The 61,112-nt window shown below is 34.2% G+C and overlaps 3 protein-coding genes and 1 pseudogene across 3 annotated transcripts; all 4 read right to left on the bottom strand.

Annotated features, from left to right (window-relative positions):
• Window positions 1-8,105: 8,105 nt before the first annotated feature.
• On the bottom strand, window positions 8,106-16,116 carry LOC115968680 (TMV resistance protein N-like). The gene is made up of 5 exons (XM_031088155.1): window positions 15,531-16,116; window positions 13,761-14,862; window positions 13,328-13,600; window positions 12,488-13,252; window positions 8,106-12,386 (listed from the first exon to the last, which is right to left on the bottom strand). The coding sequence occupies exons 1-5, from the start codon at window positions 16,028-16,030 to the stop codon at window positions 11,877-11,879; spliced, it is 3,150 nt and encodes a 1,049-aa protein (XP_030944015.1). The 5' UTR covers window positions 16,031-16,116; the 3' UTR covers window positions 8,106-11,876.
• A 2,644-nt stretch (window positions 16,117-18,760) lies between these two features.
• LOC115968449 lies at window positions 18,761-26,956 on the bottom strand (annotated as a pseudogene).
• Window positions 26,957-29,816: 2,860 nt separating this feature from the next.
• On the bottom strand, window positions 29,817-31,152 carry LOC115968447. The gene is made up of 3 exons (XM_031087846.1): window positions 30,247-31,152; window positions 30,055-30,174; window positions 29,817-29,894 (listed from the first exon to the last, which is right to left on the bottom strand). Exons 1-3 carry the CDS (start codon window positions 31,150-31,152, stop codon window positions 29,817-29,819), a joined length of 1,104 nt encoding a protein of 367 aa, XP_030943706.1.
• Window positions 31,153-36,493: 5,341 nt separating this feature from the next.
• On the bottom strand, window positions 36,494-60,614 carry LOC115968679 (DNA damage-binding protein 1a). Its single transcript, XM_031088154.1, has 19 exons — window positions 60,361-60,614; window positions 59,718-59,766; window positions 57,768-57,827; window positions 57,582-57,673; window positions 57,312-57,363; window positions 55,485-55,547; window positions 55,295-55,344; window positions 54,238-54,313; window positions 52,835-53,044; window positions 52,597-52,703; window positions 52,339-52,447; window positions 48,396-48,596; window positions 48,084-48,299; window positions 47,658-47,768; window positions 46,976-47,251; window positions 44,637-44,911; window positions 40,687-41,038; window positions 40,287-40,571; window positions 36,494-37,229 (listed from the first exon to the last, which is right to left on the bottom strand). Exons 1-19 carry the CDS (start codon window positions 60,462-60,464, stop codon window positions 36,648-36,650), a joined length of 3,270 nt encoding a protein of 1,089 aa, XP_030944014.1. The 5' UTR covers window positions 60,465-60,614; the 3' UTR covers window positions 36,494-36,647.
• Between the last annotated feature and the right edge of the window lie 498 nt (window positions 60,615-61,112).

Raw genomic sequence — 61,112 nt, 5'->3', positions numbered from 1 at the left:
TTGGTTCTGTCCAAAACTTACGAGATTTATTTTTTTGTGTTTGGTTTCCCCATAGGCTTGAGTCCGTGGACCATGCAAGGCCTTGGTTCTGTCCAAAACTTTTGATCTTCATCTCTTGTACTTGGTTTCCCCATAGGTTTGAGTCCGAGGACCATGCAAGACCTTGGTTCTGTCCAAAACTTACGAGATTTATTTTTTTGTGTTTGGTTTCCCCACAGGCTTGAGTCCGTGGACCATGCAAGGCCTTGGTTCTGTCCAAAACTTTTGATATTGATCTCTTGTACTTGGTTTCCCCATAGGTTTGAGTCCGAGGACCATGCAAGACCTTGGTTCTGTCCAAAGTTTATGAGATTTGTTTTTCGTGTTTGGTTTCCCCACAGGCTTGAGTCCGTGGACCATGCAAGGCCTTGGTTCTGTCCAAAACTTTTGATATTGATCTCTTGTACTTGGTTTCCCCATAGGTTTGAGTCCGAGGACCATGCAAGACCTTGGTTCTGTCCAAAGTTATGAGATTTGTTTTTTGTATTTGTTTGTTTTTCGGATGTAAGCCCCTAGATCAGGGCGGGGAGAGCCGGCTTGAGGCCAAGAGCCCCTAGGGCGGCCTACGCCATGGGCGCTGCAAGGAGTAGCCCCTAGCAGAAGTTTATGTCGGAACAACAGCTGCACGTCAAAAGAGACGGCGGAAGCTCCGTGAATTTTTGCTTAGTAGAGAGTTGACTCCACCGCCACCTGCGCCAAGCGCGCATGCTTTCCCACAGACGGCGCCAATTGTAAGGACACGATTCCTGCGCGGCCCAGTGACATTTTTGGGTTCACGCGGGAGAGATCCCTCACAATACAATTTGTAGAGAGTGGGCTTGAAAAGCTTGGGCTTGGTCACGGGACGATGGTCCGGTCTGGATTTCAGAGAGGTCCCTGTGGAAAGTGGACTGGGCCTAAACGTTTAAAGCCCCGCCGTGCTGCCACTTCTGAGAATGGGCTCCTCGGACTTGATCCGAGGACCCTTGTGGTCCTTTCCGGCTGTCCAACGGAGGACCTTCTCTATTCTCTGCATGGATCGTTCCGGCGATCTTATTCATGAAGTCTTTCTCTTTTCCTCCTCTCCCTACTAGATTCACTTACTTCTCCTTTTATACTAGCGTGCGTTCGATGTCCTTCGTCCACGTGTAGGGTCAGTCTTTACAAATACTGACATTGGTCCCATCAGTCTAATCCCGGAATTGTTGGGGATGACTTGATAAAGCTGCAGAGTACGGTTCTGTCAGGCATTGGGCCTTATCCAGAAGGGTATTTAGGGTAATCGCCCCAAGGTATTTTGGATTTCCTCCCGAATTTGTCCCTTTATTCTGGGGGGATTATGGGCCTGCCGAGGACTAGACTGTCCTCGGCTGCCTCCCAAAATTGGTCTGTGCTCTGCGTCATGGAGCTTGGGCTACAATTCTCCTCGGATTGGGCCCTCGGACTCTCTAAGGGTGAATGGGCCTGGTCCACGAATTGTTGGGCCCCACATTATTAATAGCTTTTATATTTATCAGGAAAATGATGTCAAAATTTTCCTATTATGGTTTATAAACAACCTTAAGGATATCCGTTAACATGACGCAATAATAAAAAGCTAAGTGATGGGAACAAGGGAAAAAGGAATAGAATCTTGAACTTGCTAGCAGTTTAGGTGAACTTGAATTTACCTTTAAATTTATAGGTATTAACTATTAAGGTGGATAGTCTTGTCCTCCACGTCAAAGTTCCCAAAATAAACAATCATTTCATTGTGTTTGACAAATCATTGAACTGATCATATCCAATATTTTCTTTTTACCTAGATTAAAATCAAGTATGGTTGGGAATGACTCATTTTTATGGAAATATATCAGGTCCAATTTTGAACAACTTTCCTCTGACAAATTTTTTTACCTAACTGGCTATAATCAAGAGGTAGAGTAGCGTTGTCGCTCTCTGTGGTCCTAGGATTTTCTCTCTAGTCCTACAACCCAGTGGAGCTTTTCTGTCCCTGTCACAGTACAGGTTTCCTAGTCTCCCTCTAGTTTCCAGCAACTGGTAGGGTCTCCAAGACAGTTTTTTTCTTTAGAACACAACCTGCCTTTCTCTCACACACTATACAACACACCCACAATGGAATCCCTTAAGGGATTATGGGAAAAATTCTCCCTCCTCGACGATGAAGAAAATGGAATTGAATGCATAGAAAAGGCTGTAGCTGCGAACTTCATCCTTGCAGCAAAGTTCTTGACGAAGCGAATTGTGAATGTGGAATCAGTCGCGCGCACTTTTCGACCACTGTGGAGATCGGAAAAGGACTTCCAGATCAAGGACCTGGGCGAAAACATTTTGTTCTTCCATTTTGAAGATGAGTGTGACTTAGACAGGGTAATCGAGCATGAGCCGTGGACATATGACAAGCACTTGGTTATTTTTGAGAAAGGTGGTGGCCAATGTCCCCATATCAGCATTAGCCTTTCAATACACTTCCTTTTGGATCCAAATTCATAACCTTCCAATACACTGCCTCAATCCAGAAACCCGAGATGAAATAGGAAGCTCGTTGGGTACCACTCTCCTCAAGTTTCCGTGGTGCAATCTTCCCAAGCAACAGTCCCACGCAGTTTCAGCTTTCCTTCCAACAAGTTAAAGTTGATTTGCTCCTTCACATTTCACTCTCACGTGTACTAAGATTCTAATTGGAAACTTGGAAGGCGAGATAAATTAGTTGGGTGTAAGATTGAAAAGTTTGGACATAATTATTAATTAATTTTTTATTTTCAATAATATTAATAAGAGTAATGTTACCGTCACAAATTATTTTATAATATTTTTATAAAATGTTGATGTGACCAACCTCTTATTAGTTTTTATTTAGACCCATCATTAATATCATTTTTTTCATTTACTAATAATCAATTACCACATAAACAGTTTGTAATTTTTTTTTTTGTAAAATAGTTTGTATCTCTAATATTATTCATATTAACAAATATATAGAAGATAGAGTATCAATTATCAATGATTCTAGTCTTTTTTTTTATATAGAGTATCAATTATTTTTTAACAAAGTTTATTTCAAAACTAGTTTGAAAATAAACTCTTCAAATTTTTTATATGTCTTTATATTAAGTGTGAATTTTAAAATTCTAGCACCTGGATTACATGTGCTTATTATATACTCCGTACTTGCAAAATTTTAATAAAATAAAAAATTAATTGTTATGTCATTAAAAAAAGTTATAATTTCAAGTTTTTGTGATCTAAAATTGTGTATAAAAAAATAAGTTTATTAATCGAATAATAAATAATATCTTATTTAAATAAAATTTAATATACATATTAAAAACATGAAATTCAACCATTAAATTTTCAAAATCCACAAAATATATATATATATATATATATATATCTGAAAGTAAAATAACATAAATCCCTAAAAAGTAAGAAATCCCTCTTCCTTGAAGTTCCTTGGTGCAATCTTTCCAACCAACAGTCCCACACGGTTTCAGCTTTCCTTCCAACAAGTTAAAGTTGATTTTTCCATCACATTTCACTTTCACGTGTAGGAAGATTCTTAGAAGAAACTTGAAAGGTGAGATTTTTTTTTTTTTGGAGAAAAGAAAGGTGAGATAAATTAGTTGTGTTAAGATCGAATAGTTTTGACATAATTATTAATTGATTTTAAATTTCTAATAACATTAATAAGAGTAATGCTATAGTTACAAATTATTTTACAATATTTTTATAAAATGTTGATGTGACCAATCTCTTATTGGTTTTGTCTAAGCTTATTATTACTGTTACTTTTTATTTACCAATAATCAATCACCACATTAGTAATTTGTAAATTTTTTTGTAAAAGAGTTTGTATCTCTAGTATTATTCATGTTAACAAATATATAGAAGATAGAGTATCAATTGTCAATGATTCTAGTATTTTTTTTTATAGAGTATCCGTTATTTTTTGACAAAGTTTATTTCAAAACTAGTTTGGAAAGAAACCCTTCAAATTTTTTATATGTCTTTATATTAAGTGTGAATTTTAAAATTCTAGCATCTAGATTACATGTGCTTATTATATCTTCCATGCTTACAAAATTTTAATAAAATAAAAAAATTAATTGTTATGTCATTAAAAAAATTTAAAATTTCAAGTTTTTGTGATTTAAAATTGTGTATAAAAAAAAAAAGTTTATAGATCGAATAATAAATAATATCTGATTTGAATGAAATTTAATATACATGTTAAAAATATAAAGAACATGAAATTTAATAATTAATTTTTTAAAATTCACAAAAAATATATATATATATATATGTATATCTAAAAGTGAAATAACATAAATTCCTAGAAAGTAAGAAATCCCTCTTCCTCAAAGTCTCCGCTATGCAATCTCTCTAACCAACGGTCCTACACAGTTTCAGCTTTCCTTCCAACAATTTAAAGTTGATTTGTTTCGTCACATTTCACTTTCACGCATGGTTATTAAATTCATACCAGACGTTGACTTGATTTATGAGCTGGGTCACTAGTTCAACCAGTGAGTCATCAGTCAAATTGCAGGGTCAAATAAAAAAAATTTAAAAATTAAGTTTATGAAAGCATAACCTGAATATGTAATTTTCTTTTTAAAGGCATATGCCTAAATTAAACTCCCCATTATAATTCAAAATCAATATTTCATAGCCAATAGCATTGGAAGAAACAAACAAATTAATTTATAATTGTCAGTAAAGTTAAGGCCAGCTAAAACCTAAGGCAACAGACAAATTCAAAGCAACAAAATGGTTAAAACCCAAAGAAAAAACAATGCCACACACTCACACTGTACACAACAACAACAAAATTATCAAAAGTTGCTTTAAACTAAAAAGCAAACAAGATATAAAGTATAAAAAAAAAACACCTAAACAAAAGAAGATAGTTGGTGGCATAGAGTTATATGGTCATACTTACATGCTAATTGTTGGCCAAGTACATCTATTTAGACTTCAAAGCATAAAAAAATTTATGCACAATAGCAACCCGTAGCAGTAAGTTTTGAGAATTGTGAAAACTGAAAAGTGACGGTACACATACAAACAACAAAGTACAAAGTGTGAATTTGCCTCTAATCAGGTATTGTTTGCTTTGGGATGGGAAAGGATCGACCTACGTCCAACCCGCACGAATTTGCTCAATCCCTCACTGGGGAGAGACGCCTCTCACCTTTGCCTTATAAGCCTTCGGCCTAAGGAAGGGCGTACCGTAGGCCCTTCCTTAGGCCAAAGGCTTATAAGACAAGGGTGGGAGGCGTCTCTCCTCGATGTGGGATTGAGCAAATTCATACGAGTGGGACGTAGGTCGATCCTTGCCCATCCCAAAGCGAACAATACCTAATTGGGAGCCGAGACGAGATCACACACTATGTTACACCCTTCTTTAGGCCAAAGGCTTATAAGGTAAGGGTGAGAGGCGTCTCTCCCCAGTGTGGGATTGAGCAAATTCTTGCGGGTGAGACGTAGGTCAATCCTTGCCCATCCTAAAGCGAACAATATCTGATTGGGAGCTGAGACGAAAGTCCTCCCACAGTGGATCTATTAATGTAATTTTACACAATTCACAAACTTAACCAGGTTAATAAAACCCAACCGGGTCACATGGATTGTTTAAAACCCACCAGGTTGCACCAATTTTAACCGGGTCACATACTTTTCCGATCAAATTGATCACCCGGCCCGGTCAATGCATTGGGTCACCGGTTTGATCGGCTAGACTAGGTTTAATAACACTGCTTTCACATGTATGAAGATTCTTATTGGAAACTTGAAAGGTGAGATAAATTAGTTGCGTTAAGATAGATTTTTTTTTTTACATAATTATTAATTTATTTTTTATTTCCAATAAAGCCACAAACTATTTTACAATATTTTACAAAATGTTGATGTGGTCAATTTTTTATTAGTTTTCATCTAGGCCCACCATTAATATCATTTTTTCATTAACCAATATTCAATCACTAACATCAGTAGTTTATAATTTTTTTTTGTAAAATAATTTATATCCCTAGTATTATTAATATTAACAAATATATAGAATATAGAGTATCGATTGTCAATGATTCTAGTCTTTATTTTTTTTTTATAAATCTTTTTAGAGTATCAATTGTTTTTTAACAAAGATTTTCTCAAAACTAGTTTGAAAAAAAAAACTTTTCAAATTTTTTATATGTCTTTATATTAAGTGTGAATTTTAAAAATCTAGCATCTGGATTACATGTGTTTATTATATCCTTGCGCTTGCAAAATTTTAATAAAATAAAAAATTAATTGTTATGTCTAAAAAAAAGTTAAAATTTCAAGTTTTTGTGATCTAAAATTGTGTATAAAAAAATAAGTTTATTGATCGAATAATAAATAACATTTGATTTGAATGAAATTTAATATGCATATTGAAAACATAAAGAACATGAAATTCAACAATTAAATTTTGAAAATTCACAATATATATACATATATATATATGAGAAATTTGAAGAATTTTTCTCCAAACTAGTTTACGGAGAAACTTTGTTCATTCTTATTATTATACTAAAATTTAACCAAACAAAAAGTACCCAAAAAATGATGCTAGGTAATTGGTGAATTTCTTATTTTTTTTAATCAATTCAAATTAATTCATGGGTTCTAATTTACTTAAACAATAAAATTTTTTTTCCTCAAATAAAGGATTTATGTTCAAATTCTGCCTAAAATCATTGATCTAAAATCAAATTTTAAATTTCTAATGGGAACCTTTTAACCACAATTGTCGATCCAAAATCAAATTTTAAATTTTTTACAGAAACCATTTAACCACACTATGACATCCTTACTAAGGACCAATTGACACTCCAAATTGAGCTTTTTCCTGAAACCTGAAATAACTAATTTAAAAATTATTTCTCTAGTTTATACTATTGTTTTGGCAATAATTAAAATGAAAAATAGAACAAGGACCAAAGCATAAGTTTAATAATTGCTCTCTTCTCCTTTCATTCGATTAGTCTATTCTATTATGTTCAAGTTAAAATCATTTTTTTACTTTATCAAAAACTAAAAAATTAAAAGCATTTTTAATTTATGTTATTTTATTTTCAGATATATATATATATATATATATAGGTGTGCAAGCTTTGGGCCACAGTACTACTTGTTGGGTCATTCCAAGTTTCAACATCATTCTTAGGCTTTATGGACTTTGACTGTCAATACCTTCTAAATTTCCCGAATAGAGGAGAGAGATCAAAAGGTAATCTAAAACAATAAAACACAGAAAACACGTATTCAACAAATTTCAAAATAGCAATCAAGAAAAACAATGAGACCAGATTCTCTCGTGTGTACAACAGAGCAGGAGATACAATAATTACATATGCACACAACTACAAATTTAAAAAAAATAATTTGGTCAGTGCCAAAACTTTCACACGTGTAGGAAAACCCAGATTACAAAAACATTTCTAGTAAAAAAAAAAAAAAATCTAACTCTTTGATGCTTTGTTGTGACTTGTTACTATAGTTATAGTTCTGCAACAATATGGGCAGTCACCACAAGTTCGAAGCCAGGGATCCAAGCAGGCAGAGTGGAAGCTGTGGGAACATGGCAAGCGTATAAGTTCGTCACCCTCCACGAATGTATGAATGTATCAAACAGCAATTAAACAAGTCCCTTTTTTCCCAGAACAGTAACCTATAGTAAAGCTGATAATGTCTTCAATTTAAATGTCCAAATACTAAGCAAGATACAACAAAGTAGTTCAGGTTATATGGGATACCCAAAATCATTTTTTAAATCCCAACTAAAGAAAAATCATTTCCACTTTCTTTGACTTCCCATAGTTTCCTGAAGCTTATTTGCTAAATTTGAGGCAAAAAGATAAAAGTCAACTTATTTTTAAAAAACCTTTTTTTTTTTTTTTTTTTTTTTGGAACGAGAGTTTTTTTGCTTTTTTTAGAAAAAACCTAAGACAAAATCCTAACATACACCCAGTGCTATCTAGCAAAAAATTATTTAAAAAAGAAAAAGAAAAAGAAAAAGAAAATATGGTTGATTTCCCCTGTAAGAAAATATAGCCTTTTTTCCTGATGATAAGTAAAATGATAACACAGCTTATTTCGATTTCCTTTTTATTAATAAAAACATTTTTTACCCTCCTCTTAAAAAGGTGCAGCACTGCAGCTATACTAACACAGATCATATAGGATTCAGATATGAACCAAAAAGGCAAGCCATGACTGGTGCGTGCATCTTGTCCCTTTAAAGATAGTTACATGTACTAAGGACAGCTCTACCACTAATCTACAATAACTAGGCAAGCATATTGGAATTCAAACTTACAGGACAAAGGGAAGAAAAGTAGAATGAAACAAAAGGAAACATAGGAAGCTAACCTACTTCTCACTTTGTTTGTATGACTTGAAAATTCACTGAAGACGAGCTTCAGAAACTCTAAATTGGGCTATTACAAGCTTTAGTCCAAATACATCTAAATAATAAATCAAATTTAAAAAGGCTATAATCACCAGAAATAGGCCTCCTAATATGGTGATGGAACCATCACAGACAAACTATCCACTGTAAGCACGCTCATATATAAATAAAAGAAAGTTCTTCTAAAGAGACTAAAATTTTAAAAGCATCAAAGTGAAGGTTCATCAGTTCAGTTAAACTTCAAAGTAGGAAAGATTACAAATATATATACTGAGTAAACAACCACCTTGCCAGTTTTGTAATGTGACATGTCTGCAATGCAATATCTTCAATGAGTTAAAGGTAGTGAATGAACAAAAAACAGTTTCTACGTATAATATGGTAGTAGCAACCAAACACTTAGAGAACAGGCTCTCAAATTTAAAAAATCAAAACAAGTAGAAGAAATATCCCAGCAGGCAAGCAAAAAGGATACTAAAAGCATGTCCATTTAATTTGTTCTTTCCATTGCAGAATATTAGACCTTAACCAATATACCTCATGGTCAAAGTACGTTCACCTAAAGTTATCAAAGGTATGCTCATGAATTGCAGTTACCATATAATTGTTACCTCACATGCTACTCAGTTGTTTTATGGATCAATGGAGTGAAATGACAGAAAACGGAGGATAGAGGAAAGTAAGGAGTAGCTAATATGAAGTGAGCAAGTATGCATTTGCATGAGGACAGGTATGTGAATCCACTGGCAATGAGTCAGGCTCACTTGTGGCAGTGATGAGTGATGTTCTCTAGGCAGGTTTTTCTTGCCATTCCATAAGAATTAAATGGGTCACTATAACCCAGTTTTTACACATAGAGGTCCATCTAAAAGTGGAGTCAGAGAAGAAAAATGGATCCATCATCAGACCTGAAAATATGGTATCAGATTGATCAATTCAATACTTTCATAACTTCACCATCAAAAGCATTGGTGGCAGTCAATCTTGGTATTGCGCAGATGTATCATGACAATTTTGGCATAAACATATTATTGATGACAAAAAATAGATAATAATTTTCATGTAATGTCCAGACTCACCCTTGCAAGCAGCACAGCTCCAGGAAGCCATCCTCATTTTCAATCAACCTTGGCCTACTTGTGCTGCTTAAATTTTCTGTGTTGGTAATGTTGCTTGAAACAAATTGACTTGTACTTTGCTCAGGTCGAACTGCCACACACTCCTTATCAAGCCAACACAATATAGAAAATGAGGGGAAAAAAAGTAAGAAACTCTAGGCACTGAGCCACTGTAAAGATTGATTTTGAATCTCATGCTTTAACCACACTGAAACATAAAAAAAAACACCATTATGACTTAGTATCCCAGGTTCATTTTTTAAGGAAAGTATTTTCTCCCCTGAAATTCACCCCAATAATATAGATACCAATTAAACATTGGGTTAAAGAAAAAACTTATATAAACACTCAAATGATGAATATGTCACAAACGAATCTCACATAACCAGTTGCTATTCCTCGTACTTTTCACTCAAAATATGTACTATGCAGAGATGGGAAAATAGAAAACTACAAAGAGAAGCAGCTCATGCCACCTATCTAATTATATGCCCTTCTCCCCTAAAATTCAAAAAGTCCGTAGCTTACAAACAAAGTAACAAAACCAAAGTACTTTGTAGTATTATTTCTAGAAGAAATAGATAATGGCTCCTAACTAGATGTTCAGTGCATTGTGGCACATACTCTTCTCCAGGGTGCTTAATGGCTCTTGACTTGGGCTTTTATCTTTTGTAGTTGGGTCTTTACCCCTCAAATCAGGTTCAAGAATTTCCTTTGACACAAAATCAAAAGCATATTTGGTTAATTTACATGGAATAGAAATAGATATCTTGCTTTTGGATGAAACTTTGCTATTTACATGGAAATTAACAAATGAAGGAATTTAAACTCCCATGATTTAAAATCCTATTTATCACAAATTTCATTTTTTGGTTAATTCACACTTGATTCCAAAGAACCAAACCAAAAGTAGTGAATTATTGCTAAAATTGAGATCAAATTTCAATAAATTATCCGACACCAACCCAAAGAACCCTACCAATCCCCCAAAAATTATGTTGTTTCATCCTCGGAAGCAAAAAAATATTCCACTATTACATAGGTTGAAGAACAATTTGATGTGAAAGAACAAAACCTTGTTAGTAGGATTTCACACAGCAACTTAGCTCGGTTCTACACATTCAGTTTTTCAATCATCACTTCAGAGTCCAACAATCAATAACAAAGACACATTTCACTCATAGTTAAAGCTATAAAATAGCATGCCCAAGTGAGGAGAAAAAACCAAAAAGCGTCACCCAAAACGTTATAACGAAAAAGTCTTAACAATATAAATTTTTATTACCACCAGATTAAAGACCTCCCTAATTCATTCCAGAAGTGCTAAATCCACTAATGGATCAACCTAGAAGGTAACATCAATACCAACCATAGTGGAGGAGGAAATCATCAATAACAAACAAGCTAATATCAGAAATCCACATATAATTCCCAACATTTTGACAAGATTATGAAATTTGAGACAATATATACTATCAGCAACAATTTTAAAAAGAAAGCATTTAAAATGTAATGGCGTGTTCTAAGGACCTTGAAACTACGACTATTGGCAAATTCAAATCCATTTCAAAACCATCTGCTCTATGAAATTAAGGATGGCATAAGCATATAAGGTCATGCCTATTGAAGTTTGAATTTTCAGAATTGGTGCTGGCTAGTAACAGACTAATAGACAAAAATCCTAATACTCGCATATTATGCTAACAATGGAGAAATGGAATAAAACTCAAAATTTTAATAAATCAAGAAGTATGAGTAGCTTCATTATCAGAGAGAGAGATTATGCGATGAACACGTAACTGCTTGTTTTCATAATTTGTCTAAAAATTGAAATAGGTTCTTCATAATTTCTTCCATCTATTCAGCATTTTCTTTGGGTTAGTTTCTATTCAAATTATGTTGGTACCCAATCCAATGAATGAGCATCCAAAGATGCAAATGAAACAATCCAACTAATAAAAAAGAGACGTACCTCAGCATCAAATGCTAAAGAAATGGAATGGAAACCATGAAGAAGAAAATTGTTTCAAGGTTCTTTTTCAGATTTTCTCATTTTCTTCGATGGAGAATACAAATTGAAGTCAGAATCATCATCACTGACATGGTAATGGGCCATTAAAGAAGAACCCAAATGAAACCCCTCACTAACAGTTGAGCCAATTCCCAAACTTGGCAGACCCAAGCGTAATTTTGGCAAAGAGATGTGGCTAGTGTCATCAGGGACAGTGACCTGAGGCTGAGGAGGCGGATAATTTGTTCCCATGGGAGAAGTGCACAGTGACAAACTCGAATCACATTCATCATCATGAGAGGGGGGAAGGCGTGACAGTGTTTGAAATAGAACAAATGGGAAAGGCAGGTATTGGAATAGGTGGGAGAGTGTCGGTGGAGAGATCTTGAACAAGTGGACAGATGCATTCAGCATGGACCCCACACCTTAGGATATGAGATACAGCAGCTCCAAATTCAACCTCCACACGATTCCACTCAAATTGATCTAAGTCCTTTGAATCGATGGGACTTTCATATAGCTTTAAAAACCATACATGATTACACGTCATATTCGTAATCCGTTTGAATCTGTAAGGGATCAAATTAATGAACTTTATCCCATTAAATTTCAAGGAGACGTGAACAGTATCATGCCATTTCGGTTCTAAAACATCACAGTAATAAAATTTTAGATAATCATAATCACGACTGACCCAAATTGAAATGGAATTTCCAACACTTTGATGATTGAACCACTTTGGAATCTCTGATCCCGGTAGTATAAGTTCATATTCATATCGTGATTGCCAAAATTCTCCAAACTGTTTGCAATAATCAAATTCAAACAAATTTAATAATGTATTTTCGAGAAGGTAAAAAAAGTGTTTCTATATAACATTGAATGAAGGAGAGAGAGAAACACCTGACTGAACAATCTGTTTGATGATTGTGGATGTAGTGAATGGGAGTTTAGTATATACACTCTTCTTATACATCGTGGAAGCCTTGGAATTTCCAGAAGATACTTACAACATCTTATTCCAAGTGTCTCTAACCTAGTGAACTTAGTGATGCTTTCCGGGATGGTAATAATATTGATTTCATTTAAATATAGACATTCCAATACAGGAAAGTAATCAGACTTCATCAAAAAATCTAATTCAATTAGATTTCCAACATTACTCAAATCTAGATTTTGAACATTGCTTAGATCTAGAAAAGCATATGACTTTGGAAAAGTATTATATTCACACCAGGGTCTCGATTTGCTAGTATATATAAATAGTATCTCAGCCGATGGTAATTTATAGATGATATCTTCAAGATCCACAACATTTTTACAGCAATAGCTATATAAACCATGAACCCTAATGATGTCCATAGGCCAAGTGAGACACCATTCGGCGAATAAGAAAGAAAAAAAATCAAGCCTTAAGCAGGATGAAATATCCAAAGTGTCGAGAGATTTCCACGTGAGATGGCTTGGAAAATTTTGAAGTTTTTCACAACTAGAAAGACGCAATTCTTGAAGCTTATCAAGAAATCTAATGGACTCATGACACTCAACTAAATTTTTGCAAAATGAAAGATCCAAGTTCTCTAAGTTTGGGGCGCATAAATTAGGTAATTTTGTAATAGACTCACATCTACGGAGGTTGATACTTTTCAAATTCTGGAATTGAAACTCCTGTAGAAAAAAAAATTATGTTCAACAAACTTTAAATTAAAAAATTTTGAACATAATTTTTAAAGAAAACCATACCTGCTTAAATAACTTCTCTAACTGAATGCGACTATGTGGCATCTCGAGTGTAACAAGTTTTTGAGGACAAAAATTGGATGGTAAGGGAAAAGGATAATTAGGCAATTGAAGGAACCTTAATCCGTTGGGGAGATATTTAAGTTCTTCACAAATGTGCACATTATCAACTATAAGAAATTTGAGATTTCTCATCCTTTTGAAAGCTTTAGGTGCCAATGTCACTGTTATTGGTTTATGGAAGGACAACATTATGCCTCGAATTTTATCTGAACCCTGTTTAGATAGAGCATTGGGTGGAACACATTGCACAATAGAATTTGTCAACATCATAACAATTTGAAATTTTAAACAAAATAGGTTAATGATAAACTTATATTTTTCTGAACATTAAAAAAAAAAAAATTTGATTTTAGAGAAGAAAAAGAAGTTATACCGTATTTTCTGTAAGAACTTCTAAAGCATCATCATAACACCATAGCCTTGTACGATTTCCAGGTACATTTGATTCTTGTTGAACAATATCTTTACCCATTTGTTGTAGCAAGTCATGCATCCATAAATTGTCAAATCCAGCACTTATGAGACACTTATCAATAAGTTTTGAAATACCAGAATTCGGATATAAATTGCAAGCAGCTAAGATATCCACAACGTAATTTTTGGACATTCCTTGGAAGAAACATGCAATATCGAGGAAAATATCTTGTTCATTTTTGTCCAATCCTTCAAAACTTACTTTTAGTATATTTTGAATTTCATTGTTTGGAATATTCTTATACTTTTCTAATTCACTTTCCCATTCACAAATGCTTCTTCCACACAAATCGGAGCCTATGATTTGTAGAGCTAATGGAAGGCCACTGGCATAACATATGAATTGATTTGTAAGCTGTAAATAATTTGCTTCAGGTTCGTTTTTATTGAAGGCATGCATACTAAAGAGTTGAAGAGCTTCATGTCGATCCAATTGCACAACCTTGTAGATTAAAGGATCATTTCCAAAAGTGGTTAGCACATGTTTGTCTCTTGTGGTTATAATAACTCTACTTCCATTAGCAAGCCAATCGCATTTTCCAAGAAAATTTTCTATTTGGCCCAATTTATCCACATCATCAAGAATCAAAAAAATCTTTTTGCATGAAAGTCTTTCCTTGATCACATTGATTCCTCTGGATGTACTGTGCACCTTAAATTCTTTGCTCCCTAAGATCTTAGAAAGAAGTTGCTCTTGCAGTTTGATTATGCTACAATTTGTTCTTGAATTTTCTCTGACATTCATTAGGAAGCTACTTCCTTCAAATTGATCAGCAACTCTATTATACACAGCTTTTGCAATTGTAGTCTTTCCTATTCCCCCAAGGCCATGAATTCCAACCACACGAACCTCATTTGACTTAATATCTAAAAGATTTTCTATGAATTCTGCACGAGAATCTACTCCAATTGGGTATTTAGCAACAAATAACTTTGTGCGATTTAATTTGGTACTTGATACCACTCTAATAATTCCTTGGATAAACTGATATTCAGGAAAACTGCCAATTCTAGAGTACGGTAAACATAGTTAGACTAGCTACAAAAATGAACTAAATTCAAGATGATTAGATGTGTGACTTACAAGTGACACATTTTTTAAATTAAGTAAATGTGCATGTAACTCATAGTCATAGATTGAAGACGGTAATTAATTTGAGACTTAAATGTGCATTTTTTCTTCTTTTGACTCTCTCTCTCTCTCTCTCTCTCTCTCTCTCCTCCTAACACTCTGTCACTACCCCTTCTTCTTGTTCTTCGTCTCATGCCACTTACCGCCCCTTCATCCTACATGCTAACCCATTTATAATACTCTAAAAATGAAATGATTAAGAAAATTTGCAAATTATTAAGTTGATGAGCCTTGATTTAAATCACACTTCCTTCTCTCACAAGTAGGGGTGAAAGGTAATATCATCGGATGAAAGCACATTAGATGTGTTTGTAACTTACCAATCAAGTAAAAATATAAAAATAAACCTTCTATTTGTGCTGGCCTTAATGCCTTAGTAGTAGCAGTGCTCTTAGTGCCTTAGTAGATAGTAGTAGCAAATATTATCATGATAAAATATTTTTGTAATTTGGTATTTAGTAGTCATAACAAAACCATAAGAGGTTTGAAAGCTATAAAAAAAAAAAAAAAAAAAAAGGATTAGTGTTAGATACATACCCATCCTCATAATGCCATCCAGACAAACTAGCTGCTTCATATAAAGCTACCCTCCACCTCAACACTTTCTCTATGTTATTCTCGAATTTTTTTTCATGTGTAGTTAGTGCTAATCCAAAACTACCTTCCTGCTTGCGTACTTCAGATGGATCCACTTTGTAATAAACTGGTAAAACTTTTTGTCCATTTTTCTTACACTCAACAATTTTGGTAAGTTCTTCAAGGCACCAAGTGGAAAATGCATAGTTTTGAGAGAATATGATAATTGAAATCATTGATGATTTAATGGCTTTGATAAGTTCCGCTGAAATTTCTTCACCTTTTTGGAGATCTTTATTATCAATGAAGGTCTTGAAACCTTCATCACACAAAGCCTGATATAAATAGCTAGTAAAACCATGACGAGTATCTTCACCCCTAAAACTCAAGAAGACATCATAGTCCCCCCTGTGAGTGGAAGAAGAAAAGGAGTCTCCCTCATCGGTTGGGAAAGCCGCCATCAAGATCTATGAGGAGAAGATTGGAAAGATCAGAGATGTGATGAAATGTGAAGTACAAGAGATGAGTAAACCACACCAAAAAAAAAAAAAAAAAGTGTCTTTTGACAAAGAGCAATTTGAATGGAACACTCAGGTTGAATGAACAGTTAGGAAGGGGAATGGGGATGAAGGCCCTGGAAAAGAGCCTTTAAAGTAGAGAAATTCCTACGCGTCTTCAGTTTTCCTAAGAAGTTAAAAAGATGTTTTAACATCATGAAAAGGACTCATCAGCTCACTTTACATCTGTATAACAATTTTGAGCCATATCCCATTCTCCCCTATTTACATCCTCATTAACTGTAAAACAATAATAACTCTTTGGCTCTCTTTTACTTTTTCTCTAAAGAAAGGTCACTGAGCATTCACCTTATGTTAGGCTATGTAAAAAATAAATAAATAAAGTGATTCAAGTGTAGTGGTCATAAGAAGAGTCGGCTTCAAGATTTTTTTTTAGTGGTCATTAATGAACTTTATTATAAAAAAAAAAAAAAATCTAATAAAAGGATAATTTCATGTATATATTGAAAGGGAAAAAAAAACGCAAATACATAAAATTTTACAATTTCTTTTTATTAATTTTCATATTTTGAAATTATTGCATTAGTTTTATTATCAATGCTACAAATTACATCTCCTAAATTTTAGCTTTTTTTTTTTTTTTAAAGGTTTTTATTTCTATTTGAAAGGACCTAATATATTATTAAGATGACCAAAGTTTAATTTTGTTGGACCTAAAAAAATTTAGGGTGATCACAACTTTTTTTTAAGGATAGACAACTCATAGATTTTTTTAAATTTATATATATAATTATTATTACTTTTCCTAGTCAGGGTGGTCTTGTGACCACGCTACCTCCAACGTGGAGCCATCCTTGGTCTTTAGGAAACCTTCACAACTGATTCACGGTTGTGTTTGGTTTTGAATATTAAAAATCAATAAATTTGAAGAACAATTGTTAATATAAATTATTTGATATAAATTTAATCACACATTATGATAAGAGTTTGGAGATTTTGTTATTTTTTAATACAAAAAAAAAAAAAAAATCATTTGAGATATTATTAATTCGAAATGACATCCAACACATGGTCATTTTTGTTGGGTGCATCATAGCACCGTAGGTCCAGCCCACACTCGATAAAACATTTCATTAAAGAGGTGATTGGACAAGCCACAAAAGTCAGCCTATTTTCTTCTTGGGCGTGTTGGACATGCTGAGGAGAAAAAGAAGAAAAGAAATGGATTGATGCATTAAGGCTATTCGGCATTGGTTAAAGCAGAGTCAAGGTAAGTGAGTTGCATTTACTGTGATTTGATTTCAAGAGTGTGAAAGGAAGAAAAGAAGGAAAAGATGAAGAAATATAAAGCAAGGCCATTCGGCCATTTGAAGAAGGGTGAAGAGGAGAAATCCTAGGAGAAATTACAATAAGGTCATCAAAGGTGGATAAGTGATGTGGTTTATCATTCTACTAAAAGACTTTTACTTATTTAAAATTGTTGAATTAGAAATTTTTTTAAAAACAGAAACTTATTACTAACTCAGCAATTTTAAACAAGTGAGAGTCTTTTAGTGGAATGGTGGACAAATGACGTGATCCATCAAAGGGCTTAATAATTTCTCCAGTGAGTGAGACTGAGGACGGTGCAGTCTTGAAGAATGGCATGACTGAGAGCAAGCAAAAGAGAATAGAAAAATAGATAGAGTAAGAGAAAATTGTGAGAGATACACAGTGAGAAAGAGAGCAACGAGTGAAAAGAAAAGGAAAGTTTTTTCTTTGCTCAAGTTGTATCTCTAAGTAGAGTCCAAATCTTCTATTCCATTTTTCCGGTACCACTTTATGTTCCACAAATAAAAGAGATGGAAATAAAATCATGCGCTTAGGAATTACAAAAATAACGAAGGAAAAAAAAAAAAAAAACCTTCAATTATTGAAAAGAGCCACATCCCTAATCACAGTATGACCATTTGATTAATTATTTCTTTCTTAGTCATGTTTTCAACACATGAAAGTATATACGGAGGCTGTGCACCAGTCCACTACAATAATATTGACTATCTACAAAAAAATTTTACCAAACTAAAAATAAATAAAACTGGTTATGAGTTATGAACATGCCAAAGGCAAGCACCCACTTATAGTTTTTAATTTTATTACAAGAAAAATTATTGTTGCAATTGGGCTGAAAGCCTTTAACTCTCTAAACAGAAGTTACTTTGAAAACTTTTTTTTTTTGGGGGAACAAATATGGATATGCATAGAAACTATAAATAGTTAAAAGTCTATTACAAGATTTGTAGTCTTAATCGATGGCTATAAAATCCTCCACCACAAGCTGTGGGTTATGAAAAAAAAAAAAAAATAGTTACTAATACTGAAAGAACTAAGCCTTGCAAAGGCATTTGCAGTGATTGGCTTCACCAAATCTGACAACGTTAGAAGAATTTTTTTTTTTTTTCTCTAAATCTCCATTTAGTTGGATTGGTAAAATTTAATCTAAACAACGAAATGGATCCATTTAAAATGAAGATTTTAATACAATACAGAATACACCCATTCATTATCAAATGAACTTGGGATGTTTCAATGAACTAGTATTAATTGTTAACTATGCAAAGAACTGAAAATACTAGAATCTGACACACAGTTGCAATCAGCATACTCTAAAGACTAAAGTGCACCTATATTCAAAATCCATGTCTTGAGGCACTTTTGCATAAAATTTTGGAGGTACATACTAAGAGCATTTAATTGACAACTAAGAAAGAACAGCCATAACATCTGAAACCCCTAAAGCAATGTAATTGTAACCGTCTTTGCCCTTAAAGTCAATCCCAGCATAATTGGAGTACATGACCATGCTCCCTGGGGCGAGGAATAATGGTTTCCTGTTGCCTTCTTCATCTAGAGGACCAGGCCCAACTACAATCACCTGTCACATTCCATCTATATATATTTAAAAGCTGAAGCGTAGTATTTATTATTACTATGCTCCAGTTGAGTCACATTATCGTCCACCTCATTATCATTTTCTTTCTAATTTTTCTATAATTGTTTTTAACATTTACTTTTTATTTTATTTTAATATTTACACTTTTTCCACACTTACCTTTTCATCTCCCCACTACCTTCTATATAAATATTATTATTTTCCTTTTCATCTCCTCCCTATCTTCTACATAAATATTATTCTCCTTATTTTCATCTCCCCACTACCCTCTACATAAATATTTTCTTCTTCTTTCTCTTTATCTTCCTTTATTTTGTCTCTTCTTATTCATATTCTCTTACTATAAATTTGTAACTATCTATTTCATTTTATGCATGGTTTTCTCTCACAAAAAAGAAGTTCTCTCTCTCTCTCTCTCTCAATTTTTCGATGAATTTTTTTTATATATTCTTCTATTTATGCCAAATTACTAATCTTTGGGAATCCTTTCTTTTCTTTTTTTTTCTTTTTTTTCTACACTAGAATCATTATGCTCATTTTCTCACTTAATTTAATAGGGTCATTTGCCAGAATTCAAAAAAAGGTTCTCTCTCTTTTTCTCTCAATTTTTCGATGAATTTTTTATACATTCTTCTATTTATGCCAAATTACTAATTTTTGGGATTTTTTTTCCTACACTAGAATCACTATTCTTATTTTCTCCTTAATTTGATTGGGTAGTTTGCCGAAATTCAAGTAAAACCAGACAATAAGGATTTTTATGGCATTGGAGAACACTTGAATATATACTAGCCAAAAGTCAAAAGTCAGCAAATTAGTGGAGCTATGATTAAGCTTTAAACGGGATTGATGGTATTGCCAATGTTCTTTAATTAGCATCCTTATTTTTGTTTCTCTATATATGTTTCCTAGAATTAGTATTAGTCTCATTTTTATTTTCTCTATTATATTCTAGGTAGACCAAGAGTTCATTAAAACTCCACATTGGTTAATGCCATTTAGATTTGTTTTTTGAATTGTTTTTTTCTCTTTAATTGTTAAATGTTATCCTATTTTTGTTCTTTCTTATAACTCTGATTAATGTTGATGGTTTTTTTTTTGGTTAGTTAAGGTTGATGGTTCTTTCTTACAAAGGAAAGAAGAAATTGAAAACAATTGAATTCCATATAAACCTGTACCTAAAGGGGACAAGAGCCTTTGTTTATTTGATTAGAGACAATATATTAAAGGGGCATATCCTTTGGTCATTGCATTGCATTTCTTAGAGGTTAAAAGATAAAGCTTGTCATTATAGGAAAACATTTGGGGTGGATATCATTTTAATATTTTTTTTTTGTGTATTTCATTAATATTTTTTAAGGTGAACCATATTCTTCTAACTTTGTTGTAGTGTGTTACATTTGCTTAATATACAACTCATCTCTTATGGAATAAGGAAATTACCATAATAATAAAAAATCATCACAAAATTACAAGGTTAACTTAACCAAAATTAAAATAAAACTAAAGAAATAAAAAATAGATTTTATAATAATTTATTAGTAAAAAAATTGGTAGGCATATTCAAATTCCTATTTCCAAAAACAACTAAGTATTAATCCAAACCAAAATTCAATGAAAATTATAAAAGGGAAAGAAAAGACTTTCTAATGGGAAATTAAAAAAACACAATACTAAAACACATATTAAAAAAAAAAACCATCAATCTTAATTAGAGTTATAAGAAAGAATAAAAATCTTTTATGTGCAATTGTTCTCTTTATTGGTATTTATTGTTATATATTTTATTTTTACTTTTTTTTCTTCTCATCTTATGTTATTCAACAATTAAATTCAGTCACATCTATATATATATATATATATATATATAATAATTAAACATGAAATATTTTATTTAAATTTAAATCAATAAAATTATCCTTAAAAAATTGTACTTTTTTTTTTTCATCTACACTTTGTCCAAGCTTTTTCCTTACCTTTATCTTTTCATCTCCCCACTACCTTCTATTTTAATATCACTATTCATCTCCTCACATCTTCCATATCATTAAATTATTTATATTTTAATTTCTCTCCTTTTTTATTTAAAAAATTAAAATTTTAAAATTTTACTTAAATTCAATAAATAAAAGTGTCCTCATAAAGTGGAGTAATACTAGGGACACACTCATTCTCAAACCCAATACATCAAAGAAAAAATATAATACAAAAGAATTGCCAATTGGGAAACACTAAATTAATAATAATAATAATAATAATGAGGATATCAAACCAAATATAATATAAAGAAACTAATAGTTATGGATATACTAACTTAAGGGTAGCAAAATTAAATGGAAAAAAAAAATACAATGCATATTTAATGCAATAAAATAATCATCAAGTTTTGGAAAACAATAGGTTGACTATGGAGAGAGAGAGAGAGAGATGGTAAAGAAAAAAAAAATCAAATGTCAATTAGTAACTATTAATTGGAAAACAAAGAGGTTGTAAGGAGAAGTAAAAATACAAAATAAATATGATCAATATGAAGAACATTAAAAACATTATAGTGCAATAAAATCAACTGTTACATTCACTTAAAAAATTGAATCAATAATCAATAATTAAACACAATCATAGCAATATATTTAAAATTAAAACTAATCAAACTCTAATTCATAACTAAAAGGAGATGTTATCATGTAATAATAGAAATTACATAAGAAATGAAATTATGATAATAGTAAAAAATGATATAAATGAAATTATGAAAAAAAGTGATAAAACTAATTAGCTACTATTATTATGAAATAGTAATCTATGATTTTGCACATCTAAAGAAGTAGAATATATAGAGTTTACTTAAGGTATATGTAAAGATTGACATTAAAAAAAAGATACGTAAAGGTTAAAAAAATGTATATTCTATAAATAAATAAAAAGGTATATGTAAGGTTTTTATTAACTTAGAAGAAAATGAAAAATCAATTATTAATAACAGCAGCAGCAACAACAATAATAATAATATAGAGGTAATTACATTCTCCTTTCTTGAGGTTTGAAGAAATGACACTCTACGTCAAACTTGAAAGGAAAAAATATTTTCACCCTTTACATTTGTTTGACCAAACTTTGTTAAATTAATATTAGAATATTGTGTACTAACTTGCATGTGCTTAAGGTAGGTTCCAAAATTAACCTTAATTTTAAAATTAAATTCTCTTATTTTAAAATTTTAAATTAAAGTGTATTTCAAAATATTAAGTAATGTCTTTTCCTTTTCTTTTCCCAATGAGTTATGGAGAGATTTGTCATTTCAAATGTTTTGGTATTTTATAAATTAGTATTTTAATTCTAAAATTATGAGTAATGTCTTTACTAACCATTGTTAAACATTTATAAACAGATTCTTAAATAAAGTTAAAATATTTTGTTAATAATATAAACAGAATGGAAGAGTGTTATTACTTATTACCCCAAATATATTTAATAAGATTACCCTAAAAAAAAATTATCTCGCGCAACGTACGGGTCTGCGATTAGTGTAGAATAAACATCAAACATTAATCTTCCCAAACACTGAAATCCCATCTTACAATCCTAAAACAAGCATTCAGCTAATGCTTGGGAGAGCATAAAGTTGAGGATGCTCTAGTCCTCACCGTCCCAATGGAAGGTTTCTTCTTGGTCACCTTTGTCAGCAACAAAGCCCCAGCAGTCTTTTCCTCAATCTCAGTAACCTGCACTTGAGTTCAAACGTACAAGGTATAATACCAAATATTACTTCAGATTCTCAGTGGCTCACATGATAAACCAAGAAAAGACATAAATAAAGCATAATGCAAGATCAGACATGATATATCATGCATAGCTACATAATTATTTTGCAGTAAACCAAAAACAGTTCACTGACTACAACCCCAGGATGAGACCTTACATTGACATTATTATTTATCTTTGGCTATACTCCACTATACACATTTCATGAAAATACATGCAAGGGTAATGAACTTTAAAAATATAACAAACCTTGATTAAAACTATCATTCAGGGGCTAAAGTTCCTTGGCATCATCTGTTTCAAGAATACCAACTATATCATCATCCTTCAAAATAAGATGCTTTGAACCACTGAACTCCAACTTAGTCCCTGCATACTTGGAATACACAATTTGGGTGCCAATCTGTTCAAAGAAAATCAATTATTGAAAGGAACAAACAATGGAGAATTAGAAGCTAGAAAGATGAGTAAGCAAAAGTTACCTTCACATTGATGTCTCCTTTGTTCTTCCTAACTGTCTTACCCTCTCCAGTTGCAACCACCTCACCTCCTTGAGGCTTAGTTTGAGCAATTGTTGGGACCAAAATTCCACCATCTGTCTTTTCCTCAGCTGTTTTGATCTTGACCAACACTCTATCACCCAAAGGCTTAATGTTGGTGTACTATAGAAATGGGAACAAAATGCTACCTTGTCAGAAAAGACACGCATAACATGAACTGTATCAGAATTTCAGTAAATGTAAATCCACAGCTATGGTGTATATATTGTTGTTTGACCATAAACAGCTGTCTTCTGATTTTAAATCAGAACCAAGCCTAGGAAATAAACAGAAAAATTGCTACATAGAAACAGAGAAGTATTGAACACATAAGTTCCCATATATGACACGTAAAATAGAGCATACTTAAAAACCATAAAGTGACCTGATTCTGAACTTTCTAACAAAAAAATGACCCACAAAGCAGTTTTCTTTTTCTCTTGTGGGCCCCAAAATACATTTTCATTGTTTCATTGGCAAACAACCTTACAATAAAAAAGTTTTATCCTTCTAAAATTAGGAGGTATATAGTCAAGGTCCTCAAGGATAGATTCTCTATTTGAAACTAAACTGAATTACAACAAATAACAATAACAGTAGTCAATCATGTTTTCCAAACTAAAATTCAACAAATCAATTGGTATTTCTGCTTATTTGGTATTTCTTGGGTGATGCCATATTCTCTTGAGCTAGTTGAGATGATTTGGGAGAAGAGATAATAGGGGGCAGTTGGTTAGTAGTCCTGCTCTGTCTTATGTAGTGTATATGGTGGGAACTAAGTGCAAGGTGTTTTGAAGGTACATAAACTAGCATGATGAAATTGAAGTTTCAGTTTTTGAAAACCTTATATGAGTGAATGACATCCCTCATGATGTTCTCGATTGAGGAGTTCTTAGAGTTTGTGGACCCCCTAGGAGCTACATAATCACTCTGTTTGTTTCCTATTTTATTTTTTCTTTCTTTTTTTGCTCTTTCATTGTGTACTTGATTTGAGTTTTTAATAATGTTTATTTACTTAATAAAAAAAAAAAAAAAATCACAATGCATCAAGTTATGACAAATGTGTGCTTGAAAAATTTTTAAATGCTACCTTTGGGGTTTTAATTCCTATAAAAGCAAATAGATTGAAAGGGGGTATTAGGGGAGATTGTGTCTAATATGCCTAATGCATTAATTAAAGGTCGACAAATACTTGATTCTATCCTCATAGCTAATGAATGTTCGGATACAACAACCAATCCTTAGTCCCAAAATTTTGAGATCAACTATAGATTCTCAATAGACTAGTTAGACTCAATCACATGTTTGGATAGTTGTCTAAAATTTGGAAGCCTAAATATGGCAAAGGCTAATGACCACCTCAACTGGGACTTCTTGATTTATTTATTTCAAAAGTGTGGCTTTGGGGCAAATGAAGGTTTGTATTTCTAGTCTGATTTCTGGTTTTGGTGAATGGCATTCCAACTAGGTTTTTTCCTAGTATGAGATTGGTTATGTTACGGGGATATGGTTTCCCCTTTATTGTCTGTGGTTGTTAGGAAGCATTAAGAAGGATTATAATGAAAGTAGTGTCAGGGGGTTATTTGAATGGTTTCCTCTTTGATAATTCGAGGGGTTATTTGAATGGTTATTTGAATGGTTATTTGGTAATATCCCATCTACTTTTTGTTGATGACACACCCATCATTTGTGATGCATACTCTACACATCTTCATTATTTAAGATGTTTCCTTATTTGTTTTGAGCCAATTTTAGGTTTGAGAATTATTCTATGTAATTCTAAATCGGGGCCAGAAGGCAAGATAGTGAATATTGAAAAACTAGTAGGTAATCTTGGATGTCATGTTTTGAAGTCCTTGGGTTTACTGTTGGGAGCTCATTTCAAGGCAATGCATATATGGGATTCCATTCAAGAGAGAATGCATAAGAAATTGGTTGGTTGGAAGAAATTGTACCTATCAAAGGGTGGCATACTGACTATAATCAAAAGTATGCTATCTAGCCTTCCAAAATATTTCCTATATTTTTTCCATAGCCTATAGGGTGGCAAATAGGTTGGAAAAACTTCAAAAGGATTTCCTTTGAGGTGGCAAGGGTGACGAATTTAATTTCCATTTAGTTAATTGGAGTATTTGTTGCAATCCTCTACTCTATAGCGTGGAGAATTGGGGATTAAGAAGATATTGTTGTGTAATCAAGCTTTGTTGCGAAAGTGGTTTTGGGGATATGCAAAGAAAATGCATTCTGGAAGAGAGTAATAGAAGAATGGCACTATTTGTGCAAATTGGTGTTCGGGCAAGGTCAACAGATTGTATGCATTGGGTTTGTGGAATCATATTAGAAGAAGGGATGCCTTGCATATTATCATATATGACAGTGATGGCTCTAAATTTTGTGGAATGGTAAGTCTGCTATAAAGGAGAGACAACCTAATTTTTTCTAATCGCAACAAATAGAGAATATAAAGCGGAAAACTATATAGAGTTTGGAATTGGTCGTTTTAAATGGAATCCTATACTCATTTGAACAGTGCATGATTAGGAAATATAATCTATGGCACAATTATTAGAAGATATTTATTATGATTTCTGTACTGAAAAAAAAAAGACTTCCAATTGAAGAGCTACTATAAAATATTGAGAGAAGGAGGAACAAATTTTCCTTGCAAAGCACTGACAAATTTGTGTACCGCAAACTCAAGGGTAGCTTTCTTCTCGTGTTGTATGGTAGTAGGGAAGATTTTGATAACAAATAATTTAAGCAAGGTTAATTATTATGGATTGGTAATTCAATGTGTAAAAACCATGAAGATAATGTGAATCATTTCCTCTTACAATGTGTGATGGCTTAGGGTGGAATGAGAATTGTGATCTATGATCTTTTGCTTGTTTGGTGTCTCCTAGGTAACACCTTATCCTACGATGTAGTAAATCCTTAACTTGTGGTGAAGGTTTTATCATGTTGGAAGAGATGTTTTGTCTAAAGCTGTAATTGGGGGATTTGAAAAGTTGTTCCTTTGTGGTCAATGTGTAATTTTGAAGAGAAAAGAATGCACTTTCATTGAGGAGTAATAGTTATGCGTAATAAAGCTGAAACAGTTATTTTTTAAGACCTTCTATGAATGAACTTTCGACTTCTCATGTCTTCTGTCCCAGAGCTTTCACTAAATTATTTGCTGTAATTTTTTTTTTTTTTTTTTAACTTTTTGTTCTAGCTTTCCCTTAAACCCTTTGATCACACATTTCAAACTAATACCATCATACAAACTATAGAGAAACCCATCCCAAAGTACCCAAACCAGCCACATACCAACACATAATTCACAACAATCAAAATCCCCACATACTACAATACAACAAACTTCAATAGCAAACACTGATAAATTGGAGAAACAAAAATGGGTGATGAAAATACTACCTTGGAAGCAACCAGACCCGTAAGTGCCCTCTGAAAGAGACCGCTCCCCACTCCCAAATGCTCCACTGAAGGACTAACTTTCACTGTTGATAGTTGAAGCCCTTGAAACGAAGACAAGTTCCTCGTTGAAATTGAGGATGATGTAAACTGAGCTGTAGCTATTTCTGGGTCTACTCTCAAATCCCACAAAAACAGAAAACCAGAATTCAAATTAATAAGTCAAGTCTAGAAACCTTTATTGGAAAAGAAGAAGAAGAAGAGCTTTACTTGACCAACCATATCCAAACACGGCTCAGTCAGAATGCTTTATTAAATTTACCTAAAGAAATATGATTAAAAAGGAGAGAATTGAAGAGTATATTCAGGTTCTACTTTCAAACCCCACGAAAAATAAAAACCCAGAAAGCAAATAGCAAAAAGATTTGCTTTCATTGTCCTAACTCCTGAGACGGTAAATAAAAGTCAGTTTCAGTGTGTTTGGTACAGTAGAAATGGGAGGAAAGATTTTTTTTTTTTTTTACAAAATGGGAGGAAAGATTTTAAACACTAGAGAGGGAAAGGAAATGATGTGGGTAACAATTTTTACTGTGTGTGGTGTTAAATTATCTGTTTGGTGTGACATTTAGATTGTGTCAATTTGGTTAATAATGTTTCAAATTTTTCGGTTTAGTCCCTAATCATTTTGTAGTGTGTCAAAATAGTCCATGTCATTAAGTAAAGTAAGGAAAATATTGATCTAGCTGACGATTAAAATAAAAATTATTTTTATGCCGCGTCAGTATTGTGATGTGGAATAAAAAATTAAAAAAGAAAACCAATTTACATCAATTCAATCATAGAAAATGGGGGGAGATTTTAGTGAGGCCTATGTGTCCTCACCGGGACCACCAAAAACTAATCCCCCTAATTTAGGGAGAAAATAGGAGTAGATGGAAATTAACTCATTACCACCTTTCATACATAGGTCTAGTTCGATTTTTGCAATTTTTGGGACTAGACAGGTTTGTCAATCCCATAAAAGCTTGGATCTAATGAATTTCAATCCTTGGCATGCACTGTTGGGCTCTAATATTTTGAATTTTCGCAAATAATTTTGGATTAATTGATTCAAAACACCCAAAAATATGTTCAATTGTATTAGAATAGAATGAGAGGAGAGAAAGGTAGAGTTAGGTTATTAGGTTTTTTAAAAATATATATATAATAAAAAAATTATATGGATATAGAATTGGTCTGGCCTGGTCTTTTTTTTTTTTTTTTTTTTTTTTTGCAAAATCCGAACCAGGACTAAAACTTGGATTTTGTTTGTTTTTTTTTTTTTAGTGTTGGACGAAGACTATAATGAAGTGGAGTTGGAGATATATTTTTACTGGGTTGTCCTCAAGTTTTTTCATTAAACCTAAAGTTTAAGGATATTTCTAAATTACATAAAAGTCCAGTCCAAAAAAAAGAATCATCTTATAAATAGTATAAATGTAAGTCGACCGGTTGGTTTTCTTTTTTTCCTTTTTCTTTTTTTGTTATTAAATGTACCATGTACGTTGTTGTTGATGTGTATGTGTGTGTTTTTTTTCTTAAAAGGGAAAAAAAAAATCAAATGGCATGTTCTTTTATTATTATTATTATTATTATTATTTGCCTAGATACACTATGTATGTTGTTTTGTGTGTGTTTGTGCCTTCTTTTGTTTTAATATTGAACGACAGGTTTTTTTTTTTTTTTTTGGCTAGATGTTTTATTAGTTGTATTACTAGGTAAGTCTATAATAATTTTTTTTAAAAATTACTTCTTACAAACTATTAAATTTTTCTTTTTTTATGTAATAGGGGTATGAAATTAAATTTATATAAATTACGTTTTTTGTCCTTCAATATTTCTTCTCAACCAAACAGAGGAGTTTTCCATCCCTTCCCTTTTCCATTCTCCCAACCAAACAGACATGAAGGAAAGCTAAATTTAATATATTTTATCCCACCATTTTCCATCCCTCCATCTTTCTAACCCCCAGCCAAACAGAGCATAAGGTTTTGTTGATATTGTTGTTGTATTATGATAGATGGTGTAAATGATAGTACTAAAAATTTTAACAATTTCCGAAAAAATATGATAAGGTTAAATGATTGAAATATAACAATAATTTGGAGGAATGACTAAATACATGCATGCAAAATAAGAGTTTGCACAAAGTAATTAACTTATATGGTTTAAAAATGAAGACCCAAACAAAAATAATGATACTCAGTAACAAACCTTGTTAATTATGATCATCCCCTTGCTTCAATTCATTTGTGCTTTCAACTCTTTGTCTTCTTTGTCTGACTGCAATCATGTACAGTATGATTTTTTTTTTTTACTACAATTCCTTAACTTTGATATGTGCTCTTTGCAAATTTTAAGGGGCCAAACATGAGGATAAGTAGTTATAAATGCAAAATATTCATCAATCATCTAATCGGTTAATTCAAAATGAAACAACAGTTTCACTCGAGCTTTGTTGATAAAAAAATAATACTAACCTTCAATAATTTAGGAAAAAGAAGCAAACATTCCTCGAGACAATCATCCACGAAAAAATCATGGTGCTAGATAATATCTCTTTTTTTTTTTAAAAAAAAAAAAAAAGATATACATCAAGAATTAGTCACTCCCAACACACAAAGACACACCATAATATTTGACAATACGCAACTTTATTTGTCTAAAAGAACCGTGTATATGCAACTTTTTCTTAGAATTCGTACATTCAAATCGTACATAATTCCTTTTTGCTAGAGGAAAAGGAAACCTATTTAGTATACCTCTTCTACACATTTTATAGACTTAAGTTTGTTATGCATTATGTGCTAATTGTGTTCAAGATCTTGAGAGTATGTATTCATATATTTAGGAAAATGTTGGTGCATTTGGTATTTTAAATTTTATGACAAATCATGGACATAATAGTAACGTAAAAACTAAATGAATTCATATTAACATTAGAATTATGATCTTCACTAACATGATAAGATACACTTAGCAGGTCAGATATGATTAAGAGCTCATTTTTTTTTTTTTTTTTTTGATGAACAAGAAATTTTATTCACAAGACAAAGGAACTACAAAGAGGAAAAAAGAGCCTCATTCGTAATGATAAGCTCAAAACAGGAAGGGCTGAAACCTACATCGAAAGAACCAAAAACATTATTCACAAATGACCACTTAGCTAGAGAACGAGCTGCTTTATTTGTCCCCCTAGGGATCCAGGCGACATGATAGCCAAGAATAAGTGACAAGAAGTTGAGAATTTCATTGCATAAACCTCTAATTCTCCAGGGAACCTGATTACCAGAAGGAGCTAGAGCGTCTACACAGCCTTTGGAGTCACTCTCCATAATTATAGTAGCTGCATCAATACTTTTAGCTAAACTTAAAGCCCATTTAATGGCTTCTGCTTCTGCCTGAAAAGGGAGGTTGGAATATACTCTCTTAGCACAAGCAAAAACCACTTCACCTCTTCAATCTCTAGCAACCGCTGCAATGGAGGATTTATCATCTTTGAAAGCAGCATCAACATTTATTTTGATTGAATCTCTGGGTGGTTTCTTCCACCTTTGATCTTGTTTCAGCAATTGGAAGCCCAACTGAGTTGCTATGGGCATTTTGTGCTCACCTATGGACTTATCAACTTTCTGGCATAGCTCAATTGGATTAGTTTCTTTGCCTTCAAAGATAGCTTGGTTTCTAGCCCTCCAAATGGCTTCGCAAATGACAGCCCCAAACAATAAGAATTCATCCCTTTTAACCCCCACAATATTACCTTCAGCGGGAGGATTAAGGAAGACCCCAATAAGATAAGAAGGAGAGTTTAAGTTCAAATTTTCTAACCTTAGTCCCCATTGGGAATTAAACCACACAGCTCTCGTAAAGGGGCAAGAGATAAAGAGATGAAGGCTAGATTCTTCAGTATCCTTGCAAAGAGGGCAAAGGACATCATCTAAATCATAGAATCTGGCTAAACGATCTTTAGTAGGTAAGCAATTTGCCGCAATACGCCACAAGTGCATTTTGAGCCTTTCATGGATTTTTGACTTCCAAATGAGGCCGTGAGTTGCATCTTGGTTTATGGGAGGGCTAATGTTTCTACTTAACCAATAAGCGGACTTAACCGAAAACTCCCCTGTGCTATTGGAGATCCACATCCAACAATCTTTTGGAGCAAGCCGTGAGAGGGGGATTTTTTGGATGAGCTGGGATGTAGTCTCATCAAAAGTATTTCTTATTTTGGTAAGATCCCAGCCTTCTTGGTTGATTAGTTGTGAAACAATAAGTGCCAATTCTAGACCGGTCCCCTCCCTTGGACTCGGGATGAAATTAGGAAGATCTGGAATCCAAGGGTCCTCCCATATTCTGATTGTGTTTCCATTACCTATCAACATGCAGGCACTTCGAGCAAGCAGAGATTTCGTGCCTTCTAAGCTTCTCCAAATCTTGGAGGGAGACCCCACAGTCTTATGGTTTAGCCAATTGCCCCTAACTTTGTATTTTGCTCTGGGCACTTTTACACACAAACAATCTTTCTCTGAAAGAATCCACTAGGCTAACTTGGAAATTAGAGCTTGATTGAAGTCCCAGAATTTTCTAAAACCCAAGTCTCCTTCCTTTAGAGGCCAACATAAATACGACCAAGCAATGGGTGTCAGGAACGAGCCAGAATTAGACTTTGGGTTCCACCAGAACCATCTAACAACAGCATCCAAGCACTTGCACAGCTCTCTAGGATATTGAATGGCTATCATTGAATAGGCTAGAATGGCCTGTGCAACCAATTTGATAAGGGTTGCTCTACCTTGCCAGGATAAGTTTTTGCTCTTCCAACCCGAGAGTTTATTTTCTAACTTCTCTTTGATTGGGTTTAGATCCCTGGATCTACTTGCCGAGGAGAAAAGAGGCACACCCAAGTATTTTGAGTTTGAGGGAAGTTTGTTTATCCCCTAACAGCTTTTAATTTGATTTGAAAATTGTTGGCTGACTCCCTTGGAAGGAAAAACCCTAGACTTTTCCACACTGATGACCTATCCCGACCAGTAACAATATATCTAAAACATTAAGCTCATACATTTTAGCTTTACAGAATAGCATTAAATCATCAGCATAACAAAGTTTGGAAATAGAATGGGCATTACCTGAGACTTTAACAGCAGACAGCCGCCCAAGAGAGATTTCTTTGTTGATTAGCCTCATTAGCACTTCACTACCCAAGATGAAAAGATATGGGGATATGGGATCCCCTTGTCTGATCCCCCGTGATGGTAAAAAGCTTGGGCATTGTCCACCATTGAGCAGAATTGAGAATTGGATAGTAGAGAGGCACTGATGGATCAAACTTGTGAATTTAGCACTAAACCCAAATGCTTTGAGCACAATGATTAAAAAGTTTCATTCCAAACGGTCATATGTTTTTTGAAAATCTAGCTTGAACCCCAGAAAACCTTTCTTTCTTTTTTTTGTGTTTTTTTAAAACTATGCACAACTTCTTGAGCAAGAGCCATATTTTCTGTTATCCAGCGATTTGGCATAAAAGCTACGTGAGCTGGATCCACTATTTTTGATAGGAGGGGTCTTAGCCTGTTAACAATGATCTTGGAAATCACCTTATAGCACACATTGCACAGACTAATAGGCCGAAATTGGTAAAAATTACATGCTCCCTTTTTCTTTGGAATTAGAGAGATGAAGGTCTAGTTAAACCCTTTAAGCAATCTTCCATCTCTGAAAAAACTCTGAGTGGCTGACACAATTTGATCCCCTACCATCTCCCAGTAGTGTTTGTAGAAAAGTGCTGGAAAACCATCTGGCCCCGGGGCTTTAAGAGACTTCATCTCAAATATAACTTTCCGTATTTCATCTCTCGTTGGCACCCTACATAGTTCTTCGTTTTCAATATTTGAGATGCATGGCTCTATTAAGTTTTCCAAATTTTCCGGAATATTAGGAGAACCGGTTTGATAAAGAGCCTTAAAGTTCTCAATAAAATACTTTTGAATGTCTTCCCCATCATTTATCCAAGATCCATCCTCCAATTTGATTTCTTGAATACAATTTCTCCTTCTTCTGATCAAAGTTGAGAGATGGAAGAAACGAGTATTCCGATCACCCTCTCTTATCCAAATCTCTCTAGATTTTTGTTTCCATTTTAGATCCTCCCTTGCTAGCCATTCATCCAAATCTAAACTCAACGAAGCTTCAAGCTCCAAATTTTCTTTTGTGGCCTCTAAACTCTGAATTTGTGCTATCTTCTACTCCAGCTCTTTAATTTTCTCTCTTGAACTTCCAAAACAGCTCTTATTCCATCTTTTAAGATCTCTCCTAGATGCTTCCAATTTTTTGGCCAGTTTAAGACTTTGTGGGCCGTCAACTCTCGTTTGCCAAGCAATTTCTATTACTTCTTTACTTGATTCATCCCTAGTCCACATAGCCTCAAAACGAAAAGGCTTTACAAGATATGTGTTCTCCACATGGGTATCTAAGAGGATTGGGTTATGATCAGAATTCGCATTGACAAGATGCCGAATGCCTGCCTTAGGGAAGAAAATCTGCCATTCTTGATCACATAAACACTGATCTAACCTCTGCCTAATATTTGCAAGACCTTCACGTCTATTGGACCAGGTAAAGGACGGACCAATAAAATCAAGATCAATGGCACCCGTATTATTTATAAAATCCCTGAGACTGTTAACTGAGCTTTCCCCTACATGTTATCCTCCTTTTTTCTCCTTTGAACCCTTGATGCTATTGAAGTCACCCATTACTGCCCAAGGCCCTGAAAAAGATTTTGCCAAGTCTTCAACTTTGCCCAAAATTTCTTCCTTTTGGCTCTCCTAGGAGGGCCATATACACAGAACAACATCCATGGAGATCTTTCTGGATCAGAATAGATTAGTGAAGCAATTACATTGCTATCTGAATAGACTATCTCCAAATCAACAGCCATTCTCCAAAACAAGGCTAAACCCCCAGCCCGTCCATTGGCTTCCACATAAAAACAGTCAAAGAAGTTCAAACGGGTTTTGATTCTATTAATTCTAGGTGCATGGATTTTTGTTTCAGACAAGAACACCAAATCTGGGTTTGAAGCTTGTATTAGCTCCTTAAGAGCTCTTACTTTTGAGTCTCTACCTATACCTCTACAATTTCAGGCTAACAAACGCATACTGAGATTGAAAGAAACCACAGCTTGACAACTTAACCAACCAAGAACAACCAAAGGACCACAACCTAGCACAATCATAGCAACAAGAAGGGGAATTATGAATCTTACCAATAAGGGTGTCAATCCACTCACTAGCCGATGAAATTGGGCGATTCCAACGACCAGGCCCCACAAACGACAAAGGATCGTTGAACAGAGGCTTCCAACCAGACCCACTGAGGTGCAAAGAAGGTCTTCTCTCTGATCAAACTCGCGAAATTTGAGAATAATAAGCGAGTATGAATTCTGAGATTTAGGGCAAGAAAGTTGGGAAGGATTGATGGGTATAAATTCTGAGATTTGGGTATGAGATCTGAGTTTTGGGTATGAAAAAGACCCACACAATAGTGGGGAGAGGAAACCACACAGAGGTGGTGGAGAAAGAAAACACTGAGGTGGAGCAACCACACGGAGGTGGAGGAAAGGACCATACGGAGATGGTAGAGAGCACCACACGGGGGTGGAGAGAAAGACCACTACTGAGGTGGAGAGGACTTGCTAACACTTAGATATGATTAAGAGCTCATTAATTTCAAAATCATTAGCACCTTTTATGTACTCAAGGTAATGATTTGTCAAGCCAAAGCTTATTAATTTTGAATATTCTTACACTGTTATCTTCAAGTAAGAATCCAATCAAAGACAGAATTTTAGAAGTCTGCAAGGTTCTTTTTTATTATAATTTTTCTTTAAATAAAACTAATAGTCTGTATTGTGAGTGCATAATCATAACCAAACTTGAACATCGTGGCTACATTTTTTCATGTCATCCACAATTTCTTTAGTTCCCCAACTTGTTCCAGCAATACTTATACAGAAGCTAGGAGTCCTATCCTCGAGGATGTACATTTGCCTTCAATACTTGGAATCATAATCCTGAGTAAGGCTCCCCTATAAAACATTAATGTATTGTAAGCATCTTAAAACATATTTGAAGAACTAATAATTATTATAAATGTACGCAACATAGATACCTTCTTAAAAGATTAGATCTTTGCAATGAAAAATTTACCATAAGGATCATTAATCACTCCATAGACCCACCAAAATTTTGTTAAAGCAAGAAAAAGAATTAGATGGAATCAATAAAATTAAAATGTGTAAAATAATACAAGTACTCTTCAAAAATATATTATATCTAAAATGCCCTAGTCATTGACCATGTGAAAACTTAAACCAACTTAACCCACACTATTTTTTTTTTACCTAATATATCCAAACCTTATTTTTCAACTTTGAATTTCTGAAGCATGAACAAGAAGAAGGGCCTAGGTTATGACACTGCAAACACACTAACATGGGCAGATCATGGGAAAAAATGACACAACACAAACACTGTTCTACTTATGTTTGTGTGTTCTACCACATATTGATAACAATATGAACTAGGTATTTATACCGCCACACGCCCATGGTATTATGGTCACTTCATAAGTACAAGTTTTTGTGCAATAGCACGGAGGGAGGGACTACACACACATACACTTACATTATACTAGAGTAGGATTTCTATCTCAAATAGAAAAGGAAAAAATGAACTAGGTATGTATGTGTGTGTTTGTGATCAATTAAGCTAATAATTAAGTCAACTGTCAAAGGCACAATTAGGGAAGCACTCAATGATGCTATAATCTAATGTTAAAATTTCAACCATGACTTCACTTGTACCTTTCCTAAATATCAAGATACGCGCTGCATGCACATTGTGTCATCTTTTGAAGCAATTACCTCGCTACATTATCACCGGTCATGACCTTAGCCTGGATGTAGGAAAAGCAATGTCAAGACCCAAGAAAACATAGACACCCCTCACGCGGCAATAATGGTCAATATTTCCATTTTTACCCAATATATGTACCTTATATAAGACAAAGAATATTTACTTTCTCATATTTGAAAACAGGATTTACATGTATAAGTAGGCTAAGATTGGAATTTACATATGACAGATAACCATAATAACAAATTCAAAGGATTAACTGCAGACAGCAAAAGTCAAAAGTTAGAAAGTTTTGAGTGCATTAAACAAGTTCAAAAGTTTAACTGTAGATAGCAACAGAAAATTTTATCGTTTAAACAAAATATTAATTTAGATGTAAGGTTTTACTGGTATTGCAAGAGGTCAAGAAAGTGAAAATTTCAAAATTATTAGCTGAAGCTCTGTATCAGTGGACAGTGCTTGCATAGATTCATCATGGGCTGCAACACATGGTGAAAACCCCTTGAGTAAAAATTCTAGAAATGGTTGTGCAGACTCAAGGAAAAATCAAACTGGACAGAGAAACCGCATTTCACCATTTCACCATTTCAAACTCCCCATTTCACCAATCCATCTCATGTAAGCAACCTGTGTTTCATCGCTAACCAACATATAAAGGCATGCCTAGGGATCATTTGTGGAAACCAAATCAGCTTCCACCAAATTACCACAGCAGCCTTATATCTGACTTCTTACCAGGCTGAAGCACAAGAGTAACAGCCATTCTTTGTATGCACCCAAACCAACGGTTACTAATGCCACAGGATAGCTTAAAATGATCATGGATATAATACACATACAGGACAAATTATTTTTTACAAACCATTATGTACTCAAATATTCCAAAACAAAAGAAGATATAATCTGCAAAATGTTACAAGTGAGGGGAAAAAACAAAACCCTTCAACTAGGTTACAATATCAATGCAATCTCGTCAATTCTTCAACTCTCTTGCAAAGCTCCTCAACTGTAACATTCATTGCTTTTGAAACCTCGTCCATCTTACTACGGTTGAGATCAAGGAATGACTCGATGAGATCTCCATCCAAAAAATTTCTGGCATCAACTACTTTCTTCTCATTGTTAAATGACCTCCACTGCTCGTGGCTCAACCCTCCAACACCCTTTATCACCTTCCTCAGGTTCGACTGAAGCTTCTCTAAAAAGAGATACTGCTCATGAGGAAGGGAAGCAATGACTCCAATTACACCATTAACAGTACCAAAAATGACAGTTGGAATCTGGCCCACATCAGAATCTGGCAAGCGCATAACAAGGGAACCATGTCGGAATCGATTGACAAATTCTCCAAGGTGATACTCGCCAGCTACCTCAAGACGGCCCCGCTCCTCATCAGTGGCACCTTCACTGTTCTTCCGAACAGTGAAAAGATTGAAGTTATTTTCAGCACCAAGGTAAATGTCATCATCAAGAATCTCAACAGCTGCCATCCAATTTGCATTATAGTCACGGGCTCGCTCCTCAATGGCACCTTCTTCATGCTGAAAACAACGAGCAGTTGTGTATTAATCAGCAAGAGAACAGGCTAGCTATTAGAATCATCGTAAAATCTAATCTGCTGTCCAAGAAGACATGAAATCGTTTATGTTTGAAGACCCAATAGGGGAGTCTTTTGTTGTACAGCGGAAAGCAAGAAAACAAACAGGAAAACAGGAAGAAAACAGGCTAGCTATAAGAATCATGGTAAAACCTAAACCACTGGCCAAGACATTAAAAATTTATGTTTGAAGACCCAAATAGGGGAGTCTTTTGTTGTTAAGCGGAAAGCAAACAGGACATGTATAATGTTGGACTTGTATATTATTTTCGATTGGTAACTTTTTTGAACCCACAACCCCCTCTCCCTGTAACTGTACTACAGGAAGAGGAGGTGCAACTTAGCTAGAGCTCATTGGCTGTTGGAGTAGTAGACATTAGACAATAAGCATTACTTTAAACTAGTAAGTTGCACGTGCGATGCACGGATAATGTTGTAATGTTTTATGTAAATTTGTTTTTGGAAAATATTATACATATATTATAGCATATTTATTATAAAACTTTGTTAGTAATGAATTCATCATAAAAAGTAACAATTATAAATTACACACATATATCTATTATAATTATTTTGTTCAAGTAATGAGCAATATTAAAACAATTTTGGAATAATATTGTATAATAAAAGTTGATAAAAGCATATTAATTCATTCTATATTATTGATTTCAATTATGTGATATAATAAAAAGCTTCATTACAAAATCTTTTTTTTTTTTTTTTGCTTTGTTATTGCGGTATGGTGACACTTGTTATCATCATCAGTTTCTCCATCTTCAATGTTTGAAGTTTAGTCCATCCATATTTGTTCAACTTTTGAGCTTTCATCATTTTTTCCTTTAATTTTGTTGCATCATTTGTGTTAATCACTAATGAATTGGCATTGGGAGATTCTTGATTGGATCTTACAAAGTTTGGACTTTGTCGCTAAGATTTTTCGTAGGTATTTGCATTTTTATTAAATTTCAATGATGTGACAGTTTTTTGCAAATTTTTTTATTTTTTATTTTTGTTAATTTTGGAATAGTGCAGCAAAAATAATTAATATAGCATATTGGATTGTGTATGTATATTTTTTCTCCCATACCTTTTTGTCATTTTAAGGTGCATAAAAAATCTTAGCAACCAAGTAATTTTCAAAACCATCCTTTAGATTGAATTCATTCAAATGAAGTAGGAAAATCCTTTTTTTTTTTCAAATCACATGGGACTCCTCCTCCAATATCAATAGTTTTATAATAATTTAAATAAGTTGTACCTCAGTTTATTTTCAGCAAAATTTCTTGTAGATTTTTTTAGGATTTTCTTAGCATCTCGATCAAACATCACAAAATTTGTTTTGTCAATTGCATCAAAAACTTCAATTTGAATCCTGTATCTGAAGTAGTTTACAATTGTTTATATATATAGTAGTTGCAGTGAGATAAATATATTATAAATATATTTGGAGAATATGTAGTTAATGTGAGTGCTTCTAACTTTGGGATAGAAAGATTTGTTTTAGTTTCATATTTTGCACACCAAAATGATCTTGCTTGTGATTTGACATTTCTTTCACAAAGTATGCACAAAATGTAATACCAACCCATTGTTGTATCAATGTTACTTATTGTTGCAATATCCTAACAATTTACATCTTGCAACGAACTTTGAAATTAATATATATTATTTTTTTAATATAAATAATATGATGTATTATTATTTTTTTACGTAAATGAGTATAATTTGAAATGAATAACAAACTTGTTTTGTAGGATCTTATTCAATGCATTTTATCTTTACTATTGTCTTCATATTATTTAAAGATAAATTCTCTTATGAAAATTGTTTTGCATGTATTTTTGGTATTTCTTGTATAGGATCATGTTTTTTACCATTCCTATCATTGAATTTTTTTAAAAGAAAATATTAAGTTAATGGTATTTTGTGAGATATTATATGCTATTTACTAGACTTTTTGTTATTATAAATTTTAGAAATATGCAATTGTCAATTATTTCAACACCCTCAAGGATCTCAAGATTTATATATATTTTTGTTGCACTAGTCAATGATAGAGAATTTGTCTGCATAAATTGTATAGAACATTATTGATAGACAAAAGTATATTGAATTGAAATTGGGGAAAAATGGAAACATGATTTCCTAAGAATGAGATTTTCTAGAATATCATCTATATGTGAGGGAGGAAGAAAGAGAGTTTGTAAGAGGGTAAGATTTTTTGCTATGATTTGCACATGGGAATGGTCAAGCTTTGGTCTACTTTTAAAACGTAATCCATTTTGTAGTGAATAGCTTTTGATCTAATTGGTCTAATTGTCAAGAACAACTCACATTTGATATAATAGTAAAAAGAAGTTACTATGATCTATTGAGTAACAGTAAAAAATACTTAATATAAAAAAAAGGATAAAAAATGTTAAATTTATATGATAGTAAAAAAAAGTTACTGTGATCTATTGGGTAACAGTAAAAAAAACTTAATGAAAAGAGGTAAAAAAAGGCTAAATGCAATATTAGAGTGCCACGTGACAAGACCTCATGCACTCTCACATGAGGTCTCTGCTTTTATATATATATATATATATATTAAGGTAATAACTGCGCTTGAGTTTTTCATAAGTTTTGGTCTACTTTTAAAAGGTAATCCATTTTGTAGTAAATAGCTTTTGGTCTAATTGGTCTAATTGTCAAGAACAGCTCACATTTGATATAATAGTAAAAAGAAGTTACTATGATCTATTGAGTAACAGTAAAAAATGCTTAATTAAAAAAAAAAGGTAAAAATTTTAAATTTATATGATAGTAAAAAAAAGTTACTATGATCTATTGGGTAACAGTAAAAAAATCTAAATGAAATGAGGTAAAAAATGCTAAATGCTATATTAGAGTACCACATGGTAGGACCTCATGCACTCTCACATGAGTCTCTACTTATATATATATATATTGATTGATGGTAAATGATAGGGTAATAAAATATTGATGGCTTATCACTTACCTTGTAGATTAACAAGGAGATTGATTTCATCAGGTCACCAACAACAATGAAATCTCCACGAGTTTGCACATAGAGGGCAAGTATGTGTCCGTGATGTCCACATTCAGATTGTAACTCACGAGTACCATCATCCCGGAGCATCCACTTGTACAATTGGATTTTTTGATTGATACCAGCCAGCAGCTTGCCGTTGAAAGCATTCAGAGAGTAAACAGATCCTTTGGTTTCCTTCTCAGCAATAAGCTGTAGCTTCCCGTCTTCAACAATGAAAACTAATATTCGGCCCTAAAAATTGTTCATGAAGGAAAAACAAAAGTTGGAATGACAGCATCATATCTAATTTTAGGTTTTGGGGAATTAAAAATTAAATAAGAAAAAGGATCAGTAGTGTCACAATGACCTTGGTTGGCTCATTCTCTTCTGGTAATACATATGCAGTGCCCGCACAGTAGTACACATTACTATCATCAGAGAAAGAACAACTAAGGATGGAACAAGCATATTCAAAGGTGTCAAGTTGGTAAGTGGATATGAACTCAAAGGTCTGGTCATCCAGCAGACGGATATAGTGCGTTTCAGAATCTTCTGTACTGGACTGGTTTGACTTCAGACTGCAAATAGCAAAGGTCCTGGACTGCTCTTGATGACAGATACGGCGTGCATGCTCCCCAAGCGGTATAGAGCGGATATGAAGTTTCTGGATATCATCAATGGTGCCAATAGTAAGTTCACCTTCTTTTGCGATTGCAAGGCTGTTGACAAAAGAATAAAAAAGAAAAATCAATTTATTGAGAGAGAAAAAGGCCCTAGTGTCGTGTCTAGTCAGGCCAACAATTATGCAAATGTGTGTGAACCTCTTCTTTCTCTGGCATTTCACTTTTTGAAGCATGATGGTTTTCCGAATGCTATCTAGTTATCGTAAATCATTATACCATAATAAATAATCCATCTGTCCCATAATGAGTATATTGGTTCCATTTTATCTCGTCCCATTATGTGTCCACAATTAGGTGAAAGCAATTATCATTTTATCTTAATCTTGCATACCACCTTCCCCACACAACTCTTCTAACTTTAGGAGGTGATTTTTTTTTTTTTGGGGGGAGGGGGGGGGGGGGGTGTGTGTGGGCGGGGGAGATTTATTTTTGAAATATGAAACCTGCAGCACAAAATGCATCTTTTGAAAAAATTGTGTAATTGCCAAGGATGACAAACCTTATAAAGGGAATATCACTGTTACATGAAGTAGTCAGCTTTATACTTACAAACAAAATTATTAAAAAAAAAAAAAAAAATTTAAAGCTTTATTGTGGACAGACTGGACAGGTTCATTCAGACTAGCATACTTGATCAATTCAGAAGCAAATTATTGCCTAGAAACCCTAAACTTTGGTACACTATCTGTTTATCTTCCAATATGGTGCAACAATAAATAAAAAAGATGGTCAAACAATCTTGCCCTATCAAAACTTGCTTAGGTAGGTATATTTTTGCTGTTAATGCCTATTCCCCCAGATTGGCCAACATAAGAAAACAGAAATTCATCATTGTCCAGACTCCAGATATTACCGCTTTATCACAGCAACTCATTAAGAAGTGCACAAAGTCATGTTCAGGATGAGCAATTATGAAAAATAATTAAAAACAATGAATAAAATTATTCCCCAACTATAGGAAAAAAAGTAAACAGATATTTCTCCAGGTAAAGATATAAAATGACATGTAGCACTAAAGATTTTGATAATTAAGTTTACTAATTTGATCCAAAGTTCATTTCTTGATAAGTAACGATATTTCATATTTGCATTAATTTTAAAGGAATTTTACAACAGGTCAGGGAAACAATTTTAAGAACACAAGCTATATCAGCTACTCATACAAACAAATCACCAGTGCAGAGAATCCAAAAAATCAACGGCACAAGAAGGTCTACTATCATCTACAAACATTGAGGAAAATAAAGTAATGACAAACCGAGACTTTATTCTCTCAATTGAAAGGTACTATCTCTAAAATTTTCCCTATTCCTTTCCTTCAAAATAATCCACATATGGCATAATGGAACCACATTCCAAATACTACCCATAACGAGTTTCGTTTCATTTTCAACTCCTCCAACATGTAAACAACCTAGGCACTGATTTGCATTACCCATCTCACTTCAAATACCACAAAAACAAAAGTCCATGATTCAATACATCAAACCAAAAAGACAATCTTCTACCATCACCAACCAAGAATTTAATATATATATCTGTAACTTTGATCTAATCGCTTTCTTAACACCCCACCCCCTCTCTTCCACCACATATTTAGCTACTACCACCCTTCTCTACAAATCGCCATCCTCTTGAATGAGCCTCCACAACCATTTCCCCAGTAGTTCTTGGTTGAAATTACTCAGTTTTCTAATCCCAATCCTTGAAATTACTCAGCAAATGAACAAATAATCCTCTAGTAAACTGATTAAACTTCTTCTCCTCCTCCATTCTCAAATCAAGCTGCACCTTCTCCAATCTATTAGCTACACTAACCGGAATAGAAAAGAGAGGTAATAAGCAAACAAGCTTGAGAGAGTGCTCTTTATAAGAGTCACCCTACCCCCTTTTGATAGATACAACTTCTTCAACCCTGCAAAACTCTCTCAGTCCTCTCGATTGTACTATTCCACGCTGAGCTAGCCTCAAGGCTCCATTTGTTGGGGTGAAAAGGGATAGGCCCAAAGAGCCCTTCTTTACCACTTTAGGGAGTGGGGGTGAAGGGGGGTTTACATACAACCAAGGCAAAGTGGTTTATGCTTGAATCTCAGAGGCATTCTTATCACTTGGTATATCCAAGTCCATGTCCTATTTTGGGTTCACTTAGAACTTCGGCAACCACCCTAAAAGGTGTGATGTACATGCACCAAATTCAAGGGGGTGCAACGCTTCTCAGTTTGGGCCTCATATTTCTCCTACATAAGATGTTCGTATGGTGGCGCGATGTTCTATGCGAATCCACTTTGAAAGGACATCATACCAAAGTTGTACAATTAGGGCTGCGATATGGTTTTATTCTGTTTATAGTATCAGAGGTTATGTTCCTTTTTTTTGGGGGGGGGGGGGGGGGATTCGTCTCATTCTTCTTTGGCACCTATGGCTACAGTGGAGATCGGAGGTGTTTAGACCCCAAAAGGAATTTGGGTTTTAGATCCTTGGGAAATCCATTTTCTTAATAGCCCTATTCTCCTTTCATCTAGAGCTACCGTAACTTGGGCTCATCATGCTACACTTGCGGGGAAGGAGAAATGGGCAGTTTATGCTGTAGTAGCTACCGTTTCACTGGATCTAGTATTCACTGGCTTTCAAGGAAGGGAATATTATAAAGCACCCTTTCACTATTTGGATAGTATTTATGGTTCAACCTTTTTCTTAGCAACTGGCTTTCATGGTTTTCATGTGATTATAGGTATTCTTTAGTCTGTTCTCGATCATATGTGGTATGTGGTATTTGCCAATATCTTGGTCATCTAACCAAGGAGTCTCACATTGGCTTTGAAGCAGATGGTACTGGCATTTTGTAGACGTGGTTCGGTTATTCCTATTTGTCTCAAAATTATAGAGAGAAATGGAGGAGTGAAAACACTTTACTGCCGTTTGGTTGGGCAAAACATAAAGTGGATAGAAAAGGGTGTGGCTGGTTGTTTCTACCTGGGCCCACCAAAACATGAGTGTTTAAAACAACAATAATAATTTTTTTTTTTTTTTAAAGTGAAGTGAAGAACATTCTGAGAAAATAAAAAATAAAAACCACATAAAGATCCTTGTTGTGTGAGTTTTCACACTGCCTCTTAGCAGCCAGAGAAGATTCCAACCACCACCAAATACTCTGACGATTCTTGGTAAAATCCTATTGTTCTATGTATTCTTTCTCTCTTTTTTTCCTTTTCTTTTTTTCATGTGTGCTTAAGATCTAAGCTCGTCTTGAACCAAAAAATCAACTCATTGTAGTCAAATTCAAATGAAAAAATTACCCCCAAAATAATAAGGGGGATATTGGTACATTCATATAAACTACCTCTTTTATTCTTCTCAACCAAACAAAAGAAATTTAATTATTTTTTATAATTCAATTGTTACAAGTGGGGAGGGGTATTTGAACCTCATAAAGGAGTCCAGACAATGCAGTCAATTTAGCTCGTACCTACTAATTTTTTATGAATAGAAATGTGTTGCATTCCAAAATAAAATCAAGATATACCAGATCAAATGTAAATTGGACATAAGAGGATAAATTCAGAATTATTAACCAACTCTATCCTATATTGATTGGGTACTGGCCGACTTAGAAGGGAGGGTGGAGAGAAAATACCTGTCTGGAAAAGCTGCAGAGTTAAAAGGGCACATATGGCTAACTTCTTTCAAATTAACATTGCTGTAAAGTAGCTTCTTGTTGCTACTGTAGATAACAGTTGGCCTATCTGACGCAGCAAATACATGTGTAGTATTCTTGGAAGAGAAAGTGCGAAGAGTAATAGGCTGGGTCCCAAGAGAGACCTTTTTCCTATCTGCTAGTTCACCAGTACTTGTGTTCAATAGAAAATTTAATAAATGTCCATCTCCAAGGGCACATAACAAGTAAGATATCTGAAAGAAACCCAAAAAAAAAAAAAAAAATTACAAACTTGAGAGGTGCGAAAAACTAGGAAGCATATAATTAATGAATTGAAGAAGAATGTTCATTAACTTAATTGGATGTCACCCCCCGCCCCTTTTTTTAATGTTCAAATAGATGTCAAGATTACCATTGAAATTCCTCTAGAAGTCTACAATAAGAATTTTTTTTTGTAAGTATTTGAGCAGGAGGGGAAGGGGAGATTTAAACTAGTGACATCTGCCTCACAAGGCATGGTCTCCCATTGAGGTGCAATAAGAACCTAAGAAGCACTGCCTTTGACACTGGCACGACAACACAACAATATATACATGTGCGCGGTGTGTGCGCACATGCAATTTTAGGTTTAAATGCAATAAAGTTTGTGTGTTAATATTTATTTACGAATTTATAAATTCTTTTAGCAAATATAATCTCTTTAATGTTAGGATTGAATCGCCCTTTTTTTCTATAAGGAATGCCACATTGTTCAAAAATAAAAAGAGGCCCAGTATCTTATGGCACTAACCAGCTGGAACCATCCACTAATACTTTTTTTCTCAGAAAACTCTTAATCCTCTACAAGGTTATGATTTCTTCTTACTTTCCTTGCTTAAGAACAAAAAAGAAAAACACCCCTTCCACAATAATCTCACAACACAAAAAAACCGAGAGAGAGAGAAGCAGAGGTAGCTCAGCCTCCACCACCAAAGCTCCAGGATTGATGGCCTCATCCTGACATCAGGGACAAAGTCCACTCCTCTGAACTCTACTGCCTCGCCCTATGCCTTGAATGCATTGAGAAAGCTCCTATGATCTCTGCCACCATGGTCACTACAACCTCATTGACTCCCTCCTCTTTGAATTAAACCAGGTCCCATCTCACAGTAGGTCATCATGCATCATCACACTTTTCCAAAATTTCAAGCCTTCCATTTTTTATTTCTTTTCAACTTTAAGCTTACTGTGTCTCAAATGTATCCAGAAAATGTCCCAACTTTAATACACACACAAATGCAGTTGGGTCCTATGCAAGCCTGTGTTTAACATGAACACAGACTGTCTGTGTTTTAGATAAAAACTAATAATTGTGAATTTTTTTATTTTATAAAAAAACCTTCCTTAAAGGAGGTTTTCCGGTGTTATTTGGCCTAGTCAGGATAAAGAGGCTTCAGTGACGGATCTTACAAAGTTCTGCAATGGTGCCCTACAGTAGGATTTAAATTTTGTGAGAGCCATGCAGGATCAGGAGTTGGAGTAGTTGGGGGTTTTATGGATTTAATCTACTCTATTCCTGTGAGAAGGAATGGGCAGGACAAGTTTTGATGGAGGTCAGCTAAAAGATGGGGGTTTGAGATCGACGGGTAGTATCAGTCTTTGATTTGTATTATTGATATATCTTTTCCCTGGAGAAGCATTTGGAGGTCAAAGGTGCCACCCAAAGTTGCTTTGTTCATGTGGACTCTGGCTTTGGGCAAAATATTGACGATAGATAAACTGAGAAGGAGAAGATTGATTGTGATAGACTAGTGTTATATGTGTAAATGTGCTGGGGAGACTATGGACCATTTACTCCTTCACTGTCCTACTGCCACAGAGTTATGGTCTATGGTGCTCGGGCTGTTTGGAGTTTACTAGGTTATGCCGAAAAGTGTTGCGGAGTTACTAGCTTCTTGACAAGGCCAGTTTGGGCATCATTGGAATATACCTATTTGGAAAGCCATTCCACATTGTTAGCTGTGGTGCATTTGGAAGGAGCATAATGCTCAAAGTTTTGAGGACTGTGAACGGACTTTCCTGAGCTTAAGCCTTTTCTTTTCAAATTTTGATTGATTGGATGTTAGCTTTAGGCTGTTTCTCTATTTGTTCTTTCCTGGATATGCTTGATCTTTGTACTTTGAGAGTTTAATTTACTTGATTTTCTTGTTCCCCTGCATACCCCTTGGTGTACGTTGGCTCTTTTTTTACATCAATAAGAATGTTATTCATTAAAAAGAAAATGCCTTAAAAGAATTGAGGCAAGAGTAAAAGAAAATAAAGCTCAAACACAAGCATACCCCTTCAAAGACACAAAGAAGAACAGAGCGAGGTATAATTTCTCCCCCCAAAGGCTCCTTAGTGATAAGATTCAGGTCAGGAAGCGAAAATATCCGCACACTAATATCTGTCCACATACCAACAGCAGCTAGCTGACTATAGTTGGGATTCTCCCCAATGGGGTTTATGTCAAGGCATGAGATCTCATACTCCAATTGTGCATGTTTTACTTCCGTCAAGACCCCATCTCCAATTTCTAAATAAACCAAATGGCCACCACCAGTTGCCAATAAAACCTGTCATAGAAGTGCAATGCATCAATTGGTTATTTATTTTACAAAGACAACACAAAATGTTTACAAATACAATCCGAAAAAGGTAAGAGAGTGCCAATAAACAGCAATTATGTTCTCCACTTATTTGCAGTGTTGTAGGAGGTACATTCTCAAAACTCAATCCATGCCCACCCAAAGAAGTGCACCATATGATGAACCAGATTTTAAAAACAAGGAACAAACTAATTTATGGGGGGAGTGTTGAAAAAATAATTTTTGGAGTTACAAGAATAATTAATTAATAAATTTTTTTTTTTAAAAAAATGTTATTGAAATGCATTATTGACTTTTTTTTTTAGGAGAATAATAAAAATTACAAGATAATGGAAAGATCAGATCATGACAGTACAGAAATGGGTAAACTAACCTGGGTGGCATTAGCAGTGGCAACATTAATTGAATAGCCAGGTCGAGCATTCCATTCATTCCGTAGCTCTCTAGATGTAGAACTGACCAGTCTCACAGAGCTTGAAGTTACCTGTAAAGGCATTTAATTAGCCAGATGGAGCATTCAATTCATTCCATTTACTGACTTTTTAAGCTCAAACTCTAATCCTCATGCACAAATAATACTTTTGCACCCATATAATGCAAGTAAATAAAATTGTAGCTAAAGGAATTGTTCATCTCCACATCTTCCATGACACAATCAAATTATATAGGCCTAAACAAATGCCTCAAGAAAATGAAATTAATAGAAAACATTCATCTAGTTTGGATTCAAATCATCCAAAAATATTTTTATCAGTAGATGAGGTCATAGGTTGATAAGTAAAACAGTTAGAAAACCTACTTGTACAAGTTGGTTGAAAACAGCATCATGGCAAAATAGGGTCTGCACTTGAGAGCAGAAGCCCTCTATCTCAGTTTCTTCCAACTCATCCTCAATATTCATCGCCAAAATTCGTGTCTCACTGATAAAACTTACAACCAGGAATGTGTCAAATGGATCATCTGTGGAAGATCTTAGTGACCACATTCCCTTAATACCTTGAAGTTCCACTGAAGCCTATACCATTTCATATACATACATAATCAACATATTGCTATCATATAAGTGCTTACAAGGTTTGAGGGAAAAGTAAACTGCTAAGTTAAAACATACCTGTTCATTAATTCCTATTCCATTTCGAACTATGCGAAGAGAACCATCTTTATAAGCTCCAGAACAAGTTACAACCTGACCTTGGCCTTGCCTCTCAAGGTCCACAACACAAAAGTCAACAATTGGCCCCAAATTGACATATCGTTCCAGTACTTCCACATATGAGCCTTTTGCATCAGGGTGAAGATTTAACTTTACAAGCTGCGTGCACACCATTATGAAGTGTTAATATCTGATATTGCAAGTAACCTTAAAACAATAAACAACTAAAATCCATGAGTCATATTGAGATTATACAACATATTCAAAATCCCTAACTAAACCATATGCTGAAGGAATTAGAATGCCTTCTGCTTAACATTGCAATAAAGCATAGCAGATACACAAAAATGTAGCAAGAGGTTGCAAACATATCCTCACATAAAAACCTGCTTGTCATTGTAAGCATCTTTAGGGAAAAAAAAGGGAGTAAGTCGAATTCTTTTGCCGCATTAAATTACCAATTGTCCCTAAAGCTCTATTGGAAAATGGTAAATTTAATCATTTAACCACGTACTTCTAACACTCCCCACACATGTGGGCTCAAACTTCCTTTTAATAGGTGAGGCCCAACACGTGGGATCTTAAATGGGGAGGTAGAATGGAGGAGACAGGGATAGAACTCAAAGCCTCCTGCTCTAATACCATGTTAAATTACTTGAGGTTGCAACTAGGAACAAGGGAGCACTCTCTACATCTGTAGAATATTTTCCGTAAGTGTCAACCTAGGGGTTCCAGATATCTACTATGGATAGTACACATTACCACATTTTCATTATGTCAATCTCTAATAAAGGCTATAGGCTCAAATTTAAGGTTGAAATAACATTTGGGAGAGTCCAGATCACTTAAGACTAGGGAAAAAAAAAAATGAAATTTCAGATCCAATTTCTCAGGTGGTGGTGGGGGGAATCCTACCAGTTTCAAGGTTCTCCGAGTTTCAGATTGGCAAATAAACTGAAAGCTTTGAAAATGGAATGACGAAGAATTTGGGAATGTGGAGATTAAGAGAAATAATTTGTGGCATGACCTTAATGAGCTGGACAACATTGGGTTCTCCGAGTTTCAGATTGGCAAATAAACTGAAAGCTTTGAAAATGGAATGACGAAGAATTTGGGAATGTGGAGATTAAGAGAAATAATTTGTGGCATGACCTTAATGAGCTGGACAACATTGGGGAAAGTCGACTACTTACAGTTGAGGAGAAATTAGATAAGGATTGGCTTCAAGTTGAGCTCGAAAAGACAACTGTCTTGGAGGAGATTTGTTGGAGACAAGTTTAGAGTGCTTTGGTTAAGGAATGGGGATAGAAATACAAAATCTTTTCATCAAGTAGCCAACTCTCCCACAACATTTAATTCTATTACCAATTTGTTGGTTGATGAAGATTTCACTACCAATCCAGCAACCATATTTGAGTCTATCACACAATTCCGTAAGCGCCTGTATTCTGGAGGGATACCAAAGACCAGTATTGGACAAGCTGGAGTTTTCAAGGATATTAGAGGAGAATGTCGTGTGGTTGAATAGACCCTTCAATTAAGAAGTTTTGGGGGTGGAAAAAAAAACCCTTCAACGGAGATAAGGCACCCAAACCATATGGTTTTTCTATGGTGGCTTTCTTTCTCAAAGTCGAGGTAGTGGAGATATTCCAGAATTTTCATGCCCAAGGTAAATTTGAGAAGAGCCTCAATGCTACTTCCATTGCCCTTATCCCCAAAAAATAAAAATCAGTGTATGTGAAGAATTGTAGGCCCATCAATTTTGTGGGCAGGGTCTATAAAATTATTGTCAAAGTATTGGCCAATATACTAAAGGTGGTACTACCTAAAAATAATCTCTAGTCACTGAATGCTTTTGTGAAAGGTAGACAGATCTTTGGCTTCATCCTTCTTGCTAATGAGTTTTTGACAAACAGACTGAAGTCTAGAGTTCCAAGGGCTTTATGCAAACTGGATGTGGGTTTTTGGAAAAATGACAGCCCGAGTTTCTTCTGTATTTACACAGTGAGATTTTCAATTTCGATTAATGGTAGCCCTAGTGGTTTTTTCAGAAGTTCCCAGGGGTATGTCAAGGAGATCCACTATCACTGATGCTTTTTGAGATTGTTATGGAGGCTCTAAGCAAAAAGATGCATTCAGCTGTGAGTAGTGGTCATCTCTTGGGATTCATGGTTGGCACCTCAGCAAACCAACTGATGGTGTCTCACCTCTTCGTAGATGACATGCTAATTTTTTGGATGTCATGACTCATTAGTTCATACACCTGCACCATGTGTTAGTGTGGTTTGAATCCATGTTAGGCATGAAGATAAATCTGAGTAAGCCAGAGTTGGTCCCAGTTGGGAGGAAGTTCCTAATTTGGAGGAGTTGGTGGCTATTTTGGGCTGTAAACAGTCAAAACTTCCCAATAAAATATTTAGGTCTTCCGTCAGGTGCTAAATTTAAAGAGAAGACAAAATGAGATCCTATTCTTGAAACGATGGAGAGGAGGTTGGCAGGATGGAAGCAACTATATCTATCCAAGGGTGGGAACGTTACATTAATTAAGATAACAATTTTCAACTTGCCTACGTATTTCCTTTCTATCTTTCCTATGCTGGCTGAGATAGTTAACCGTGTTGAGAAGTTACAGAGACAATCTTAATGGATTGGTTTAGGTGAGGAGTCCAACTTCCATTTGGTTAACAGGACACAGATTTGTGCACCTATCCAAGATGGGGGGTTGGCTGTCAGAAATTTGAAAAAATTCAATCAAGCTTTGTTTGGAAAGTGGTTTTAGGGATATGGCACAGAGAGAGTTAGAGGAGAGTGATAGAGGTGAAGTATGGGAGTGCATGAAGGGGTTGATGCTCTACTGTGGTCTGGAATCCCTACAGTGTTTGTCTTTGGAAATCTATGAGGCAGGAGTGGGTGACATTCTCCCAATATCTTCAGTATGAGGTGGGTGAAGAAACCAGGGTGAAGTTTTGGCATGATTTGTGGTGTGGAGATTGTTTGTTAAAGGAGGTTTATCCAGAATTGTTTGTAATAAGTAGAGACAAGGACTCAACTGTAACAGATTTTTGAAATTATGTAAAGGGGTTCTTCACTGGGATTTGAATTTCTCACGAGCTGTGTGGGACTAGGAATTGGAACCATTGTCGGCCTTCATGGATCTTATTTATTCTAATTCAGTGAGAGGGATTGAAGAAAACCAACTATGTTGGAAGCCAGCTAAGGGTTGAGCTTTGAAGTTTGAGGATGCTACTGCTCTTTAATGTCCAATTGTGCCATGTCTTTTCCATGGATAATTATTTGGTGATCAAAGGTACCTCTTGGAGTCGTTTTATTTTAGTGAATTGCTGTGTTATGGAAAATTCTGACTGTTGACAATCTGCAGAGAAGACCTATTATTGTGCTAGGTTGGTGATATATGTGCAAGTGTAATGGGGAGTCCGTAGAGTGTTGACCATTTACTACTTCATTGCCCTGTAGATTTTGAACCATGAATTATGGTGTTTGGTCTGTTTCTTTGCCGCAGAGAGCTAGACAGTTTTGGATACATTAGCTTCATGGCGAGGTTGGTTTGGTTGTCACCAGAGCATTGATGTTTAGAAAGTTGTGCCACATTGTCTAATGTTAAGCATTTGGCAGCAATGAAAAGCTAGAAGCTTTGAGAGATACGAACAGATTATTCTTGATCATAAGATCTTTTTCTTTAAATCTTTGTTAGATTGGTTGCTAGCTTCAGGTTCTTTTTCTCTCTTTTAGATATGATGGACCATTGTACACTAAGAGCTTTGATTGTATGCCCTTAGTAAACATCTTGTATAATAGGGTTCTTTTTTTTATTTAATAAAGTATTGTTACTTATCAAAAAAAAAATCTCAAAAATATATGAAGAATAAATGCACCAACACACCTGTGAATCTCCATTGCTTGAGCCAATATATACAAATGCATTATCAAGATATGAAATGGTAGATGCAATGGAAGTTTCGCCCAAGAGCTCGATTTTGAGTCCAGTAACCCTACAAGGGAATGTAGATGACAGATTTAGAAAATTCCCGCAAGGCACTAAATTTACAATTAGAAACAATGCTTTCCTTCAGTTTGTAATCAAGCAGATTTTTTCCCAAAGTATGTTGTTTAGTCATAAATAGAAGTCAGAAGAACTCACTTTTCTTTCTCATGGGTTATAACAAGTAGGTGAAGTAGTCCAGTATGATCACCAAGTAAATACCTAGAACCATCAGCATCAACTCTTCCATAGGCTCTTGTGATGGACTTGAATTGCACACCAATATAATGAAAAAGAATAAGAAAACACGGTACATCAATGAGCAATTTTAACTAGCATTCTTTGGAAAACTAAGTACTAAAAAACATAAAATTAGCAGCAGCACTATGTATCCTACCGGTCTGATTGGAATTGCTTTAAATGCATTGGCACTGCAGTAGACAATTGTTTCTTCTCCAATAATAATGACGCCACAAAGTGGTGGAGGTACCGGTATTAGCAAATTAGCTCCATTGTCAAGATTGTTCTGGGACCAGGGACCCTCAACAAAATCTTTATCCTTAAGAGCAACCTCATACGTTTTAACATGGCGAGCATCTTTGTTATCCTGCAACAATGAGAACATAAAAATGAGGCCATCTTATTTATTATTCTAAATGCACTGGCACAGCCACATCTAAATAAACTACATCAAGGCTATTAAATATCCATTTGTAATCCACAGATAGACAATAAGGAACTTAAAAATAAAATAAAAAAATTTACAGAGCAGCACATATGTCTCTGTCTAGATTTCTATAAAAAAGTCATTTACATGTTGACGTCAAGGCTTCCAAAACTCCCTTATGGGTTAAACACACTCAAAAGACACGAACCCATGACCTTACCCGCCAGCTTGCTCTTACAAGAAGAGAAGGTGTCATTTGAGCAAGAGCTCATTAGCCAAAGACACCTACAATTTTATCGTCATTTTTTGTAATGCAGGCACTCCAGTAACACTTGGTTAGAGTCACAAACACAAGAACTATCAATTAAACTTTGGATCCAAACTTTTTGTTATCTGTTAGTTATGAATATGACACATTTATAAGCATACTACATGTACATACATACATGGAAAAAAGCACATACTTGGAAATGATGCTGTAAGAAGAATATTTCCATGTCAAAGGTGGTACCTAGACTAGTTGGTAAATTTTCATTGGAAGGGATGATAATAGAAATAGAGAGGTCAACTCCCCTTGAATGGCCAATAAGCTCACATGGCTTTCAGCATACCAAAGAGAGTGGGGCAAGTAAGGTGAACAGGATAAATGAGGTCAACCTCCCGCTGTCTATCCAATAGACCTTAGTGGCCCTACATGCATGAACAAATGCACTTACTTGGAAATTTTTTTTTAACAAGAATTTTGCCATGTCAGTGGTGCTACCTAGACTAGTTGATAAATTTTTCTTGGGAAACAGTAATGATAAAAATTGAAGGGTCAACTCTCCTCGTGTAGCCCATACACCCAAGTGGATTTCAGCAGACCAAAAAGCATGAGAGTGGGAGTTTAAAAGAATTAATGAGGTCTACCTCCCACTGTGCATCCAATAGACCTTAGAGGCCCCATGGAAACCTACCCTCCAAACACAACTCCCACCCTCCCCCAAAAAGAAAGGAGGCAAAAAAGGAACAAAAAAGCCAGTCCACATATCCTCATATGTTGAATTTGTACCGACCCAACATAGTTAAAACACACAGCTATTGATAAACATATGGATGTAAAAAAGAAACATTTGTGGGGGGCGGGGGGGAACCTGGTAAAGAACCACAATTGTAGGTTTTGAACAACCATACAGAAACTTGATATCCAAAACTTGAAGTTCCTCAAGCCTGAAAATATTCAGTCAAAAGATGTAATCAGTGCGATTATTCTGATAATCGAAATGAATGCTAGAAACATAGACAGCAGGAACTATTATATCATTCATAGAAATCAATGTTATAAGAATGAATTAAATGTCCATTAGCATTTCAAATTTGTGTCTACTGTCAGTAGCTATCTTCAATACTCTTTTCACGAGCTTGTTATCAAAATCCAAATAGGACATTACAAAGAGGACACCAAGCGCTCTTCCATTACTTATCAAGACATTACTCAGGGACAAATGTCATATGAGGTTGCACTCAGAATGGTAGAATGAGATCAAACAGCAGATGAAACAATAGATATTCATACTTCCATGATAGTTTGCTTAGGAAAACTTTCCACTTTATTTCATATGGGAAGCCCTTGATTTAGTTCTTTGATTTATACTAAGATTCAATTTATTTTTTCTGGCTGTAATTTGTGTTTGAGAAAGAGTGAAACTTGGTTGCATCCTTTGTGTAAAGTGGGAGAAGATCTATTTTTTTTTTGTTAAGTTTCACATGCTTGCTGTCCCTCCCCCTCAGATCCATCTATCTCACCACTTTCTCACTTATTTTCACTCTACTTCTTTGTCACTCCCAACTGTTCTGGAACTTTCTTTCTCACCTCCTCCTGCTTTCTTTCTCACCCCCTACACACTTTCTTCTTCATTATCAGGGAAAAGAAGGGAATAAAATTATCACAGGTTTATTTTAAGTTACAACAACTAATGATGTGTGTATATTAAACAATGCAAAACATGTTTTTAGCCCACTGAAAATATTACGCTAGTAAAACTAAAATCGAAACCCAAAGCAGCATTAGACAGATACATTCACCTAAGGTCCTAAGGTATTGAAAGTGACCAACACTCTGCATCCATGTCAAAACTAAATCTTTCACTAGCATAACCATCTATAATATCCTTTAAGCATTAGGAGGCCAAAAGAACAATAAAAGCATACCTAATGTTAAATGCTTCTTTAAGCTGCCCTTTATTATCAAAAGGAATGACCTGACAAAACAACAAACTATGATGATTACACCAAAAATATTAATTTTAATAGCGCAGATTGGAATTTCTGCTTATAATAGCATGCAAAATACCAAAATTTAAAATGTATACATCACAATTAATTGTATCAAACTATATACCTTGAACAATCCATCATATAAATGGAGTCCAATTAGTCTGCAATCTGGATCAATTATGCCAATCTGCAAAAAAGAAATGAAATAAGAGAAAAATACGTGCTATGAACTTTGATTAATTTTACAATAAAAACTATAATGTTATAGATGTCCACCTTAAGGAAAGCAACTTGTTAAAGATGCAGATTTTAGATCAGGTTTCATAGCTAAGGAATGCTTAGACAGTATACTAAAATCAGGAGTTATGGGGGTCTTTTGCAAACTAGATTTGGAGAAAGCTTAGGACCATGTTAATTGGAATTTTCTCATTAAAATGTTGAATAGGTGTGGTTTCAGCAAAAAAATATAGAAAGTGGATTTATTTTTGTATCTCCAAGGTTTGCTTATCTATCTTAATTAATGGTAGCCCTAGTGATTTTTTTTTAAATAGTTCTCAAGTGCTACAACAAAGAGACCCTTTACCCTTCTTGTTATTTGTTATTGCAATAGCTGCTTTGAGTAGAATGATGGAAAAAGCAATGCGAGGGGGTCACTAAGTCAGACTTTACAGCTGGCAGTTCAGACAATAACTTGTTAAGGATTTCTCATTTGCTTTTTGTCGATAATTCTTTCATATTTCCCAGGATTTTCCTGGCTGGTGCATAATGGGATATTCTTAACTGCTGTAATTTTTACCAATCAAAAAATAAAAAAAGATTACTCTTTCATATTTTATGCAAATGATTCAAATCAAATTTGGCCCTTGAGAGTCAAACATTAGTTTGGGGAAGTTAGAATTGGTTCCAGTTGAAATGTGCAGAACGTGTAAGAAGATTTGGCAGATATTTTTGGTTGCAAATGAAGTACCTGGGCCTTCCATTGGGTTCTACTTTCAAATCAAAAACAATTTGGAATACCATCCTGGCAAAGATGGAAAGAGATCTGGCAGGCTGAAAAAAAAAACTTTACCTTTCCAAGGAAGGTAAAAGTACCTAAATCAAAAGCACTTTATCAATCTTACCTACTTATTTCCTCTCTCTATTTCCTCTTCCAGTAAGTATACCTCACTGTATTGAAAAATTGCAAGAATTTTTCAATACAGTGAGGTATACTTACTGGAAGAGGAAATAGAGAGAGGAAATAAGTAGGTAAGATTGATAAATATCTGAACCACTCCAATGGGAGGTTTTGCCAACAGGAACTTGATCTTGTTTAATCAGGCACTTTGGGGAAACGGTCATGGCAACATGCTCCAACGAAAGAAGGTTTCTGGACGAGGCTTGAGGAGAAGAAGTACAGTAGCATGTGGGGAGTATGGTGTGCCAATACAGTCAATGGGCCTTGTGGTGTTGGTATATGGAAAAATATAAGGAGCTTGGGATAATTTTTCTTGTCTTATTAGCTTTGAGGGGGGTGAGGGAACTCGTGTCATGCTTTGGCATGATTTATAGTGTGGAGATCAAACTTTGAAGGAGGCTTGAGGAAATTTTTTTTTTTTTTTTTTTTTTTTTTTTTTTAAGAAATGGTGCTTTATTAAAACAAAATGATGTACAAAAAGTCAAAAACCCAAGAGGATCCACAGGCAGTGTACTAAAAAGCCTTCAAGGATCAAAACCATGATGCATGGTAGGCTTCAGGACAGTATTACTTTTTGAATTTACTTGGTGCTTGATAAATGTAATTTTCGTGGCAGAATTGTTGGTGTACCTATTGTATACTTCCTATGTCATTTGCACTTTTAAATGAATATTTACTTATAGAATGGGGGGAAAAACAACTGCTTCAATAAATACTTATAACCCAGCAAAAAAATGAAAAAAGTGATTAGTGAACCTAGAATCAGATAAATACCTGACCATTGTCTGTAGGACGACCAATACGATCCGAAACATCCCCCATTGCTCTAAACAGGCATAAATTTGTCAGTGCAAAAATTTATTTAAATCCATCCATAAATTACAATGGTTTCATAGAGTAATGAAGGTTTCTCACGTATCAAAGAAAAGAAAACAAGATGATGCATATATTCCTGACCAAAAGTTATTATCTGGCACCAACAATTCATTAACATCAATTAACAGGATAACTAAGAAATTATAATTTATATATTCAAGCTTAAACCTTGTGATAAGCTCAGATGTCTCAGCATCCCATTGAAGCACGCAGAATTTGTATCTTTCTGTTGCAATAAATAGAAAATCTTGTGCCTCACCCTGTTAAAAAAAAAGTGATATGAATGCTGGAAAAAATAAGTAAACCATAACATATCTTTGTAGGTATTGAAGGAAAAGCTTATAGTACACTCACATGAGGGCGAAAAAGTTCAAGTGTTGCAATTCTCCCATATATTGGCACGTCCAGCATAGGCTGCACAGGAAAAAATTTAGATGAAGTTCATGGTCTTAGATCTTAGTTCTAGCTGACCCATGGGGAAAAAGAGATAGTAGACACAAAGACTGAAAACTGAAAGAAGATCAAATCACAAAGAAGTTGGACATGAAAAAGTTATTTCTTTGCGTATCTTAGAGAATATAATTAGAATATCTTAAGATGCTTTTCACTTTAGTTTGTAAAAGTTTTTGGAAGATGTTTTATCCCTCAAAGTCATCAAAACAAGGATGTATGAGGATAAACTGCTTAGCCCGTTAGGGGTGAAAAACCCCTAGATTACCCGGTAACTGGTTCTGGCGGGTGGGGTCAATTGCCCATAGAAGTTTGATTAACAGTGAGAATTGTTGTACAGTATGCTCTGTGACATACAACTAATGTAAGTGAAGTTCTCCTATGTCATCAAAAAAAAAAAAAAGATTAACCAAGGATCTTTGATTAGGTGTTCAAGATCGATTTAGAAACCTTAAGATTCTACCTTTTATGAAAAGGTCTACCACAAATAACTAAGGGGTTATTGTCTGGTGCAATGATAAAGTCACGAGCTGCCTAGGGCAAGCTTAAGACTTCAAAGTCACGGTATGAGGTTGATATTATGGGTTCAAGATATATTGTGTGCATGTGTAAATTGCCAATAAAAAAGAGTGAAAATTTTAGTGCATAATCTTTCCTGTAATAAGTTTAAGGATACAAGACTCAAATGGTACAATTTAAATAGGTGTACACATCTAATTATCCTCATAATTTTCCATGGCTGCCAGTCAATAAAATTTTTTTTCTCTCTCTGTTTATTTGCTCCCCCCACACTATTTTTTCTTTTGCATTTTTTGGGAAAATTGAACTTTACCCCATGGTTAGGCCATAAACACAGACCTACATAGTAGATCCTTTTGTTTTTTTTTTTGATAAGTACACATTGTAGTTCAATTTGTAACATTAATATTCCCTAAAAGTCAAAATTAAAGTATGAAGCACCCACATATGTGAGGTGCACATGAGATCTAGACCAATAACATAAAATGTACACGGTGCTTAAACTAATGCACGTGATGTTTAAACCCATGATATCACTAATCAATTTTACAACATGATATAAACCATCATCCTCTTCAATCTCTATCTGTGAAAAAATGAATTTTTCTTTTTCTATTAGAAAACCTTAAAAGTTATTATAATGTATACTTTTCCCAAGGAGAAAGCAATATAAATCAAGTAAAAAAAAAATAATAATAACCAAATTTATTCAGCCATAGCCACAGAACAAGCCCTCTCCACTTTATGAATGACTAAAAAAAAGGACCTAAAAAACCCAAAAACTTGAGAAAAGAAAAATAAAAAGATTATTATCTTTGTTTCATTCAGGAACTTATCTCATCTGTCCACCAGCTGAGCTTGCCATTTGAAGAACAGAATTTTCCATTTCATGTCTCTCTTAACTACTACTACTACTACTGACGGGGATATAATTTTTATAGACCAGTTACCACCAAATATCAACATACATCAACAAAAAACAGAAGAATGATATATCAGCAAACTATAACTTGCCATAATGCAAAAGGAAGCGCTTCAAATCCAATATAATATAACACTGTCTTTATCAGGTCTTATTACATGGAATTTCTATAGAATTAGTCACCCTTATATTAAAAATTTTACACCACTTTACCCGATAAAAAAAAAAAAGTTTGCTTCTAACAATATCTAAAACATATCATGCGTGTGTGGGCACAATGCACCACACATGTGGGCAGAGTAAAAATTCCAATTTCATACAACTAATTGTACTTAACAGCAGCTAGAAAGAAATGTAAAAAATAAATAAATAAATAAACAAAACAAAATAAAATAAAGAGGGAATTAATGTACCTGCAAGCCCTGAGGAGTAAGTAAATGAATTTCGATTCGGGTGCATTTCCTGAAAATATTTTGAATTGTAAGTAAACCACATTTTATAAATTCATTTTGTGGTGCAAACTATAGCCAAAATGTGACACCAAAAAGCTCTAGATAAAATTTTTAATGATTATTATTTTTATTTCGTAGGGAAACTTTCCAACAAAACGAATTTTTATGCTCGTGCTCATGAACGATATTAACAAATTTTATTACTTATAAAGAAAAAAAACATTTTTACAATCCCAATAGATTGGCAAAACCCCCTCATTTCATGGTTTACTATTAAGCCAAAAGGTTTATATATGTAATTTACAAAATGGGCATTCAAAACAACCAAGTATTTGAATACAATTAGTGACCCTAATGTACAGTCCATTTAAAAAAAAAATGATTTTTGCTGAAGCATAGAAGGCAACAAGCATAGATTAACTAATAGCAAAGCAAAATAGAAACTCGAAATCATGAATAAATTCAATCATGTTAAAAAAAATAATAATAATAAAACCCTAAAGCAGAAAGAGAAAACCCAAATTCGTAAATAGAAACGAAAAAGAAAATCCGAGAGAAGCGATTTGAATAGAGAGAGAGAATGAGAGAAATGAAGAGTGGTTACGCTATGATTAGGTTGAGCTCTTGAGGGCTGGTGAAATTGCCGACGCAAGAGTGGTTCACGTTGGTGGGCTTGTGAGCCGTAACCACATAGTTCCAGATACTCATCTTCTTCTTCTTTCTCACTCTCTGTGTCGAGCCGTAGCTCGCTCACTCTCTCTCTCTCTCTTTGTCTGTGGTGTTTTTTCTCTTGCAGTTACAGGAGTGCGGGCGGTGCAGCGTTGCTACCATACGAACTATATATACCCTTTAGCTTTATGTGTTTTTTTTTCATTGAAAGGATTGGGAAAAAAACACTATTTTATAGTCCTTGCACTATGTTATTTCCGATTTGCAATCAATTTGTTTCCTACCATTAATCCATTCACAAAAAATATCTACTTGACAAATGGTATGCAAAGTTAACACAATTAAAGCTGACAGAGCTTATAAAATAATAAAAAAATTTAATTGAAATTAAAAAAAATGCCCTTATCAAAAGAAAAAATGCCATGTCAGCATAGAAAAAAAAATTTCTCAAATTTTAAAGAAAAAAATACTTGATTTTTCTTTTCATTTCTTTTATAGGTTGTTCTTGTAGTTTCTTGACAAACAAACACAGCAAAACTGAATTTTTTTATTTTTTTATTTCCCTCTCTTCAAAATCACACCCCAAAAAATTCCATCAATCAAAAGTAATATCAACAAACTAAAACCATCACAAAGAAGTTTCAATTATTTTCTAAATACAATTTCATTTCTTAGCAACCAAACTAA

Source organism: Quercus lobata, chromosome 11 (assembly GCF_001633185.2).
Source record: "Quercus lobata isolate SW786 chromosome 11, ValleyOak3.0 Primary Assembly, whole genome shotgun sequence".
NCBI lineage: Eukaryota > Viridiplantae > Streptophyta > Magnoliopsida > Fagales > Fagaceae > Quercus > Quercus lobata.
The sequence above is the reverse complement of the archived record's forward strand: the minus strand, read 5'-3'. Positions and strand labels throughout refer to the sequence as shown.

Bases quoted from the DNA above. Each gene is read 5' to 3' on its own strand.
- LOC115968680 (XM_031088155.1), bottom strand. From the start codon at position 16,030: ATGGCGGCTTTCCCAACCGATGAGGGAGACTCCTTTTCTTCTTCCACT. The intron at 14,863-15,530 runs GTATGTATCTAA...TAGAATTGGCAG, and splicing joins GGATGGCATTATGAGGATGG to TTTTCCTGAATATCAGTTTA. The intron at 13,253-13,327 runs GTATGGTTTTCT...TTTTTTCTACAG, and splicing joins TAGAGAAGTTATTTAAGCAG to GAGTTTCAATTCCAGAATTT.
- LOC115968679 (XM_031088154.1), bottom strand. From the start codon at position 60,464: ATGAGTATCTGGAACTATGTGGTTACGGCTCACAAGCCCACCAACGTG. The intron at 57,828-59,717 runs GTACATTAATTC...TTTCCTGTGCAG, and splicing joins TTACTCCTCAGGGCTTGCAG to CCTATGCTGGACGTGCCAAT. The intron at 57,364-57,581 runs GTTTAAGCTTGA...ATGCCTGTTTAG, and splicing joins ACATCTGAGCTTATCACAAG to AGCAATGGGGGATGTTTCGG.
- LOC115968447 (XM_031087846.1), bottom strand. From the start codon at position 31,152: ATGTTGATAGGTAATGGAAACACAATCAGAATATGGGAGGACCCTTGG. The intron at 30,175-30,246 runs GTTGCTAGAGAT...CTCCCTTTTCAG, and splicing joins ATAAATCCTCCATTGCAGCG to GCAGAAGCAGAAGCCATTAA. The intron at 29,895-30,054 runs GTTCCCTGGAGA...CTTTCGATGTAG, and splicing joins TAGCTCCTTCTGGTAATCAG to GTTTCAGCCCTTCCTGTTTT.